Below are 72089 nucleotides of genomic sequence, written 5' to 3'. Positions count from 1 at the left end.
AGGCATTGTCAACTCAGGGAAAATCAAACTGATTTATAGGCAAAACAGCCTTTGGCATCTACTGAGGATTTCCCGATATCCTGGCAAACCAGCCTGTTGTTCAAGGAAGTAGGATCTCTTGCAAGCTCAAAAACATTCCTGCAGACAATTGGATATTTGTGTCTGCAGCTGTGTTGCTTTTTAAGGGTGAAAGTGTGCAAGCAGTGAGGCCTATAGTCTATGGCTGAACCCTCAGACGAAGAAGAATCTTGCAGTAAAAAAAACAATGAAACAACATCGTACATCCAGTCTAAATTCTAAATCATTTGGCATGTGATCATCTGACGTTACAAAGCATGTTGCGCTGTTCACTGTGAATGAAACAGATTCACTCAGCGCAGAACAGGACAGTGGAATAAATGTCACATCAGAACCACGAGTTGCTGACAGTTTACTGTAAACATGACTGATGTTTTTGTATCTCAGACTTTAACATGACTCATCATCTGAACAGTCCAGGAATTTTTAATAAACAATTGAAAAATTATCCTGGTGGGTGTGGTGAGGAATCGCATACTAAAGACTAAAGCACAATGTAGAGGAAGAACACAACAAACATTTGTAATATAAATCAGCAAATTGATAAAAAAGCAACATCTTAAAAATAAGTGTCCAGACATGCAAATGTCGACTTAAATCCTCATGGAAATTACAAGTTAGTGGCTGCAAACCAGCTGGGCTTTTACTTCACAATCTAAACACAATAGAGTTGGCAATAGGACTGTGGCTCATCATGGAAACAAACAGTATGTGACCTTCATGGGAAGCCATTTCAGAAATCCTCCCCCGCGCAGATGCACTGAGATAAGGGATTTTTAAAAAAAATTTTCATTAAAGACCGGAACTTAACAGTCACTCCTGCACCCACCACCCCTCCCACTGTCTGTCTGTCTGTACCAACCCCCCTCCCCGCTCTGTGTTTTACTTCCATCCTCTTCTCTCATCCCCTGTTGTCCAGCCTGTTTCCCCGCTCTCTATCCTCCCCTCTCATCACCTGTGTGGGAGGCACAAAGCCAAATCCACTCAGCTGGAATTAAACTCACTGGGACCTTACAGATTGCACAGCTATGCTTTAATCACATACAACACACACACACACACACACACACACACACCTGCACATCAACACACACACACAGACACAGATGCTCTCCCACACAGCGGATGGAAAGACAGAGGCAGGGATGGAAAGATGTAATAGATAGGAGCGCTGGGAGCGGCTGGCGACTGGGGAGTGCCCACGTCATTGGAAGTAGGTGCAGGCATTACTGTCACACACACATGGCGTATATATACACACACACACACACACAGGATATACAGCTTTAGGACACACACACACAAAAACTGTTATCATTGGGAGCAGGTGCCAGTGTGTCGCAGAAATGGAGGAAGACATTTGTAGTGAGGGTTGTAGTGCTTGTCGATATGCAGAGATGATAGCTTTGTAACACACACACATACAGACATGAGTTTGTGATTTCCTCAATTTCCCAGAATGCCAGTGGGGAAGGCATAGACAAAAATGCAGAAAGCTGGACAGTTTACAGTCACTAAGTAGTGTCTAGGATTATGTGACAGGTGTTGTGGTTACATTTGCATACTGAGGTTGAGTCAAATAAATTGGCCACACTGACGTCTGTATGATGAACGTCTCCCGGTACAATTATTGCTAATCAGTGTTAAAATGCAACCCTGCCCTAAAAGAAATTACATTATTATATAATACTAATTTGTATTCCCAATTAAACATAATCACTGCCTGGAGTATGTTCACAGGCAACATTTTTTCTCAATGTTTCTTTCTGATGTTGAAGGGGAAGTCGATTTTACACGTCAGAGTCTGTTGACAGGTCTTTAGGCTCCTCATCTCTGGTTCTCGCTCGCTCCAGGTTACGTTAGCCACCACTGATATAACACACTATGAGCTGATTACAACTCATACAGCCTGCTGCAAGAAATCATGAAATAAACCATTCACACATGATACGCAGTTACAGATTATCATTTGATTATAATTTCATCCTCACTGTGGACCATGCCCCTGCATTCACATGCATACACTATGCGTTTATTATGCAGATCATTGGCTTGTAATCATGACGGCTGAGTTTAAACTGATGTGATTCAGTTCACTGAAGATGGTCATGGGTTTATGCAGAGAGTCAGCTGGGTTTTGGCATTTCCGCTTTCTATATCACTCAACCTCTCAGAGGAGCTGAGGTTGAGGCTGGGCTGGTGACTCATACGTTGTCTGTCTCCATCTAACTTCCCCCAATCAGTGACAGAGGGAGGCAAGGATGTGGGAGGTTTGACTCTCAATTTCTTGTGTTTTTCTTCCTCTTATATTGGCTTTAACTCCCCAGGCTTGCCACCTCAACCAACTGACTCAGGGAGATGAGTTTGGTTGCTTGAGAAAACATGAAGGTTTTCCTTCCCACAGAGCTAACAGATAGAATGAGGGACTAATTTTATCTGGATAACCCACTGCGTTGATTAGTAGGAACCGCTGCTTCTTGATAAGGCTGGTCTGTGGGTGGGGTGGGAGGTTGGAGCAGTGTACGGATGGTTGAAGTGGAAAGACACATAAGGGGTAATAAATAACACACGAATTCCAACTTAGATCGAGTCCAAGATTGTAAGTCCTGATCAGGTCGGGTGAGACACTGATAAACACAGCATGTTGTTTCATGCGATTTGAGTTCTTATCTACATTTTTGTGTTTATTTCAACAGGTCGTCCAAATTAATCACAAAACACATCATTGGTTCACGTTCTCGAATGACTGATGGTAACTTTTTCTCGGGAGAACATTTTATTTATTTATTTACCATTCATCCATTACAGCTGACGTACTTTACTGGAAATACATTTCACTGACCGTGGTCATTGTCATGTTATTTAAAGTAAAACACAGAGGCTGCACAAAATCATGTACACATGTATTGGAAAGCAATTTTATCACCTTTATAGGCCATGTTACAATGGATATAATAGATAGCACTTGGATCTAAGAATTTTACAAGCAAGTTTGCAAGAGAGTTAAGAGGCCAAATCATCCATGACAAAATGTCAGGTGCACTGCTGAAACTAGAGTTACCGCCACTCAGACTAGTTTCAGATTACATTCCTGTTTAGCCAGAATCATATAAAGTAGTAACCATTTGTGTGAAATTTTGTCATAATTGCTTTGTGAATTCATCAGTTATGGCTAAGAATCTGTTTTGTGCAGTCACAGTGACCTTTGACCTTTGCCTACCAAAACTGAATCAGTTAGTCCATGAGTCCAAGTGAACGTTTGTGCCAAGTTACAAGTCTCAACTTATGTTGGACAAGAGGCGGGATACACCCTGAACTACCAGTCGATCACAGGGCTGACGGACGCTCACATTCACACCTTCTGCAAACTTAAGAGTGGCCAGTTATCTAACCTGCACGACGTTGGACAGTGGGAGCAAAGTGACGTGGGCATAGTACCAGTATACAGGTAGTTGACATGCAACTACTGCTGCTTATATTGCAGTAAATGATCGTTTACAAAGTTTGTAAAAAGGCCATTCACATGTACCATATGCATCTTAAAGCTGCACTAACCAATATTTTTACATTAACAATTGATCAAATGACCGATAGAGAATTATCCCCCAACTCTGACATTGCCCTCATACCTATTTTATCTTTTTGTTTAGTGGTTTAATAGTCCGCAACTTAACTGTTGTGGTTCACTCACATCAACTTTGTTTCTAGAAGCAGCAGGCAGCTGGCTTCAGCAATAAAAGAAAAACCGACTGTGCACTAACTATCCAGCATGAAAGACAGAGTTAGTGACCAGCTGGTGAATATAGTGGAGCTTTTAGCTGTTAAAAATGTGAACATTTCTCCCAGGAGTTGGTGCAGAACAAAGCAGAGTTAAAAGGAGATAGAATATTTAAGTTATATTGTCAGGTGGCCAGAAAAAACTCCAAATGTATGACAATGCTGCTCATATCTGCTGGATGCATAAATATGCAGCTGTTTGCTCACATGTTGAACTATAAGGTGACAATGCTGTTCCACTGCCCAAAAGTAGGCAAACAATTAGCCTACATTTTTGTTAAAAATTGACAAAGGGACATGTTGATCTTTGCTGTATATAACCCCATGAACCATGCTAACATGGAATAGTCTGAAATGATGAACACTTCAGTAATGAATGACTGAGTCACAGATGAGGAGCAGGCTATGTGGGCAGTGGACATTGTCCAAACCAAACCAGATATGAGCCGATCTCTCGCAACCTTGATACTGAGGCAATAGTGCTTGCCCCAGCACATACTGGAGGTGTTGGGCTAATGCAGTGAGACAGTGGTGAGAAGTTTGTACCTGCTCATCTCGATGATCAATTAGTGTTGGGAGTGTTTTTAAATGTCAGCAGGAGGAAAGTTGTTTTGTTCCAGCATGTTCCAGAAAGTGAGTTTTGAAGAGATCTTGGCTTGTGGTAAAAGAAAATGAGTCACACGTATTGACCAACATGCAAATAATAGAAATAGTTTCATTATATTTACATATGAAGCTTATTTTTGCACCACCAGGAAGTACATTTTGTTTTTTTTGAAGCATTATGATATAAACAAACCTCAAAATGACTGTTGGGTACTGTTGCCATCTGTAATCACAAAATCAGTGAATATGTGTGTTTGGTGGTGCGGGGTGGTGGGGTTGTGTGAGGATGTGTTTGTGAGTGCAGAGATGGACTCACTGCTGTCATCAATGAAAAAACAACATTAATCCACCAAATTCCTGCAGGGGCAGAAGTGGGCAGATATGTGGGTCAGAGATGCTGGAGCTGAAGGAGAGAATGGCTGTGTGTGTGTGTGTGTGCGTGTGTGTGTGTGTGTGTGTGTGGATTGAAACAATAATTCAGGCTGGGAATTTGACTCCATCCTAGGCCACCCTTTTCATGCCAACCACCAGACTGCAAATTTTGTAGGCTAACCCTATTTGTTGATGTAATGGCTACAAGACTAGTTATAAATTTGCCCCCTATGATAATCTCGGAGGAAAATTATCCAGATTACAAAATACAAAAGTTTGGGACTGACAACAAATATGAAAAAAAAGAATTCTAAAATATAAATAATATTTTAACCATTTTAGCAGTTGTATGTTATGAAAGGTAAAAGTGTAGACTACAGGTGTAATATATGATCATAGCAAAAACTCCATGTAGGCTTATCAATGAGTAAACAGAACAGGTTAAGGGCAGTAGTTTTCCGGTGCGCTCTCTCTCTCTCTCTCTCTCTCTCTCTCTCTCTCTCTCTCTCTCTCTCTCCCACTCTCGCTCTCTCTTCCTTCCTCCCTCTTGTTCTGAACAAAGGTAAACAAAAATCATGCAGTCATTTCTACTTGCTATATTATGGCTGGTCAAATTGACTGTTCACGGAGCAGGCCAAAATGGCCCACACCATCCCGAAATGTCCTGGTGCTGCAGACGGGCCGTCTCTATCAATAGGATGATAGCAGATGTGAGTCTTTCTCTCATGAGAAAATGTTTTCAAAAGCTCAAAAGCCTTTAATTGATTATTAGAGGTTGTTTACAGTATGCATGCAAATCCTACAACATAATAATCATAGTAAGTCTAATATGTTGTCGGTTACTGTTCAAGAAATTAATGTAATGGTGAATAGTGGTCGGGCAGAGTACTGCTGTCACATTTGCCTAGATTATTGGCAACAGCTGCTTCATTCATGCTGCACAATAACTGGCTTATTCATCAGCTGCTTGACTGCCAGCTGACTAGTAACATCCAGTCATATTCATTCAGGCTTAAAGTCAAGTTCACCTGACACTCACATTTAAGAAACAATCAGTAAATCCACTGATCCACCAGACTGGGATGTGTGAGTGCATAATACTGAGAGGTAAAGGAACACAGGGTGTATTCTGTACAGACTATTGGGCCCTTTAAGGCAGATTAGTGATTTCAGGCAATATAAATGGAGTATGTCATGATACACACTGACTTTTAAAACTCTGTTGTGGAATGATGTTGCCTCCAAACTCACACATCACTCTTTTAATGAGAAGATTACAGCCACAACTTTAATAGGAGGCTGTAAAAATGACCAGTAAGAGCAGAACATAGAGTGTCATTGTCAGTAACAATGACCTTTTCTTTCAACCAATAGTTTGTGACAGTTATTGAGATGGTGATCAAAATGCTGTGGATGAGTCATCCTGGTGAAAAATAAACCTCATTCCTTAGTCACTCAGGAGGAAATGATGAGCAACAAAAGACCATCACAGGCTACGGACAGGACCCTCCACACACACAGACACACAAACACATACAAAGCAGTAGAGAATCAGTCAGAAATATCTTCAGGGAATACCCTCACACCGTCATCTCTGTTTCTACAAAAGGACAGCGTGCACACAGCTCCCTTTGATACTGAGGCAGACTGAAGGGACCAGCAGCACAAAGAGTTCAGACATGAGAGGAAAAATCCATCTCAACACTGCTTAAAACCTGCTCTTGGTGATCTACCGCTCAATTCTTGGCCCAGATTCTTGCAGAATTAAAAAAGCAAGGGCTTTGACTGGGACTGACTTGGCTTAGAGGCAACATCCAACTCTAAAACCCAGTTGACCAGGTTTGAAAAAGATGAGGCAGGTTAATGCAAAAAAGATGGACTTATAACAAAACAACATGGAACATGGTGAGGGTGAAAATGACAACTAATGGGGTGAGAGACGTAGAAAAAGACATATTTTTCCCCTGATTATTACTGGGAACATTGCTTCCTTCTCCCAGTAATGTCCAGTCATGTTAGTTTAACTCCTTTCTCATTCATCTATTTTCTTCCTTTTTCCTCCTCTCATCTCCCTTTGACGCACATTATAAAGGCAACACATGAAGGTTTAAACGAGAAATGCACTTAAGCATCTCATTGTGAGTCATATAGTCTATTGTCAGTTGTTGTACCAGAGAATAGCATCTAAATGGCAACTGCAGCATGAACACAGTGGTGACTAGTCAGAATTGCTGGAAAATTGTTTGGGATAATTTGTTTTTCTGCTCTACCAGCCACTTGGGCAGCAAGCAAATCATCATCTTGCGTTTGTTTTCATGTTGTAAAAATCCAATTTGCTTGGTAAAAAGGTAAAAGGAAAGATCAGAAGGTAATTTCCTGTCTCCTGAAAGTCAAGTCTCTGACGCACACTAATAGCCATTTAATCTACCGCTGCTACTGATGGAGCATCTTGTTATGATTCCTGCCGTGATACAAGTGGAAGCAGATATACTCAAACCAGGTTATCTCTGTTCTTTGTTTGTTTGAGTTTCACCACTATTAATGTAAAGCCAGTAGGCTTGATACGGAAGGCTCCGTGATGTCTGTTCATTAAGGAAGAGATCAATGCCCTGGAAATGAGTCCTTCTACCCGAATTCAATCAGTGATGGAGCTAAAGCCTGTTATCATGAAGTGCCTCTGGCACTGATGAAAGGGGACGAGGCAAGCAGACGTCTCCCCATTGAGAGGAGCCGGGCAGGGCTGGATGCTAGCGAGGCATTTCCCCTCTGAGTGGAATTCCTAGAAAGGAGCGTGAAGGTGGTCAATGGTGTTTCACAATGCTTTGTGAACACGAGGCCAGTGCTTCAGAAAACTTCTTGAAGAAAAATGTAATACCAAAAATAATCTATAGTATGCAGTAGATATTTGCATCTGTAATCTGCAGTATGAGACTAATGTGACTTGGTCAAAAAAAAACAAATTTAGCAATGTGCTCTTCAGATTATTTTACCACATCTGAAAGCAAAAACCAGGACAGCTTGTCAGCACCTCATCTTAGAATACAAACACAAACTTTATATTGCTCCAGGTGTTTAAACATAACGTACAACCTGTCACTATTTGAACAGTTTGTCACACACAAGTTTCCCACAAGTATGCTCTCCGAGGTAATCCAAAAATACTCTACAGCCAATTTAAGAATACATTATTTGATACATAGCATATTTATTGTAACATAACCCTCTGTGCAAGTAGTATCAACAAACTTTTATCCAGGTATTTGGTTGGTGGCCACTAAAGACAGCCAGTTTGACATTTTATTTGACCGCTGCTGATGCGAATTCCCTGTGGTGATCAGGTAATCTCCTGCACTTCCCACGGAGCGCACCACCAAAGCAACTGTATAACGATCATGTTTCAGCCCACAATGGTTACTGCTCCTTGGAGAGATGAGCTGTAGTGTTTGGTGTTCTCAGAGCAGGACCACACTCACATGAGCAAATATCTCCGATGAATTATGTTCATACGCAATTATATTTATCTGCATTTACTCAAACAGTTAAATTAGACACGAGATATAAGAAAACAATCCCCATTCAATAACCCTGTAACACAAATTGTACTGCTTAATATACAATTGTACAATGGATTATTCTATCACACGCCACTAAGCCTCAAAGTGTAGGTTATTTTTATTTTCTAAGTTTTAAACAGTGCTACACAATAGCATCTGTGGTTCCTTGTGAATATGTGTGTTGCATTTTTGGCACGTGATGCTCATTTTTACATCCCTCGGTGCACAGAGTGTGCATGTCTTCGTTTTATCTCTCTTGTCCGTGTGGGTTGTAGAGTTTGGTCCTGGCCCTTGTCTTTGTATTTAGAGACATATGACAACATACGACATACGAGTGATACATAGAAATATCTGAAATATTACATTTTAGAAATTTCTGGATATTCAAATCTGTGTGAAGGATATCATGAAGCCTTACGCCAATCAATTGAACCGAACTATATTTGTTGGACAGAACCAGATTTGATGTTTCTAGACTGGTAAGTAAAAAGCCTTTAATGCTAACATTGGCTATGATAGCAAAAACTTACAGATGGCTCCTTTAAACATAGTGGAGATGTGATATTAATCTTATTAACTGTTTTGGGTCATATTGTCATTTTGGAAAGCAATGACAAACACCCTATAATGACTTGATGGGAAATAACCACCTCCACCCTGTCTGTTCAGTGCAATGTCTACAACATCACACTACTTCCTGTTTTGGTACCTGAATGTTGCCACTGAATATAAACCGCTAATACATAATAGTTTCATATGAATGTATTTTAGAGGAGACAAGGTTGAAACACACAATCATACCCATTCACAAATACCCCCACACACACCTAAAGACACTAATGTCAGTTTCTGGTTGACTAATATGTAAAGGAGGTGGTTAGAAGAAAAAGCCTCCACATACAAAGTGCAGTGCATGGCTGAAAAACCTTTATGAACTAAACGAATGAGTCAGAGGAATGACCACCCCCACCCCACCAACACTTTTGCTCAGTGACAGCTGATGCCTTAAAAGATTATTTTATCCCATTTGATGGCAATTATCTTGCCTCTTGACTCATCCTCCCAACTTGCACTTTGTTTCGCTCCAACGCCAAACCTGATAAATGTCAACTCAAATAGCCTTCATTCTTCACATGTGACCCTTCTCACCCCCCAATCCTCAAAGAGCTTGCCACCTCCACCTGACGTCTAAACGCTAGAGTTAATTGGCTATCTCTCGCAACCAATGCAAGCAACCCTCTCTCTCCCTGTCTACTCACACCAAAGTTTTGGTGCCGGGCATCACCCGATGAATCACTGCCATGCTGCCGCCCGAGTGCATTCACACTCTTACTAGCAGCTGCCATAGTGTGGTAACACTGTGACAGTGAGCAAGTATGTGAAATGGGGAAGGGTAAAGTGGTTGATTTTTGATTTGACCCTATCTTTTGTTTTCTGTTTTCTGTAACCAAGACAACTGATACGATCATGAACTAAAATTAAACCTGACATGAGAACTTTGCTGTGAACTGAGACTTAGGCTGTCCTCCCTGCATGGACTTCCTGAGGAAAACTGAAAATAAAAGATATGATCATAGTTTGCTTTTGGTTCTCTGGACAATTTGCAGATGACGTTGCAATGTGTGAAAGGTTTGAGTGTTTGGTCTGTCTTTGGTTTCTCTTGTCAGTGACTCTGTTCATGTTATCTTTTTTGTTTCTTTTTCAAGATAAGACTTATTTTTAGGAAATTCAAGTTCTCTTATTGGGTTTCATGTTGAGTTTTTCATAGAGTGAAGCAGTTCCAGAAAGTGGAGGGGTTTGTGAAAAAGAGATCAGGAAAAGAATGGTCAAAATCGATGCAGCTGATCTTAAAATAATCTGACCTTTAGACCCTAATATGGGTCAAGCACCAAAAACACTGGATCCTATACCAGTAAACAAAATAGCCTTTTTGCCTAGCAGTGGAGAACCTTCAGGGCCTTCTAGGCATACAAACATATCAGCATTTTAAATGTTATATTTAATCTCTTTCATTTAATAATCATTCTCTTATTACTGTCCTAAAACCATGAAAATATATTTATCTAATTGGAATTTTCTTTTTTGTTGTCTCTAGGCGAAGAAAAGGTTAGCTGGCTAACTCATTGGTTGGGACTTCAAGGCCTGAATGGCAAAGTGATAGTGATAGTGATGACAAAAAAAAGGATACCCAAAGCCCCCCCCCCAGCCAGAACCTGTAAAATTTAGTTTTCATATTGAAAGAAGTTAAGAAGAAGAAGAAGAAGAAGAAGAAGAAGTTGCCCAACAGTCTGCAGTCTGTGTACATAATAAAGTGACTATTGGGTGTACATGTTTTAATACCTTTATTGTGGTACATTATTTTATTAATTTTAATGGAGGTCACGCACCATGTATTCTTCAGTTTCTATGCTGTACTGTGCTGTAGTTTGCTGTACTTCCCCTTTGCAATGAGGTGGTGGTTCTTGTTTTTACAGTGATTTCCCCAGAAGAGAAAACATGAATGTGTACTGTAGCTTAGTAAATGTCATCCAAAAAAAAAAAAAAAAAAAAAATCTCTGAATATTTCACAACATGTTATTACACGGAAACTTTTGTACAAATTTCAGAATGTCACAACAGAAACCAATGCATCTACAACTTGCTGAGACGTTCTCAGTGCTCGCCTCTTTTCGTCTGCACAATTTTGACCCCAGAAAGAGTTTCGACAATATTTATGGCTCATGAATATCTCAACATTCTCACTGTGGATTTACAGGATCAACAAGTACAGGACTTAACATAAAACAAAACTGTGGATGCAGCACTAACAACCCTGATTAGAAAGGTCATCCAAACATTGCTGTGGACAATGTTTGGCATGTTGAAGGGAACAGCTTCCTGTTGCCCAGCGTAATCTTCCTGTCCCTGTTCTGGCAAGTGACACAGAGCCAGCCATATGTACTTCCTCTACAACAGGAAATGGACCCACTTTTGTCAGGAGGTTAGAGGCTTTGTGGAGTGATTGAACTTTGTAGATACACGGTCACTTGCTTGGGTAACTGAAATGTAATAGTAACTTTTATGTATCCAGGGTAAGGATTTGACTTTGAATTGACAAAAGGGAGTCCAAACAGTCATCTCCTTTTATCCTGGAGGTTGAATCTCTGACTCAGTGGCAAAATGTTGCTGTTGAAAAAGCAGCATGGATGCAATATAGTCATCCTGTCTTTTTACTTTTTCCTGTCCTGAGAGGCCAACCATGACCGTCCAGTGTCCTACTTTTCAGCCTCTCCAACATTTCAGCTTTACTGCTCACGAGTGCTAAAGTCTAAACTCTACTTATCTTGCAAGGCTTAAAATTTCTGGCAGACCATCAGATGCACTTTGTACATGACAGTTGTTTAAAGGGAAATCCCTCGTATCATAGGAGAAGTCAAGGGTAAATTAAGTATTTTTCTCCAGAAAGAAAGTCAAATGGCGAGAGATACAGATGACACAGAGCATGTGTTTGAGTGGATGCGGTCAGGCGTAACTAAACAGCGATCAGTAGATGTATCTCACCACCACAGGGTGTATTTGAGTCATCATGTCAAGCTCAGTGCCTGTCAGCATGAATGGTGTTTTTAAAGGAGAATGCTTCATTCACAACATGACCGAAACTGTGGCAACAAAACTCGGTGCTGTCAACAAGTTCACATACATTTGAATGTGTGTATGTATGTGTGCGTGTGTGTGCGTGAGGGAGGGAGGGAGGGAGAGAGAGACTGGGTCGTTTGCCAAAGAAACAAATGTGATTAGGAAATAAGTAAGAAAGCCTTTGCACATTACTGTATGTATAATTTATGTCAGCTTGTCGCTCTATGTGTCCAGCAAGTGTGTCAGTCTGTGTTCCTTTGCATCAATCACACCCACATTTACGACAGCTCTTTTGTAGTGAAACACAAACATACATGATCAGAAAGGACTGGAGTTTCCTCAGGCAGATCCTGTTTCCTTTGATGAAACGTCACTCCCTATCATAAGCTTGCTCAGTCAAAATAGTCTGTTAAAATAATTTTAATATGCAAATTCTAACGGTGGGGAGCAGAGAGTCACTGGAGCAGTCACATGGATCTGGGCAAGTGTTTCTGTAAAGAGTGGTGCAGCTTTGAACAAATATCACACGGTGTGTTCTTGGAAATAATCACTGTTATTTTGCTGAATATTTCCTTTGTTAAATCATCAACAACTGTATGTGGGTATCGTGAAATGTTCTGTCTCATGGTGCATGCTCCGTTATATTTAACATGTAATTCATCACTGTGTTAAATTCAACTTTAGTACACACATGAAAGTGGTACTGATTTTCTCATCATCATCTGGAAATGTGTGTGACTACTACATCAAGAATACTGTGCTCTGAATGTTTATGTTCTGTCTATCAAGATAATAACAGTTGAATATTTTACATCCTCAACAGTTTAGAAAATTAAGGCAAAATGAAGAAAGGACCAGGGTCTAGTTGCCTTTATGTGAAATATATTGTTTTCTTTTGGCCTTTGGTTGCTTGTAGTCATAAGCAAAGATTCATAGATTTCAAAAATGAATGGCATCAGTCCACCTAAATACACATTTTGGGTTCTGCCTTCTTTAAAAGGGGCTATTTGTAAGTTTTCTCTGTCGCCGAATGTGGTTTCTTTTCAGGAGCAGGTGGTGGCGATTATTGCGTCACAAGACATTTAGCTAGAAATCTAGAAATCTTGACCTGTTTATTTGAGTTACTGTAAAGTGCTCTAGGTAACAGAGTGATGTTCAAATAATGTATGCAAGCAAGTGTCCTTTTCAGTTCTTGTAGTGTTGCTTAGTTGTATTTCTTGCTGTTACTGACCTGATTCGTATCTCCTATCACATGGTGAACACTCCCTGTCAAACTGTCTAGATCCTGGGGGGAAGGAAACAGACAGGGTGGGGGTGGGGGTGTATCTGGGCCTAACAGTCTAGGCCCCTGATTCCCCCCTGTTTACCCACCAACATCCTGCACAAACAGGCCTCAGATACAGACAACAGTGAGTAATCTCACCCAGTCTGTTCCACCACTCCTCTGGCTTCTGCTTCCTCCCAGCAGGCCTCAGCCCTGAGCCAAAAGCTCAAATCGCGTCACGCATAGCCGCCGGGCGGGAGGATGGAGCACTGTGTGCGCACGCAGCCAACCTGGCTGTTAAACTAGGTGTGAGCTCAGAGGATGATGATAACGGGGCCTAGTGTCAGTGAGGATGATGATGACGAGGCTGATATACAGTAGCTAATGGGATCCCATCTGGGGAGCAGCTGGCTGGATGATGCTCCAGTGGAGCTCCAGTTTCACAGGGAACAGGTTTTAATGTAATTCATCTTGACATATGAACTGTTTGCCCTGGGTTTGTGATTACAGTTGAAACACGAACGTGTATTGATAAGCAGAGTGGCCAACAATAACAGAGGATGTGGTCATGCTGTGGTGACTAACAGGTGTGATCAGTGTCACTTTCAGTTGAAATAAGCTTGGAGTCTTAAAATATAAATCATGTGTTCCCTGCACAGGAAAGTGAGAGACATACATGAAGAGGTTAAATATGAAGACACACAAGTTAGAAAGTGAAACACCCAGTGGAAATCACCTTCAACTCCTTTTACCTCCATCTAGTTTCTCCTACTTTTTCAGGTTTGCTTTGCTGTTGAAGCAGAAAAGTTTCCAGCCCTGTCTTCAAGTCTGGTGGATTCCAGTAAAGCAAAGTAACTTCATTCTGTGATTGAGGTTTTTTTTTTTCATGAGCCAAGTTTTTCTTATTTAACCATGACCACAAACTCACCCCAACCTTAAAAGCAATAGTTTGACATTTTGGGAAACACACTTATTGGCTATCATGTTGAGAGTTATACTGATACCACAGTGTATGGTTAGCTTAGCTTAGCACTGCTACCTAGTAATAGTCAGTAATAGTCTGACATTATAACCATAAAATGACAAACTGTTGTTTTGTGCTAAGCTAACTGGCTTTTGGCTCCAGCTTCATATCTATGATATAGAATAAGTGTTTTTTCAAAAATGAAAAAGAGTGTGTTCTTGGCAAACATCCATGGTTAGATCAGGATTGGGAAGTGATGCGTTCAGTTTCGCATGAAGCATGTACTTTCATACCCAGCAGGCAGGGATGATGACACCTTCATTAACAAGGCAGGGAGTGCTGCTCAGAGGCAAGGCTGAGTTCTGTGACTCAGCCGTGACAGCTCTGTGCCACTAACAGGACTCCCACTAATTACTTTACTTTCCCATGACTTTCCTAATGACTTATTCATCCTTTTAATTTATTTATCAGTCTTTTGCTTTCAAATTGTCATAGTTGTGCTATTTACAGTAACACTGTAATCATACTTATATTCTGTGTTTTATGATATTTATTAATGTTAGATGTAGCCTACATTTAAAGAAAAGATTCACATCTGACTTCTTCGTTGTTGACATTTCATTAACATGACAATTCTCAGATCGCAGAGTAAACATCTCTGTCACAGGCAGGGTGGATAAGTGATACGTGATGCGACACATGTAATGAATCACGTTTGCCTTCATACAGAGGAAGCAGCAGGGGCGTGATCATCAAACAACTCTTGCTGGACACGCCCCTTGTTTGCATACAAACCAATCAAAGAGGTGTGTGTCCATCAAAATATTCATCTGATCACACCCACTGAGATGTGTGAGTGTGCACACATTCGTTCCTGGTGAGTCACCTACATTTGTGTTTTTTTCACTTGATTTGTCACGTGTCACATGATACCCTGCTGAGTTGTTGTTTTGCATACGATCATGGGACCAAGTGTCAACACTGAAGTAGATGTATGTACGTTGTGATAGCCTACAGCTGCTAAACAGAAGTACAATGTTCTTTCTGGTCAATCAATCGGTCAGCAACCTTGTTTAAATTATCATCAACGCTACAATATAATATTGTGATTGATTAAATTTAGTCTTTTTTTATTCTCTCTTCTTTTACTGCTTTTATCAATTACTTTTCTTATATAGGCTATATAACATTTGAGTGTTACTGTATGTACTACTAATTTCATGTTACTTTATTAGGTAAACCTCCCATGAATACTATACTATGGAATTGAAATGGAAAATCGTCTCAAGTCCAAACTAGATTTGGGTATCTTGAGCAAGCAAATCCACTAAAAGTACCTGGGGACGTCATGGTGGTCTAAGACACATACTGTGACCTTTTTCGTATCCTTTCTCTCCCCACATTTTCTGTCTGCCTCCTGACCACACACCATCAATTTGAGGCAAAAATGCCCCAAAATAATCTAAAAGATTCAAAGAATATAATCAATTTTTCCCCAAAACTTCTTACATAAACCTCTTCCTACCCAGATCCGGAAAACCAAAACTCCATGACAGTTGAACAAACACCTTTTGATGTTTTGATCTCTATAATAAGTCATAAAAATGACTGCTCCAACAAAAACATCCTACCAAAGCAGCTTGTCATCATGCGTCAGATACACACCCTCAGATTCCAATGCCTCTGCTGTTCAGTGCCGTCCTTGGCAACACCGACTACCTGCCTTGACAACCCCGTGGCACCAGCTCTCTCCCTCTGGCCTTTCAATGACTCAAACCCAGATACAGTTGTCTCCAGCTGGAGAAACACTTTTGTTATCTCTGCCTCTCCTGGGAGCAGCTTGGTTAAGGCCACAAGCATCACCACCACTGCACCAATGGGGGAGATAAAGGGTGGGGTGTTATTTTGAGCTCCTAGCTTGCGTATGGAGGTGTGTCATCGCGTAAGGCTTCGCTAGGTCGGCAGTGTGAGTTGGACAAAGACAAAGGGGAGTGGTCGTATTCACATAGCGCAGCGCTATTTAGTACAAACGGATGAATCATATACCACTAAGCACAGTCCCTGCTCTGCCTGTGGTTATAACCTTATTCTGCATGCATATATGTGTGTTTAAGTGTCTGTGTGTATGACACTTTAAGAGAGCAGGTGAGAGAGAGAGATGGCATGTGTGTGCATACGCATCAAGATATGTGCGAAAGAGATGGGGTTGAGGGAGGGATGAGAGCAGGAGGATGTGTGTGTGTTTCTGTGTGAGCGTCTACGCGTATGCGTGTGTCATTCCTGCCACTCTGTCAATACATGAACTGCTTGACACTTCAATAGGTTTCTTGGATGACGCACGTCACAACAGGCACCGCTTGGTTCAGGGAGAAGCCTTGGTAACCTCTCCAGATATGATAACTTACAAACTGTTAAACCAATATACTGTTTTCTGTTGTTCTGCTTTCTTTTATTTTTCTTTTCTTGTCTTTATGGAACATAACATGGAAACTCATGTTTGAAGTGGTTTTTTTAGTCTAGGAAAGTGTCAGTGTTTCTGTGTTTAAAGCTACAATCCTTAAGATTTTCATGAAATTTAACAAAATTTTGGATAATAGATGTGGTCTGCATTTCCTAGCAGTAGCCAGTGTGTTTACATTCAGTTATTACATCTCTAAATAGTAGCTTCTACTGATGGTGGCGGAGTCCAACCGTGCTAGTCTGGATTCAGATTGCCTGCCTAAACACAACTGATTCATGCATGTAATGCAGCACAATTTTATCACATTGATATCAGCCTCACTGTTGCTGTTAAAGCAACAAACATTTCCTGCCGCTGCTCTTTCATATTAAAAGCATTCATCGGGTGAAACACGGGGTGGTTTTTAAGCAGTTACAATAAACACTGGATCAATTTTAAATATTGTAAAAGTAATAGTACAAGAAGGAGCTGTTAAATGAAGACCTGCAGTGACAGACTGCTCAACAAACTAAGCAAATTTACAGTGTATTACTGTTGTGTGGAAAACTACATTGGTTGTATGCAGCATTAAATCAGAGTTCAGTCATAATTATAACTTTTTTATCAAAATGATGCAAGGTTGTTTGGCTGCGCCGTAAACAGATACATCAGTCGTTTTGTTGTACTTGTCATTGCTCAAGTACAGTATTGCTGTTATATAAAGTGCATTGCACAAGATATGTAACACATGCACATGCAAAAACAATAACACACTGGTTTTGCAGTTACATACCATAGTAGATGGCTGGTAAAGTAATTTCACAGGAATGTGCTGTAAACAAACAGACGACACCCTGTGTCAAAACATCAGGGAACGCTGGAAACATACATGGCGAACATTAGATCCCTGACACCCAGTGATATGTTCCTACTCAATAATCAGACTGAAATGCCATGCGTTTCTCTTGAATTGATTAGCGTTTACATGTTAGCCAACTTGGTGTTTGTGATTGAGTTTTCATTTTTGATTTATTTTGCTCTACACACTCAGTACAGCCAGTGACATATCTGCATCTATCATTTTCAGTCAGCACAGAAGTTGTCTAGGACCAGTTAACATTTCTCATAATAACTGAAGAATTATGTCAGTTAAGTGTTTATGGAAGTTGACTTACGACACTTGCACAGCTGCATCGAGCTCAAACAAGCTTGTCACTTTTTGGTATCCAGGTGACTAGTTAATTAAGCAGGAAAATGGCGTTCCCATTATTAACCTTAAAAATGATTGGTCATTTTAAAAACCTGGCAAAAAGTCGCCAGTGAGCACAACACCAAACCTATTTGAATTGCTAAACAAATCAGGATTGTGGCTGGCAATTTTAGAGGTCTGACAACACATCCCCCAATTCATCATTCAAAATTCTAAAGAGGAAATTTCAGAGATTAATCGTCCCCAAAGAAGCAAAGAGCTGCAACTGTTTTAATTATTACAGGTCAAAGGTCATGACTCATGATTTCTCTTTGGAGTAAACACGGTGAATACTTCAAAGCTGTCAAACTCTGGCTCAAACCACAAGCGGCTGCAGCCTCATACAGCACCATCCAGCATCAGACAGCACAACCTCCTCCTTTGTCTGCTTCACTTTGCTTGACGCAAAGTCATCAGTGACATCACCGTAGGACACCTGCCTGTCGGCGTCACAGTTTATACTAATAAGCGTAATGGGAAGTCCAGTGAGGCGTCAACTCCCCGCCTCTTCATTTCATTCCAGAGGCATTTTGTCTGCGACTGGTTGCCTCAAAACATGTAGCGGCTGAGTATCGACGTCAGACAGCATGATGATTGTGTGTGTGTGTGTGTGTGTGTGTGTGCAAGGAGGGTAGTGGGCTGCTTAGCACACTCAAGAGATTAATTTTCATAAAAACATATTGTTCCTGCTCAGGACCAAATTGAATGTAGAAAATAAATGCTTTAAATACATGGATTTTTGTATGCATCATTTTACAGCATGTCAGTGTTTTAACAGAATAAAACAGACCTTGTAAAACTTAAAACCATATGGTATATGTCATACCAATTACTGTGTTTAAGGGTGTATCTGGTGACGGAAAAAATATAAGGGGTTGTGCTCACACCTGAGTCATGACACACTGAAACATACACAGGTGAGCAGGGACACAGACATAGACAGAGAGACAGAGACAGAGAGAGAGAGAGACAGAGAGAGAGACTGATGCCTATGGGCATAAACACAAAGAGAGATGGACAGATGGGTGAGGAAAAAGAGACTGTGACAAGCCTCTAGGCACTTAGATAGATAGATAGATAGATAGATAGATAGATAGATAGATAGATAGATAGATAGATAGATAGATAGATAGATAGATAGATAGATGTACAGATAGATAGATAGATAGGTAGATAGATAGAAGTAAAGTAGATAGAGGTAGAATAGATAGATAGATAGATAGATAGATATACGATAAGATAGCATGAGGATAGATAGATAGAGGGCACAAACACAGTGGAAAGGAAGCAGAAGAAAAAAGAGAAGCAGTACACACAAAGCTTTAATATATAATCAAGTGGTGACTCATACTCTTTTGTCTAAACGCTCACATGCAAGTGCACTAACACACACACACATACACACACACACTGACCTTTCTACAGTTGTGAGGACAATCGCTGACATAATGCATTTCCTAGCCCCGTACCCTAACTTAGAGCTACTTCTAACCTTAACACTAAAACCAAACTTTAACCCTCAAGCAGCCTAATGTCCTCACAACGCTGGTTTTGATTTGTCCACACAACCATAGAAAGATATTAACAGTCACTCACACACACTCACACACACACACACATCTTTGACTGTGTTTCTCCCCCCAGTTCTTTTCAAACAGAAGATGAAGGAGGCAGGCCGCTGGAGACTGAGATGGCAGGGTGACCCACCACCCCTAATTGGCTTGATGTAACAAGATGTGACCCACTCAGCTGACCCGCCAAAATCACAACCTGCCTCCGAGTGTCATCCACTGGCCTACAAACCTCACTTCACTTCTTCCTCTCTCCTCACAACATGGGTGTGTGTTTTTTTTTTCCTCGCCTGTGACAAACACTGCCCCCAAAAGTCAAGCTTGATCCTGCTGTGTGCCAGAGCATCTTCTGATTGGCGGCCTGGGGAGAAACACAGTGATTCCTAATTAGCTTGTTTGGTCTGACATCCCTCTCTCTACTGTAACTTAATTACTTGTTGTAGCCAAGAAAAGGGGTTTGTTAAACACTTGCGAAAGCTGTAAGTTGTGTTGTAAATGTGGCAGTTTTAATATTCATACAGTATTTTGTTTCAAATTGGAAACATGATGAAATATGTGGCAAGCGATTCTGAACAGCAAGTATCAGCATGCCCCCAAACGTTCCATCATCTTCAGCTGAGCTGGGGAGAAGCCACAGCATCAGGCTGACTCCAAAGGAGGGCTTCCTGCCAATGCACGGGACAGGCAGCTTCAAGTCGACCTAGGAAGGAAGCTCAAGTTTCCAGGGAACATCCCGACCACTTCGCTCCACCCAGACATGGTGTTAACATTGGAGTCAACAAATCATGTGGTCCTGCTGGAACTGACTGTCCCATGGGAGGACTGACTTGAAGAAACCAACAAGTGCAAAAGGGCCAAATATTCGCAAGGCCGCTCATTGGTGCGAACGCTGAAAGTCCTTGGAGTAAAAGGTCTGCAGCATAGAGGAGCCACCAATAACATCCTGCAGGCTGCTGAAGAAGCCTCACGGTGCCTGTGGGGGGGGGGGGCAAGTTGGGGACTGATCACCCCCGGCTCAGCCGCCCAGGCGAGGGTGTGTCATGATTAAAGACCCGAAACACCCTATGACCCGTAAGTTCATCACTGAAGACATGTCCAAATAGCACCGAAAAGTGTATTACAGAACTAGTTCATCAGAATGGTTTGGATGGGTTTTAATAATTCTGGAGTGCTGGGAAAGTCCGGCTCTTCGCACAAGTAACTTCTGAAATGCTTCTTTGTAAAGACAGATTTGAAGTGACTGACCAGAAAGTGAATGTAACAAGTTTATTTCATTTAAAAGTTAATAAAAGTGGAAAACAAAATCATTGTTTTGCAATCCCAGTAGAAGCTTATCTGCTGTGTTCCGCTAGTGTTAGCTAGCTTCACTTCAGCTGAAGAACGCAGTAGCTGACTATGTTATGTGTGTGGTCTGTTGTCTGTGAGGTTAAAGATATATTAGTCCAGGTGTAGAATAATTATGTGTAATTCTGTAGTAAAGAGGGTATGAATGTCTACACATTTCATGTAAATGTTAGCAGTATTTGAAGAGAGAACTTCCTCTGAAGCGTTCTTTGGACGCACAAATGTACAGACAGATCAACAGAAGTGAATTTTAGAGGCAGTGCGAGTGCATATGAGCTGAATGGAGAGACACAAACAGATGGAAATTCGCTCTGGGTGGTGTGAATTGACGCAAAGGTGCAGCTGTGCGAGTTTAAGAAGTGAGTGAAAAATTTCTGCAAATTCCAGGACTTTATGAATCTGCTTCACAGAGATGAGAGCTCTGAAAGAAAAACTAATGGAAATACACAAGCACATTAGCTAATAGCTAATGTCTGTACAGATGGCACATCAGCTTTTTGGGGCAAATCAACATTGACTGTACAAAATATCCAGAAATCAAAATACCCATGGCTGACGAGAGGCAAAAGTTTAGTTCTCTTTCTATCTGAAACACACCTTTAGAGCTCACTTCCAATGAGCCATGACAACGTCTAAAGAAATCCTGCTGGAGTCTCATTAATGAGTGATGCTAAACGAGTCTTCACAGGATTGTGACATATTACTGTTATACCCGAGTGTGTTATACTGTTATACTATTTGAAAGTGCTCCATCAGACAAAGACAAGTGACTCATGGTGTTTTATATTAAGTAGTGGAGACTTCTTAAAAAACTTATCAAGTCCTGTCACAAAGGCTTCATTAAGACATGTGGTGATGACAATGCAGCGTTCCCAGTGTGACTCACCCCTCCTCATTTCCTGTTGACCACAGTCAGGGCGCCACAAAGCGCCACATGGATCGAGGCGGTCAGAGATCAGAGCTAGCAAACACGTGACTCCTTCATTATCACGGACGCTGTCGTCCCGGACAGTTCTCATTAGTGGCAGTGTGTGATATGATAAAGTGTGAATGACGCCGGGTGTCAGGCATACAAGATCTTACAATGTCACAGTCTCACATCTAATTGGACTAGAGGCAGCTTTACTCATGTTGTTGTTGTTGTTGTTGTTGATGAGAGAGGCATGGCTGGTTGCAGGATGTTTGGAGACAAGCAAGCATGAAATAATAAAGGACTGTCTGTGATACTCTTTCACACAAATGCAAACCCACACACACACACACACACACAGAAACAAGCACACTCCCACATGTGTATGCACTTGTACACACACAAGCGTAGGCACAAAAATACACTCCAGCATGAGAGCTCCAGCTTTAGAAAACAGTTGCACACTAGCCATTTTATATATACACACACACAAATATTGTACATACAAACACAACATATTCATGCACACTCGCACAGACTCTTGCTTTGTGTGCTCTGTACCTGCAGCGCACAGAGACGACACACTGAATTTGAATTCCACTCAGTTTTTCTTCTTCTACTGTAAGAGGAGGAACAAGGAGGGGGGTGGGGGTGCTGCTGGTGGTGTTGACGTAGCAATTATCATTATGCGTGCTCCAGTATTATAGCCAATCCTTGAGGATTAAGGGCACAGAGGAAGAAGAGTTAGTCATTATCCTCGTATGAGCGTCATCTCTATCATCATACCAGTCATCTGCTGTGCAGATATGTTAATTGAGGGGTTGGAGCTGCGATAAAGCTGATAAAGGCAGGCACCTTCACTAATGGGCTGTGGGGGACTACAAAGGATGAAAACTTTTTAAGTGCTTCCTGGAGCTTCCTCCATCCTCTATGTAAAGCAAGATGCAGATGACAAAGTGCTTAGGTGCAGAATAAGAACTGCAACACCACATAGCAGCAGCTCAATCTAATGATGTATGGAAGTGCATGTAGTCCAAAGTTAAATGATAATAATAAAGAAAAAAAAACACATTTTCTCACCATCCCTTCATGGTATCCTGCCATGCAAGGGAGCTTCTACATATCTCAAACCACACATAAGTGAGAAAATGTGATTATTTGTAATTTGACTGTCTCAGGTTTCAGTACCGATGTACCTTCAACGTGACAATGATTTCCATACACACAATTCAAATTTCACAGTCATTAAGTTAAAAAAAAAATGCCCCTTTTCCTACGAAACATTTTTTTCAAACTTATACACAAACCATGTCTTACATTTCCTACTTCAGTCTAATAAGCACACCCAACTAAAATACAAATAATGGCTCAAAGTTGCATCAAACAGCAGGTGCTCATAATAATATTAAAGCTGTATTAGAAATCCAAACACGTCCAGTTGTTTAAAGGGGATCTTCAGCAAATTTACACATCCACGGCAGTTTACTCACAATGTGAAGGACCACTGAGCCAGTAAAGACTGATATATAGTATTTGTTTTTCTCTAGAGATGGTGTCCTCAGGTCTATCATCAGGGTTGTCTCAGCTTAGGTTTGGTGACAGAAACCCTGCTTTAAAAAAAAAACAAAACAAAAAAAGAAAACTGGGAATTTACCCGGCAGCAAGGGTCTCATGAAATGATGCTATGTAAGGGCCGGACTAATGGGCCTTTGCTGCACAGGTTTTGACCTTTTAATAAAAAAAAATTTTTTTTTAAAAAAGACTTGATAAAAAACCCTCAAAAATTACATTTCATAGGAAGCCAGCAGTAGTCGGGGTGATGATGCTTAATAAGGCTCCAGCCTGGAACTGTGGGTTTCACAGATATCCATTGATTTGAACACTCACAGGTCTTGGTTGAGAAAATAATACAACCTGCAGCCAGTATATTTTAGTAATTTTGAAGTACAGTAGAGTATGGACACCATACAGGGAGTATCTGTGACTACTTGGCTCTGCTGTGGAAACAGTGCAGACAAACAGATCCCACCCTCACTCCGTCACACAGCCTGGGGCTCGGGGCGCTGTCATGGGGTGGCCCTGGGAGCCCAGATCAATGCGTTTCGGAGAGACAGAGAAATACTGACAGATAATGAGACAGGCTGATGGAGACATGACTGGGCTGATGCTGTGTCTTGTCATACATACCGACAACACTGGTGACTCATCAGCCCTCTCTTTCTCTTTTATTTCCTCTACGCTACCACATTGTCTCAGCTGTTTGCCTTTTTTTAATTTATTTATTAAACTTGTTAACTGTTTTATCTCTATCATGTGGCTCTTTCTATTGCCTTCGACAATCTTTCACCCCCCTCACACGCTCATATGCCTGTGGACGATGTGCTGCTGACTCTCTCCATGATGAGTTACTGTCTCAGCGCTGACATATTTGCTGTTGTAATCAGACAGCAGGGCACTCACTCCCTGTACCGCAAAACACAGAGCTGCATTCATAAATCAGCTTTCATAAAAACTAACCAGGTGCACTACTGGTGAATCAACCTCAGAATAACCAGGTGTGAGGCAGCAGCACTCACGCTGGCCTAGAAAAAAAAAAAAAAAAAAAAAAAAAAAAAAAAAATTTGCATGTTCAGCAAGTCAGGTTTTTTTTTTGGAATTGAATGAACATAGGTCATTCAAAAAAAAAAACAAAAAAAACAAACAAATTTAGGATTACACAGACTTGATTTTTTTATTTATTTTTTTTAAATCCATAAAGAAAGACTTCACAACACTGGACAGTTTGTTTCTAACCAAAATGAACATGTTAATTTATTTTTATAGTGTCTTTGTTTGTAATGCCGCTTTATCCAAATGATGTAAATCTTGCTTTGGAAAACAAAGCACATATACATAAACAGTAGGCCTATGTCCTCTGTTTTTTCGTGAGGAAATAGAAACTATTTGACATGATGTACTTGACAGAGTGCTGTTCACTCTCTTAAACGGGCTTGTGGTTGCACACATCACCTGCCAAGCCCTGAAATTCTGAGTCAACAACATGAGTGTGGATGATTATCATCTGAGACATCTCCAGGGGCAGCTGCTGCAACTGGCTCGGTCCTCTTTGTCTGCCGTGCCTTTTAAAACTACAGGACCTTCCTCTGCCTCACTAATCCAACTCCTACATGCTAAAAGTATAGGCCTACACAAGTACGGAGACAGACAGACGGACACACAGATAGCAAGTTAGATTTCTTTTATCATAGAGACTGTGATTTCTCTTCGTTGAGACAGATCTATGGAGGACATCCTCGACACGCCAAGAGTGAGGCATGTTAGTGGCTGAGCACATACAAAATAGAAATTACAAAATGTTGATCAGTACAAACAATGTAATTGTAGCTCAAAGCAGCAGTTCATCTTTCTGCAAAGTTAACTAGTGCTATCACAACAGGTCCCTATTTATACATTCAGTAGTCACAGAGCGACATTTGAGGACAGGTTTGTGCCCGCCTGGTGAATGCAAGGTCAGTATTCACTCTCCAATTCTGCTCTGTTTTGGTCTCCACCAATGATTTCGCTACTGAATGCTCCTCTGTGTCTGTCTGCCATTTGTTAAAATGCTTTGCAGAACTGATGAAAACTGCAGAACTGGGTGATAATTTAGATATTTGAATCCAACATATTCATTTCCTTCCATTGTATTTGGATCCAAGCATCTGATATCTGAAATCTCATTTAACTGCTCTTTCACTGAGGGAGAGATCTTGGACACAGCCCCTCTCTTTGCAATCTACCTTTTCCCACAACATTATGATTTGTCATAGGATGAAATGTATTAACGTGTTACTAATAACCTTAATGATGCCATTTAAATAAGCCACAATAGTGAGACAGTATGCACAATACCAGGACTCTGCATGCAGCCATTATTAATGCGATTAGTTACACCTTTTGTTTCTGCCATGCATCTAAAGAAGACAATGATAAGCTGAATCCGTCAGCTCTGGCTTTCAGACTTATGGCCTGATTCATAAAACAAGAAATGCCAGGACTCCCCCCTAAATCCTTTTGATTTGTTTGACCCAAATATATATAATAAAGAGTTTCCTGGCCTTCCCATTCACGCCCCCGCTCGCTGCAATGCTTCATTGTCACCGATTCATTCGGAGCGCATGAAGAGTCATGGGGCAATGAGGAGAGGATTCATCCATTCAAGGATAAATTAAGCAAGGAGGATGGATCCCTGCGGCCTTCTTCCAAAAGCTGTGTGGCCGTCACCTCTCTAGAGGCTGCAAACTGTGACAAGTCACACTGCATGACACAGAGACGGAGAGAGATGTGAAAGATAAAAACAGGAGAGGAGGAAATCATGCCAAACTGAAAGAGAGATGGAGGGAAAAGAGTGTAGGAATGGATAGAAAAAAAGAGGAAGGAGGAGGGTGTAAGAGAGATGAATAATAAAAGAGTAACAGTCAGTCCTTACGTCACTAATGACAAAAAAATAAATACCACAGCTAACCTTGACAGCAAAGGGCAGCCTGTTTGTGTGGCAAGTGAAATCGTGACCGAGTCAGCGCGAAGGAAGCGTGTGTCACCTACATGTGTCAGTGGCTGTTATCTATGTAGATGTAGAGTGTGTGTGTGTGTGTGTTTGCGTAGAGCTGGACAGTGGGAAAGACACTTAACTCCATCAGCAAAGCGCAACTTCCTATTTTGCAACAATCACATCACTTACACCCTCCTCCTCTGTTCCTCTTTCTCCTCCTCGCTGTGTGAATCTGAAGACACAGCACCCATCAACCAGACAAAGACATGGCTATTTCACCACACAGGGACATGATTCGTCATGGCTGCCTATCTGTCAAGCTGTGAGGCAGACAGGAAGGTAGAGCGTGCTGCTTACTAGTCATATATGAACCTCCTGATCGCCTCCGCCCTGTAACCTAAAGGACCTCGACATGCTGCTGTTCATTTCCTTGCATTAGAAGCCAACACACAACTCAAATAGAACACACACACACACACAAAACTGGTGAAAGACTGGCTCTGACATGATGACTGACATGTGTAAAACAAAAACAAACCTGTATGCCTTTAAAGCTGCAATGTGCAGCTTTTCTCCTCGAGTCCCCTCCCTCCCACACGATGCGTCACTTGACCTAAGAATCTATTCTGGAGCTGAGGAGGTGATTTTTACCATTTTCCTTGATTCATTCTCTAGTAGACGTCAGGGCAAAATGAGCTGTGAGCTCAGTGTTTCTCCCATACTCTGCACATTGTTTATGTATTCATTAGTAAATAGTTTGTGATAACTTGATTAAAAATGTTCAGAAATACACACCATATAAGCACAAGATAAACTGAAACAATAAAGGCTTTAAAAACTAGATTTTGAGACCGTCTTCCTAACAGGGACAACAGCCATCAGCCCAAAATGCCATCTGTTTAATTTCAAAACATCAGACTTTGGACAAACACTGTATTTTGTCATTAAAAAAAAAAAAAAAAAAAAGAAGAAAAAAAAAGATCTGGGACCTAATGCCTCCCTGATGATTCAGAACAATTGTCCAATCTGCCCGGCTGCTAATCTGTTTCCAACAGTACGACTTCTTCTCCATCAAATGTCCAGAAAGTCTGGAAATGTCCAGTGGCTATAAACTCAGTTACAGACACAGGGCGATAGCCCTGATTTATTAATACAGTTTAACATAAAAAAAGCTTAATGTGACTACATGAATTAAAATTCATCAAAGAAAGGGGAGAACTGAGATAGCAACAAAAAGACAACTCCTGACATACAAGGCCACTTTACGTAAACATGTGGCTTCCTGTCAGAAGCAGCACATGTAGAAACAGTTGCAATAGAGCATTATGGGGTGTCCCTCTGTGTGTGGCATTTATGCATTTGTCATTTCTTGTTTATGGGTAGAGACCTTTGGTGTCACTCTACCTACATTTCCTGTCAGTCTCTACTGTGATCTGTAAGAGATTCACAAACATGCCAAATGTTTTCCATTTCAGGGACTGCACAGTGAGCATCAAATTCCTACAAACCAAATGATACTCACAGCATCACCGTCACTACCAACACCCTCCTTTCCATTTCCCTTTTTTTTTTTTTTTTTTTTTAAAATATATAAAAACCCTGTAATTTCCAGAGCGTCTGGCATAGCTAACATAATTAAAGTATCTTCACACTGTTTGAGTGAGTTGGAAACATGTTAATAATGTGTGATCACGCAGTTGAAAGCATGCAAGGCATCTTCATTCTTCAGCGTTGAAGTCTAGCGACGGCTGTTCTCTAATAAAGTTGAATACAAGCATTCTTGTACAAGTCTCAGTGCTGATGAAGAAAGGCTGTCAGAAAGTGATGTATGATCATTTCTGCTGGGGTATTAAATTGGTGAGTGATCTAATTATCTCATGCAGCCACAATCCCAGTTTAAATGAGGTTCAGATGAGTTTCACCGATAACGTGGAAGCAGCTGTCACTTCTGTTTTCCTAAGTGTGCTTGAAAGGTCTGCCTGACAGTTTTTGAATTACCTGCTGAACCGCTGCAGAGATGGGCTTCAAACTACCATGAACACCATTTGGCACACTGGCGCACACACACACACACACGACTATGTAGCCTAGTATATGTCTGTGTTACACCCCACCCCTTTAAGTGGCCTTAAGGGCCGCACAGAGCGCCAGTGACCCAACAAACGCATAAGACTCCTCTAAAATAATAAAGGGTTTATTTAAACATGAATGTGCCAAAAGGGCCAGGACACGAAATAAAGACACAAGAGAACAACAAAACTGAGGCTGAGCAGCAGCAAAACCAGCAGCCCCATGCCAAAAGCCTCCACCCTTCTGCTGCTGGGACCAGAGTTTTTCAAGCCTTCCTCTCATGAAGTAATCAGCGTGGGCCTGGGCGGAGCTAAAGGGGAGACAGGACAGGGAAAGGACTAAAAACACTGGGAATGCATTCTGCTGTAACCCTAAAGACAAAGAATAAATAGTTTTCAGACAATTACAAAAGCAGTAAAGTTTCAATGTGGCACCAATACATTGGAAACTTCACCGTACCATTTATTCATTGCGATGCATTTTACTGAGCATTTACTTTTACAAAATAGGTGCTTACCAACGAGTGGATGAAACTCAACATACAAAACCATAAACTACTAATTTCACAAAACTAATTTAAAAAGCAATGCTGATTGTGCTGAAGTCTGTCCTTACTTAGGGCGACCAGCACTACACAAGACTAATCCTCAGACCTCAAGCTGAGGCAAACCATGCACATTACAGCACTGGAAAATGTTGGGACTGCCGTTTACAGACGCAGCGTCAAAAGGTGGCTCCAACAAGGTCACACACAAAAAGGCCAACTAAGTTGCTGCCACTGGATTTATAGATGAGCAGCCAACACAAGTAGCCCTGAGTGGGTATCACTCCCATTAATTGCAAAATGGTTACCACCATGAGGTAAACAAATACAGAGTAAACATCACTGCATTTACCCACAACAATCGGTACAGGTGACAAACACCAAAGTGGAGTGCAACAGCCACAAACCAAAAGTGGTCACACCAAGTAGACCAACTACAAAGTTGCTGCCATATCCCAACAGCAACACAAAGACCCAACAAAAGTGAACTACCACAACACAAAATGGACAACAGGTGGTCTTCAACCACATCCACAAGCTACTGTGGTGAATGTAGACAACCAGCAAAACACACACTGACCTGATGAACTGAGAAGCAAACCCCACCACACTAAGATCCAATCATCTGTGGAGTGACTATAAAGCCTTTAAGTCCACAAACACTCACATTTACCTCACCTCATGGACGTCCTCTCCCGGACGAGCCCCTGATTGTTACGCCCCACCTTTAAGTGGCCCTAAGGGGCGCACAAAGCTCCACCAGTGACCCAACAAACTCATAAGACTCCTCTAAAATAATAAAGGGTTTACTTGACATAACATGTGCAAAAGGATCAGGACACTAAATAAAGACAACACAACAAACCTCTCATGCTGCGCTGCAGTAAACCCAGCAGCCCCATGCTGAAAGCCTCCACCCTTCTGCTGCTGGGACCAGAGTTTTGAAAGCCTTCCTCTCCAGGCCAGGTGCATCTCATGAAGTAATCAGGGTGGGCCTGGGCGGAGCTATAGGGGAGACAGGACAGGGAAAGGACAAAAAAAACAATGGGAATGCATGCTGCTGTAACCCTTAAGACAATGAATAAATAGTTTTCAGACAATTACAAAGCAGTAAAGTTTCAATGTGGCACCACTACATGTCAAACTTCACCACTTTTTATTCATTGCGATGCATTTTACTGAGCATTTACGTTTACAAAATAGGTGCTTACCAATGATTGGATGAAACTCAACATACAAAACCATAAACAATTCATTTCGCAAAACTAATTCAACAGTCTGTAGTCCATGACACAGACATATACATTTTATCCTCAATCAAAATTTGTCAGCAGAGTAATTGATGACTTGCAGGGTTAATGTTCCTACACCTGGTGCCTCTGTGGTTGTAATAAGGAAAAATACTCATCTACAGTTTTGTTACTGAAGGCGCAAATAAACTTGAGATGCCGGTAAATCTCCCTGAAGGAGACAGGAAAAATAATTTGCATCCATTTCCAGTAACAACAGCTTGCCTCACCAACAGTCCACCTGTCCCCTCGGGCTTCTCCACCTGCTAAACAGGAAGTGGATTTGTGGGAATTTAAAATGGGATACAGGAACCAGTTGTTGTGTTATTAAGCTGCTCACTGCCTCTCTAAACACTTTAATGGATGCTCAAATGACAGAAATCACTTTTATTCAAGTAATACATTTAGCTCTTTCTGAGCAAGATGCTTGTCAATGCAACACAAGACAGAAAAAATATAAGTGACTGACTGTCTGCTACACAGACTGAAATTGGTCTCGAAATGAGTTTCTGGCAGCCAGAGCCCACAGCGACTTCAAATGTATGCAATTTTCTCCCAAGCTGAAGAGAATGGTGTAAATTGCCTTTTTTTTTGACTCCCGAGCCACAGTGGAAAAATTTGACCATGTCCATGTGTCAAAGCCTCTTCTCTTCCTGCTGGATGAGCTACTTGAAGGCAACAGCAGCAAACAAGCTGCTAAAGAGAAGCTCGCATGAAACCCTCTTGATGACTTCTGCTTGTCTGGATGACTCACAGATCACAATGTGCAAAATTTCCATCCAGGCTTTTCACATTGTATTTACCAAGGACTGAAAAGGCTGGACTATACGTGGGGCGAGGGAGGGACCTTCGTGCCCGCTGGGTCTCATCCTGACAGCGTGACTAACCCCAGAGCAGAGCGAGAGAGACAGAGACAGGAGAGAGGGGGCTTGTCATGATTGGGTGCCCTGGAGTCTGGTCATGGCACGATGTTGACCAGCCTCCAAACCAGCCCTTCTCCCTGCAACTACAATTACCCTCAGTGTCTGTCACACTGATACACACAGACACACCGCCACACACACACACCTGCCTCCTCATTTCAGAGTTACAACACACCTCAGGTCTTGACTACATGCTGCCGGTCTCCTGAGAGACATGAAGCATAATTTGTTTTGCTGTGAGCCCCCTTCCTCCCTCATCCATCAGCAGTGAAGGACATTTGTGAGGAATTGCTTTCCTCCTCTGATAAGGCTGCTGTGATGTCAGAGGCCCAGTCGCCGTGGGGATGATGACTCATCACCAGAGGAGCCCACCCTCCTACCCCTAGCATATCCTCACACAGTCAGCGCCAGTGCCCTGCTTCATTTTACCTCCTCATATTCCCCCGTGGACTCCCACTGCTGCACATCAGTGCAGTAATTGGTTGCATGGGTTTGCTTCTCTGCAAGGGAAGTAGAGGGGGGTTGATAAACAACAACATCGAGACGAGGTCCAGAGTATGACTCATGAAGCGAGTGAAAGCGAAGCAGAGCTCCTCCTGTGACATTCCTCACAAGCGGCAGAGCCAGCCAACAGTCACTCTCTCTAATCTCAGTCCAGGAAACCAAAAGCATGCCAGAAACATTTTAATTAGGCGGTGTAGCCTCCTCTCTCTATTTGCAATTCATTTGTCAATGAAGAGCAGGGACTGTGTGAAATTCCCATGCACACCTGACCCATGTGACCCCAAGGACCTTCACCTGCACGTGGATCTGGGTCTTCTAATTTAAGCACAGCTAATCCTAAGAAAATCAGCGATTTGTTAGAAGTTTGTCCAAAGGGGTAAAAAAAAACTAACTTTTAAGGTTATCCAAAGGACTCAAGGACTTCTGGTGCTGAAGGAGCTAGAGGTGACCTTAATGAAGGTGCTACCCACTGGGAAATAAAACCATGCCTTCCAAAAATCACACTTCTATTTTTAACTTACAAATGCACGATACAGACGACTGACAATCCAGTGATTATATTCTCAGCTATTGTAATATAGATGTTCATCATTTATGTCCTTCATGTTCACAGACATTTTCTAACCAAGTTTTTCTAATTCTCTGCCCCTTTTAAAGTGTCTAGTTTAGCTACTGGCTCATTTCTTTCAGCTGGAGCCTCAGGTGTAATCCCTCCCTGATTGGACGGCTGATTTCCCCCACAAAGTGCCACTGAAACACCCTCGTGTGTCAGATGATGGAACTGGTGAAAGCTGACAGCATCTACATTCAAGAGTTGTGAGGGTCTTTCAACGCTGCTGAGAGTCCTGTGTGAAAAACACGACATTTCATACAAATAACTACACATGGATAGTTGATTCTGCACGCAGGGAAAATAACTAAAATGTAATGAGTTAAAAATTCATGATTGTAAGCCTAGAAGGATGTATTTTTTAGTTGTTGCAGTTTCCAGCTTTTGCCACATTTCTCTAACTTTCGGATCCCAGAACAGGAAAAAGCCAAGTAATAAAAGTTTTTTTATACAGTTAACTCACTTTCCAAGAGACATGTCACTTTCTTTCTGAGGAAACAAGAATCACTGCGGCAGTAGTGATCAGTATCTTCTCTGAAAGGTTTGCGTGGGTTTTGAAATGACTGCGCTCTCTGGGATTCCTCTGATGTGCAGGAGCCTGAATTGTATGAGAAAAAAAAAACACTGGGTTTCCTTTTAAATGAAAAAACCACAATTAATTCATGACTGGGTACAATTTCTGTGACAATCAATGCCTTCTCAAAATCCAATTTATAGATACGTATAACTTCCAGTGATTAACATATTAATGAGTTTAATGCATTGATGTCTCATTTTCTGTTGAATGGATTGATGGTTTTCTGTCCTTCAGTCATCCTCTAATGTCTGATTTTCAGAGAAAATCATAAAAAAATACTTGTAACCTTGCTGTTTTTGCATGTTGTCACTCACACAGGCTCTTTGATGTGGGAGTCATAGGCACCATGAGATTTGCAGTGCTTTTGTGCAGCCTAGTGGTGCAAGAAAATGTGGCTGGAGACCAGCTCCTCATAAGGTTCAGACAGTCTGAGTCAGTGCTGCAGGTTTCATACCAGCCTCCACAACAGTCGATTCTCCAATGTTTCATTGTTGTGGTTAGTCAAATTCTGATTTCAGACAAAAGGCAAAATTATTGTTAAAATACGACATGAAATTGTAGAAGTATGTTTTAGTTTCGGAGGCATATTTGGGATAAATCACTGCAGAGGACTCAAACTCTCAGTTACAAGTACTTTCACACTGAAAACATTAAAGCTCAGATGTGATTTTTTTTTTAGTCCTTTGTTTTTCAGTTCTCTGAACTGACCAACAAAGCCAAAGATGCACACAGGATGAAATGGCTCTTATCTGAGTTTGGTCTTGCAGCCACGTTACCCTTTGTTGTGTATGTGCTCAATATGCTTCTGTACATTCAGAGTAACATAGCCGCAGCGCAGATAAAGGACCACAAAAGAAATAGACTGAAACATGACTTGGAAATCAGAGATTGAATGTGATGAGTTTCTGTTCCACACTGTTTATTAAGCAAAACAATGTGGTTACATTTGAAAGAAAGTCTGCGCCACTGTCGTCCTGGCCTCTGCAGCGTGAACATGTTCTGTGACATCACACCTAATTGCATAAAAAAAAACAAGAAAAACGAACAAAAACACCACAGATGTTCTTGTTGAAATACTGTATGTGAAGATTGACTGAGTAAAAATCTTTGGGACTACCTGCTAAGCCACATTGGCTCAGTCCAGCACCATCACAGTGCAGAGACACACAACACATAATAATAATGACAACAGCTACAAACAGGCGGACTGTGTGATATTGAGCATTTCCCGGGCTCTTGTGCCTCCTAGTGGTTTGTTTTCTGTTGCATTACACTAATACGGTTTGGATGCAGTGATGTCACCCTGGAGAGGTGTATATTTTCCAGTGGTGATTTGGGGAATTAAAAACAGTTGAATTGGTCTAAAGTAAATGCTGGGTTTTATTGGTTCTGTTTTAACTACAGATTGTAAAGAATCTGTGTTTTTCCACATTAAAACAGCAGAAGAATTACGTCCTTTTCTTTAATAAGAGGGAGAAGGCTTCTGAACATGTTAATAAGAGTGTCACTTTTTTTATTATTAAATACGATTTTGCTTCTATCACTACCTTCATGTGTGATAGAATATCATGTCCTCATTAATATGTACCATTAATAGTCATACACAGTAAAAGTACACCTAGACCCTGCATTATTTATTTATTTTTTATGGCGTAAGTAAAGGGTCAGAAATGTGAGTTTAGCTGCTCAACAGAAACCACTGTTTTTGTCCTCTAGGCGGCAGCATTTCACTGAATATGACACATACACCAGCCTGCATGGAGCATGTGAGACTGTATGTCAACAGAGTGGCTCTATCATAGTGTTTCTGCTGAGCTAAAAGTTGACCAGCACTGGAGAGGACTAGAAAAAAAGACCTACTGCCTCTCAAAAAAAAAAGAAAAAGAAAAAAAGGAAAATAGGACATGAATGTTTGTATTTTAACTCATAACCTATATTAGACATGTTGCTATAAAAATCATGTTAAAAAATATATATAGTTGTTCCTTGAACAACTGAGAGTAACTGAGATCAAAGCTTCAACTTCAGTTGAAGTGATCTGATACTGGTCATTTGTTTCAGAATTCATTTCTTTAAACCATTTAAACAGCTCAGTCGGAGAGTGTGAATCTGCAAATATACACTGTGTTGTACTGTCTGTGTTTGCACCAGACAGACAAAGTCACTGCTTGTTAGTGCTGAGATGTCAGTGACAGTTGATGCGGAGTTTTAATCTAACCCAGATTATCTGTAGTTACAGCGTGAGAGTAACATCATTATCACGGTGTCTCTCGCTGCGGTGTAACATGGTGGTTTTTCTACAACTTGGGAGATTGAGCCTCTTTCACAAGCTGTGACCACTTGAGAGGAATATTAGATGTGGTGGATGCTCATGTGGTCTGTTAGAGGAAAAAAAAAAAAGAGGTCCCCTTTGATCATACAGACATCATGTGATCTTCGACAGATTAACAGCACATGTAGAGTGCTGGAGTCAGTCCAACGTGCACTAACACAAATGTGACGTCAGTTCAGTTCGATAAAGAGCTTGGTGACATGATGAAAGTGTAACTGCGTACACTGTAGTGAGGTGCCACTGCGTGAAGAATATTAGAAACACAGCTGTGGTTTGTCTACTTTCAAAATAAGATGCCTTTTTCAAAATAAGAAGTGATCATGGCTGCACACAACTTCCTGTTGCAAGTGACAGTTCTGAGATTTGTGAACTCTGACATCACACCTGACAGCGTTTTTTCATTATCTTAATGTTATATGCACCGCACATAATAATCAGTTAACCCCACCTACAAATGTTACGCTATCATTTACCAACACATTCAATGTGGATTGATGAAGCTTCTCATGCCCATTTGAGGGTTAGCGTTGGATTTTAAGAGGACAATATTTGTGTCAAACACTTTTAGTGTTAACAGGTCTGAGAAAACTCAAAAAACAGAAACATCATTATGACTAGATCCTTTCCAATGTCACTATAATCGCCTTCATCTTACAGTACATTCAGCATTGAAATGTTCCAAGGGATAAACAGTCCAGTTTAGTCATTCAGGTTTGAAAATCTCAGTGTTTTTATTGTAAGTATTGCATCTTCAACTTACACGGCTTGAATCATCATCAGAGTGCATGTTTTACAAAGGATGGCCACAGGTTCAGAACAACAGGAGGACTCCCTACGTGGGACTGCTTGTTTGGTTGGGCTATCTTGACCTCATGGACCCGTTTGCTCAAAGATAACCTCCTGAGAGACCGACACCAGAATGGAGAGTGGTTTACAAAAGACACTGCGACTTCCACTTTGCCGGGCTGGTACACTTCTGGCCAAGCTGCAAAACTGGAACTCTACACTCCTGGAGAGTTAACCCCAACCTGAACCACAGTCAGGACTGCATGTCTACACCCAACCTTAAACACAGAGGTAAAAATATAGCTTTGTGATCACCAGCTTATGAAGATATGCTATTGTTTTAAATTTGCAGCATAGCCAGAAACTACTTATTACACCTCCCAAATAACCTGGGCTGATCCTAGACCAGTCTGCACTGAAGTTAACATGTCTTTTAACTTTCAATGCAAAATTATACCTGCAGTTTATGTGACAGAGCCTTCGCGCCCAGTTATTATATCTCACACTGGATAGACTTGTCTCTTATGACAGACTCTCCAGAGGTTTGATATGTACCGAGTAGCAGGTGGGAAACTGAGATCAGTGCAGAGTAGTCACGGACCAGGTGCCTTTCCAAAGCTCAGCCTTAGTAAGAACACGGAGTGCGCACGCACACACGCGCACACACACACGCACGCACACACACACACACACACACACACACACACACACACAGTACACTCACACAGAGAGGACAGACCTGGCTTCGGTCAAATCAGTTCTTGTAATTTGTTTTATCCCATTTTGGAATACAACATCAGAATAGTTTGCCCCAAGAGACAATACAATGTGTGCCAGAGAGTTTTCTCACATTTTTGTGATAAACGACAGACCCAACACTGTCAGATTTGTCCCAATGTAGTAAAAATATTTTTGTACTCCAAGCAGGTTAAAACACAGGTGTCTGATCCAGCTCTGCATAAGGAGTGAAATTCATTTGTCAGACATGGGACCTTTTTCCTGTCAGCAGTGCAGGTTCATAAAACCAACATATGAAGAAGAAAACAGAAACAAAGAGAAGATGAAGGTTAATAACTTAAACGAGGGCAGAATAAATGTAAACTGTCCCTCAGAGAGAGAGAGAGAGAGAGAGAGAAAGAGAGAGAGAGAGCGAGAGAGAGCGAGAGAGAGAAAGAGAGAGAGAGAGCGAGAGAGAGAGAGAGAGAGGACACTGAGGTGTTCTGAGGTGGTTTTGGCATTAGTTTTTTTTTGTTTTTTTTTGTTTTATAATCAAGCACCAAAAGTGGTGACTTTCTGATTCAGTGCCAAGTCCAACAACCTCAACAGAGCTCCGCAGAGAGCTTACATGTCAAAATATACACCTTAATGATGTCCTTCAGAGAAACCAAAGGATTTGTTCTTCTTTGTTTATTTTTTTCTTTAAGTCCTCAGTCAGAGGCTTTGTAAATGTAAGACACATTTTGTCAACTAAAACACAAGTCTAATAGAGACTACAATCCTCCAAAAGGAGGAAAGTGGAGTTTTAGACCCCTTTTATTGTGTAGTAGCCGGCTCAATATTTGCCAGTAAAGTCTTGGCTATCAATAAGCCTTGTGCAGAGAAAATCCCCCTCAGCTCAGACCCAAAAACAACCGGACAGGCTTCTATCAGCAGGCTGGGCATCAAGCTTCAGCTGTTTTGTCAATCAGCCTGTCCTGTGGTTCTAGATTCAAATGCATCATCACAGGCATAGTGTAAGAGGTGGGGGGGGTGGGGGGTCAGCTCCGGACAAGGCTGGTGACTCTAAACAGGCGAGGCTCAGCACTAGGAGCAGCTTAGGGGCCAATTACATTTCAAGTGTCCATTGAATAAAACATCAGAAAAACGAAAACAAAACGGCTACATTTTCTTCTTATCCCTTCCCACCCGCCCCACCCCCCTCCAAAAAAAAAAAATCAAAAATAATAATAACAATAACCCATAAAATATACAATTCTTAAAATAAGGAATGAAGAATAAGCATCGAGAAGAGGAGTAAAATAAGACAGAACCGAAATAAGTTAACTTCTTTTTCCCCACTGCTTGTGTTCTTTGAGGGATTGAGAAATAAATATTCAAAAGGGTGGTGTTTTTTTTCTGTCACACACAAAAGGATTCATGAGAGCTGATGACAGTGGGAAAGAGAAAAAAATAATAGTAAAGAGAACTGTGGTTGAAGTGCAATCCTTAACACCAGTGGAGCTGGGATGGCGAACAGTGACATCATACAACCCGTTTTCTTCTCCCCACACTTCACACGTTTCCTCCACAGATCACCTGACCACCAGTGGAATGCCATAGCCATTCATGAACATTATAAAATAGAGAGAGAAAAAAAAGTCTAATAAATAAAAGGAGTGTCACACAAACTCAGCATTCTCCAACAGAAGTCCTACTGCGTCGCTTTTTTCAGGAAGTTGTTCTGTTGTTTTTATCATGTTGAATTGAGTAACTTTTCTTTTCTTCTCAGGGCAGCAATAGAATGGGTAACTTTCGAATGTTTCTATCAACAAAACTGAACAAAACAAAATAGTGTCCATGCCACATCCACTGCCACTCTGAAGTGGACAAAACCAAAAATTGAATTTAAAATGCACAATAAACACAAGTCAAACAGCAACAGAGGCAATAGTTCTATCCATGAGCTCTACCTTTTTTTAAAACTCCTTTTTAAAGTTTAATTTATTAAGCTATTTGTATGTACAAAAAAAAAACAAACAACAAATTTGCTTTTTTGGACGGTCACACACTTGTCTTTAGGGAGAAAAGAAAAATAAAAAGGGGAAGGAGTTCAAACTGACGAGACAAAAACAACTACAAGAGTTATTGCTTGTTACTGCTGGAAAAAGGATGGACATCTATTCCAAAGTTTGTTGTTGCCATTTGGACTTTTTCCTTGTTGCTGTTTTTTTTTTGTGTGTGTTTTCTTCTTCTTTTTTTTTTTTTTTTTACTTCTTGGTTTGTGCCGTTTCTATGGACAGCTCTAAAGTAGGCAAGTGCAGGATGGCTTGTTGTAGCTGCTTGTCGAGGGGAAAGAAACCAAAACGAAAACACACACACAAAGTTACAATTTCCACTCTTTGAAAATGCACTGAGCACCCACATTCGACAGGAATGTTTTTTTTTTTTTCCTCCATTTTTTTGTGGTTGTTTTCTTCCACGCTTGTTTGGAAACAATCACGGCAGACACGCTCTGTTTGCTTTAAAAGCTTAGTGGTGATCTGATCTGCTTCCCGATGGTTTGTTTCACAATAGCACCAATTCGAGTGTCCGAACATCTGCGGTGTTGAGCAGAGGTAATGAAAAAAACAATAAGACAAGGTTTAAATTCAGGGCTGGAGGGACGTTTATCAGGAACCAAGCTGTGTTGATATTCAAAGTTCACCCACAGTGTTCATTAAAGTCCAGATTAGATGTGCTCCCGTTTATCCAGGCCCAACACTAGAACATTAAGTTGGGATACACAGGATCAGCTCAACACACACACACGCACCTACAGGAGAGAGAACCGAACAGAAACTCTGAATTATTTCAATATTATATGAATTTAAGTGCCTTTTGGATCAAATTAGGGATTGTGAATCCTTAAAAAAAATTCAGACAATTGACGGTTCAAGGAAATAAAAAAAGTAAAATCAATTAATTTCAATTGTGGGTTTAAAAATTAAGATGATTTATAATGTTTCATATCAACCGAGTCTGTGATCTCCCTTTAAAAGAAGACAAAAACCAATTGGCAGTCTCATATCACTGTGTCAATGGGTGTTTGGGTCCCTGGTGTCAGTAAGGGGGGGTGGGGGGGACTAAAAGCAACTAAAAAGGCTAGGAGTAGGAGGGCAGCGCTTCTCAGAGCGACGGGAACGCCATTAGCTGGGGGCCTGGCCGTCGTCTAAGGTGACTGGGTGTATGTATGTAGGCATGGCTGGATGGATAAACAGATGGGAGCGCAGGTCGGTTTGGCGGGGAGGTGGTGGTGTTGGTGGTGGTGGAGATGTGGGGCTCTAGGAGGAGAAGGCAAGTTTGACACTGCAGGAGGAGTAGCCCTCGTCGCTGGCCATGCTCTGCAGGCTGCTGTGGTCGTCCAGGTCGCTGGTGCTGGCCGTGCTCACACTGTCCAGCTCTCCATGGGAGAACTCCGTGCTTTCCACGTCCACCTCGATCTCCTCTGCAGCCGAGAACGGAGATATGGAAAACAGAGAAGAAGGGAAAAAACAAACTGTGACTACTAAGAAACAGAGTCTGTGCAGTACATTTGTAGCAATGATATATGTATTAGTGTCAGGATACTTGGGCGGCTTTAAGGATAATCAATATTAAATATTTTTCTTAGTCAATGAATCCCGTGAATAGACCAAAACCAATGCCAACTAATGCTTTAGTCCGTCTCTGCGTATTTTCTGATTCCAAAGTTAACTTGCATTTTAAACCTCTATCCAGGAAATCTGCGTCCCAGAGGGACTCTGACCAGTACAACCTCGATGTTGTAAAATTAGCCAGAGAGCAGCTAGAGCGTTTTAATGGCCTTGTAGTCACCAAATTAAAGATCCCCTTTAAAGACCCGGCCTTTCTCACCTTGGTCAGAGTCGGAGCGGTCGGAGCAGAGGGTGGAGCCCACACTGTCCATGCGTATCCTCTCCCCCTCTCCTGGGCTGCTCTGGGTTGCAGCACCGCTGCCTCCCCTCAGCAGCTCCAGCTGGCGCTGGAGGTGCCTCTGCTCACGCTCCAGAGACTCCAGCTGGTACTGGCTCTTCCTGTCCACCTCTTCAAGTTTCTGACGGGGGAGAGGGAAGGCGGAGACAGCGAAAAGGTTAATTTACATGTCCCAGGGACCAGGGTGAGACTAGAATCTGTAGATAAATGTAAGCATGTCAGACGGGAGGAGCGCCAGACAAAAATGAAAAAAAAAGTAGAGACAAAAGAATAGTGGGTGGGGGCAGAGATATAAGGACATACTGAGAGCAGAAACACTAAGAGTGAGAGAAGCAGAGCTGGGAGAACATCTTCAGAAAGAATGGAGAGATACTGAATAGATATATGTTGTTTGTCTGTAAGGAAATTCCTTTCATATCAAACGGCTGTCAAGACACAAACACTCCCCAGCACCCATTCTAAAATTTAGCCACAAAACTTGTGTCCCCTCGGGTCTTTCTTCTGCCAGCCTTGAAAGCCCTAAATGATTTTCCTCACCTGCCTTGTTTACACTGTGTTGACTTCTTTACTCGCTGCCCCTGTTTACTTCTTGTGCCATTACAATGTGAGTGAGGGCCGTGGCAGGGACTGATACAGCCGTGTTGTGCTCTAACCTTGTAGCCTTATGTCACGGTCGCCGACAGTGACGAGCGTGACTCCCGGCGACGGACCAAAACAATAGGCCATCAATAAGCGTTGAAGAGACTCAAGTTGACAGCAGCAGAAGTGCAGAGTGGTGGCGATAGTAAGGGGGGAGGGGCACGACAACAATATCGGCTTTATGCTTCCCCTCTCTGTTACGTGAACGCACGCTACCCAGGACTTTTCACATGCAGACTGCTCAATCTCAGGCATTCACATGTCTGTTTTTAAAGTGGATAGGAAGGCGTGAAATAGGTTGTCTTAACGTGTTATACACTCCTCAGCACTGTGACCAGCTGAACACTGGTTGAAACTTGGCTAAACTTTGTATCCGTAATGTATTATAATTACACATCCATGACACATTTTGTCAAAACATTTGGATGGATTTATTTATGGATGCACTTGGGTTTAAATTAAGAACACATTCACCGTATCATGTAACTAAGTTTTTCTTTTTAACTTCAACTAAACAAATCACAGCCAAATCCTTCTATTACAGCGGCATAAGCAGCTGCAGATGTCATTAAATTTATTCTATTTCACTTACATGTTCATAAGGTAAAACGATTCTTACTGGTGTTGTGATGAAAACAGCTAGTCAATCAAAGCTGCATTAAAAATCCACAGTGCAGTCAGTAACCTCATGTAATTCCTCTGCAGCAACAGAAATAAACTACGTATTAACAGTGATCCCAGTGGTAGGAAGTTGAATCTGACAGCAAAGATCAGAACAAAATAAATCCAAGCAGAGATTTATTTTAATGCATTGTAGTGTATCTTGTTGCATTTGTATCAATATGTTATCGCCTTTGCTTGTCATTTTTTCTTTGCTCAGTTTAGTTGTTTAGTGTCGCCATGATTTTTTACCTTCTTTTTTTTTCTTTGGGGGGGGATGGTCACATGTATTTGACATGCCACCACTGGTCTTACTGTTTTCTTGGCTGAAATCACTGCGCTATTTGTGTCTAAAATATGTGACCAGGACCCACTGTGGCTCTAGGTATCGTTTACCTTTATGTGTGCTTTGGCTTTGTTGAGCAGGCCCAGGGTGGTGTGGCGATTGCAGTCAGGTCCCAAAGGTATGAGGGCCTTCAACCGCTCCAGACACAGCCGCAGGTGAGCTCGTCTGCAAAGGAAAAACAGAAACAGAAAGAGGAACATGATGATTAGATAAATCACTGTGGACAACAGGGAAGGGCCTGGGTAGTAAAATGTGAATTCCATTACATCATGGTTGTTCAGGCAGACCTGGGTTAGTCAGAGACTTGAGAGACTTGTCCAGCTTGTGTGGTGATTTTAACCAGTACAATCTGTTTCCAAACCAGTTTCTCTCATTTGAACTCCATTGCAGCCTTATATCAAAGGCCAGAAGGTTCTTAAAGGAATAGTTCAGGCTAGGACACAGTTGAAACCAGCTATCAGTGATAAACTCTTTTCTCTCCCCCTCACACTATTCTGTGGTTTCTCTATTATCCTGTACACATTTAACTGGCTAAACACAGACGTTGAGCTATTCATAAATTTATACCCACCTTGAGAAAAAGCTACAAATTTACAGCTGTGGGCTTGGATGATTTTTTTAACATGGTAAGAGCATCTATTTGTAGATTTTTCCTTTAAAAACATCAGCAGTTCACCAAATGTGAGCAGTAGTCTGTCAACATTGGGATGTAGGCTCATTAAGACAAACTGGTATTTCTTTCTGAGAATCCACAAGCCACAGACCCTGCTCATGTATTGTAAATCCCCAGCTTATAGTTTAACAACACAGCAGGTTACATATGATTCATGTCTCGTGTAAGCCTTGAGACGATACATTATCCTCTGCTGGTATTTCTTGCACCCAGCTTTAGTTACCCTTCTCACCTACATTACAAACAACAAGTTTCAGCTGAGTGGGGAGGGCCAGGGAGGAAAGCTGTAACGGTATTTCCTGGACCCCGCTCGGCTCATACGCTCCATCATCCTGACAGTCCCTTATTCTGTGACTGGACACAGGCCCCGTGTACTATCTATCCTGCTAATGGCCGCGAGTCGAGAGGTAAAGAGAGATAATTGTGGCTATAACACAATCAGCGCTCCATTAGCAGGACCTGCCCTTTCAGCTAGCCTGAAGGGAACGGTGGAGAGACATTAAGAGTCAGTGAACTCAATGGAGCGACCCAGGCTCAGGAACTATCTCTGTGGTAGCCCCAAGGAGACAAACCCAGGGGACCAGAGCAGGAATTCACCACACAAACTTCACGGGGCTAGACTGCTCTCTTTGCTACGCTCTGCTGCTTTAAGACTGGTGGAGACATGTGAGCGCTGGCTAGAGTATATCTGTCTGTCTGTGTATGTGGAGGGGAGGTTAAGCTATGCATGGATGGTGCTGATAAGAGCATGAGAGGAGAGCAAGCCATTACACCAGTACAGTATGCGTGAGTGTGTGCTTAAACTATGTGAACAAGACGAGTGTTGCATGTCTGGCAAGTGAAGGAGGAGGTGCCCTGATTCAGTCTGTAGTGCTAAAAGTTTGCAAGTCACAAGACACACACACACACGCACATGCACACACACACGTTTTCAGTTTAGGAGTTTGCATGATGACTATCAGTCTGGCTCAGGTCATCTGTCTGTGTAATCAGTTCTATTCATGGCAGAGAGCAGAGCCCACCTTTGCTCCTTATCTGTGAAAGGTCTTTCTGTGTTTGTCTCATCTCAACACCACACACACGTACACACACACATACACACACAAGCAGATATCAGCTAGCAATTAATCACATTGTACTCTTTCACAGCAGCCTGGGGGGAAAACACGCAGCTCCACCTGGGAGACAGTGAGGACAACATGGCTGAATATTTGTCTGAGTGATTACAATTCTGCCCGTTTTGTTCAACACTGTAATTAAGATTATTACCTGGTTACGAGGAAACAAGGCATTAAGTGTATTTTACAGCAGTTTGCCATATTTGCTGTGCAACAATTTCCACATTAAGTTGGCTATGTACAAGGAATTTTTTCAACAGTGCTGATATGCCAATAAATTATTTATTGTGCAGCTGTAGCTGAAGAGCTGACACAAATATAATTTCACATTAGATGGAAGAACAAACGCTCACTTGCTCATGAATGTCCCATTTTTACTTTTAACACTTGTACACACATAAGGACGTCCTGTTTGCTCTTACTTTTCTCTTTTGTCAAAAATACAAACATTTTTTCTCCACAGATTGGCATGGACTGCCTGATGAGGAATGCTGTGAGGGCAGTGCAGGACACATTGGTCATGTATGGGCCTGTGTGTGCGTGCGTGCGTGCGTGCGTGCGTGCCTGCCTGCCTGCCTGTCTGTCTGTCTGTCTGTCTGTCTGTCTGTCTGTCTGTCTGTCTGTCTGGCTGTCTGGCCTGCCAGGCGTCGAGTTAACAAACTCCAGACACCGGAGACCACGATCTTCTCCTCCACTCCTATCCAGATTAAAACACCCACCTCAGCAGACAACCTCAGATAACCTCCACTTTCAACCACTCCTGTTCTTCTTCCACCCTCCCTTATTCCTGACCCACTGACATGACAAATGTACAGAGGAAGCATCGGTACGCTGACCGCGCAGGGTGCACCGCAGAGTATCACCACATTTCTAGCAGTGCCTACGACCAAAATATCCCGTTATGGTTCTTAGTGCTAAGACTTCTATTAGTGAGTGCGGTGTGAGGCGTCACTTGTCGGTCTGCTGAATCACCACTTTTTGCCGAGTCAGTGTGAAACCACAAACACAATTCCACACTCATGTGATGATGATGATGAGGGGGAGGACGAGGAGAAGTAGTCTGCCACGCTGTCACCTCTCGCAGCACTTTGAGTCTTGTTTCTGTCCTTTTCACAGCTGCCTTATGTACTGTGTGTTCTCCTCTTATAGCAACACAAGCTTTTGGTTGGCAGCATTGAAACACCCTCACTGTGCCTCTTATTGATAGACAGACATGTGAGACGCCTGCATGGCATTTGCCCTAATCTCTGGGTGCATGACGTGCTCCACTGCAGAACACTGATAACTACAGAGGGCAAAGAAGCCCCAAAAAGCATTCGAGGGAGTGAGTGAGGAACAGTTTGTGCTATTGGTGCAATTCAGGGCCATCTCACTGGACTGTCCGGTGATGGAAAGCAAAACGGAAACTCTCATTCTTAGCAGGAAAGTGTTTCAAATAAATAATTCTGGGACGAAAATCCTGCTGATTGTTTACCTGGAGCCACAGGCAACTTTAGATGGTGGCGGAGACACATTTATCATGCAAGTCTGTATCACCAGCACTGCTATCCCACTAAGGGGTTACAGGTCAGAGGCTAAGAGCTACTGGTGATGACCCCAAGACAAATACCTAATCCCTGAAAAGGCTTGTTTATCATGTAGACCTACAGCCAAAGAGCTTAGTCCATTTGCAGCTTACAATATGAGTGGCAGCTTGTGACCATAAATACCTGCATGCTGCAGCCAGAATCTCTCTTTGCCTCCGCCCTCTTGGAGCCACGTAACACAGCAACCAGCAACAGAGCCTACTCTTTCCCCGAGTTCTTAGAAAAGACTGGTGCTAGTTACATAAACAGCTATGGATTTACTGTGCAGCCCCATAACTTCCATGTCCTCAGCTGCTGAGGCTAAAGACTGGTTAAGTAAACTTGGTTAAAGGATCTGACATCACAGGATAACAGGCAGAGTCAGTAGGTTGCTGTTAGCGTGGCTGATGTGGCATCCCTCTCACCAAGGGTTCGAGTGCTCTCCTAGCAGAGGCTTGTGTAAGAGCCAAAGGTTCTTCAGAAGATATGGCAATATTAGCCAAACTGTGGGTTATAAAAATGTCAAGCTGAGATATTAGCACACAGAAGTATATTTTTGTTACTTGCTCACATCACGCTGAGATATAAAGAAATTCAATGAAATAACAAACAAATGTAATTAGGGCTACGACTCATCTTCATTATCGATTAATCTCGATGAATTGATTAATCTTGATGCAGCACTCATCTCGTTTAGTCGATAAAACATCAAAAAACAGCGATAAAGGCAAATACAAAGGACAACAACCTACAGTACCCGGTGACACCATTAAATGTCTGACTGAGTGAAAGAAAAAAACTAATGGTCAAAATAGTTGGCAATTTTCTTTTTTCCGACTAATTGCTGCAGCTCTACAATCAACAAAAAGCCAAACAACAATATCAGAAAAAACTTGAATGAACAACAAGACCTACTGAGAATGACAACAGACATGGTGGAAAGCAGTTGAAAGACAAGGGATAAAGAATGATACGTAAATTAAGATTTCTCTGTGTACTGAGAGCTGTTGGTCTTCGTTTTATATTTGCAGAGTTTAATGAATGGCACGACAAGCTGTATGTTGCCTGAATGGGGAACTCTCCATCTGTGGCGGATTACATAACACGTGGCCAGTTGCTACCAGGACCTGTGCTCCAAACTGTCACGCACAGCAGGGATATCAAATCCCTCACTGACAATAAGACAACACAGGCAAAGCAGCCTCGTTTTCCTTGTATTCAGCAGAGGGAGATTCCTGGGTATAGGAGTGAACATAATAGCATTTTTCATTTTGTTTTTGTTTGTTTTGCTGCCTTCCGGGTATACCTTTGCAAACAGCTGCTTTTGAAATCCCACGCTCTCTCTGGCCGTGAGGCAGCGAGCTTCTGTGAACCTGAGCCTAAATACAGATCGATTTATAATGCAACTGGCTATTCAAAGGAAACCACATCTAAAGCTGTTGTTGCTGATCCCCCACAGGTTCATGGGAGTTACCTGGAACTCACAGAGTAAACATTTACAGCTTGTAAACATGTTTATAAAAAAGCTTTACAGGCAGCAACATTAAGTTTTCTCTCCTGAAGATGGTCAGCTTATATTCATGCATCTGCTATACAGTGAAGTCTCTAATAAATGATGGCTTGGTTCAGAAATGACCTTAAAGCATCATAATACTATTTCGAAATTCATGAGGGGGAAATTAATGCTCTTGTGAGTTAGGCATACCAAATGCTGCACTATTGCTAAACGTACAGAAATTATACCATCATGAAAAGCTAAATTTGTTTGTTTATTGCATGTCATATCCCATACCTTCCTCTTCCTGTACTTCATCGTGACTACTGCCCCTCGTAGGCCTCTGCAGGTGATTCATGGAAGCGTATATAAGAGATTCTTTCTGGAGACTTCTTAGCACTCATCGACAGGAAAACAATCAACATGCGGTCTGTTTATGATGTTAATTTCATACATATTACATAACTGACAAAAATAGTGAGGATTCAGGTGTGTAAAATCCCCCAACACAACCATATACACACTTTAGTTGTATGTTGTATCCCAAAGGCAGGACTTGCAGGCTCACCACTGACACAGCCAGCCTTCCCTGTCCTCCTGAGACAGTGGGGCACTTCCACTCTACCAGTGTGTGTGCATGCATATGTGTCTCTTTCATGCTTGTGTGTGTGTGTGTGTGTGTGTGTGTGTGTGTGTGTGTGTGTGTGTGTGTGTGTGTGTGTGTGTGTGTGTGTGTGTGTGTGTGTGTGTTCCTGTGGCTTGTGTTCCTGATGGGCCCCAGATGGGTACTCAGGCAGGCAGCTCTGCCTTTTGGCTTTGACATGTGAGCGAGCAGCCAGTCGGCCCCGGGTCACTGCACCACACCTTTCCTCCTCATCCTGACTCCCCACAACCATGTGCACACACTGCCTTTTTCTCCCAAATTCAACAACTTTCAGTTATTTTGCTTCAATTCAAGTGCATGTAAGGTGAAGTAACACTGCAACACTGAGACGTGATTAACCGATTAAAATCAGGATTGGTGATAGATTTATATATATTTTTTTTTAAATCTGCTGTAGTTTCTGCACTGCTCTGCATCTCAGCTGTTGCTGAAATGCGTCAAACTGCCTCCAAAGTGACTGAAGCGGAGTCCTTTTTAAAGAAGCACTTTGAAGCTCTCCCTGTTGGTATGAGAGAGCTGCCCACCACAGCTCTTACAGAACCTACACACATCATACATCTCTCGTCAGCACAGCGAACAGCTCTGCAATCTCCTTCTTTGTCCTTGTAACAGCCAAGCAAACAGACACACACACAGAGTGCATGTGCCTTTGGACACACTGAAGGGCAAACACACTGCAACATATAAATACATACATACGTACACACGATCTGATATATGACAGATCTGCAGTCAATAACTAGTGTCAGACACACACTGACAGACAAATATCCCTTTAAATTTGCAACAAACTGTAATGCCAACATTAACAACATGACAAGAGCAGTCATCGCTGTAGTGTCTTGAAAATATCTCAATGCTCCTGGAGGGATAATGAGACAGAAGTATGAGTATACTGTGAACAGCAAGCTGAAAGTAAAGCCCAGATGTGTGCAGACACAGCAACAGGCAGCTTTTGTATTTTCATTTGAACACATCCTCAGTCTTGTTAGATTACCAACACATGACTGTGTGATAAAATGTGCACTGGGCCTTTTCAAGCACAGGGACTTTTCCACGGTCACAGGAATCTTTTTTTATGAAACTCAGGAACTTCACCTGTATTTCGACCGCAGGAACCTTGTTCCAGTTTTTCAGCTGGGCCATTGTTGATATCCCCTGCTCCTGGGAAACAAAACTTTCTAAAAGGCCAAGGATTTTTCTGGTCAAACACAAGCCTCCAGAGTGATTCAGTCAGCCTGTAAGAAGAACCAGCTGTCTCCAAATTAAAACTTTTAGTTTGTTTGATACTAATTGTTAGAAAACAGGTCACATGTGGTTTGAAATCCATTGTCAGCAATTTCCCAAATGTATTTAGTTGCACATAAGTACAAATAAGAACCTTACAATCCATGAGTCAGTCTCTGAGATGGTTTGGTTTGTGAATCTCTACATTATCTGACGCTAACAACATCTAATCATCCTTCCTTTTTTATAGGACACACATCACCTACAACTCCCTTTTGTTGAGCAGTGGTTATTATTTACTTACTTTTACATTACTTGATGGCTGTGTATACAATCCTGTCTTTGATCTGCTACTTAAACAAATTCAAAGCCGAGCTTGATTATCTTGTGACTGAACAACAGACATAAATTTGTGCAAATCTGAGTCCTGACATTTCGAGTGGGCAGTGAGTATTGAAAGGAGAGTGTGGTGAGCAGAAAAAAAGCAAAATGCATATTCATGTAACTTCTATTTGTGTGAATAAAATAAATGGCGATAAAAGAACACCTGGGCCTGAACAGGAAACAAACGCAGCTGAAAACAGCACTGACAAAGAAACCCTAGTTTGGGCTTATTTTTCATTCAAAGTCCCCTGGAACCAACACCGTTAGTCCAAGCTTGAGCGATGGAGGGAAAAAAAATGGCTGCCCTAGATTCTGAACTTGTGAATACGTAAATAATGGATAACTTCTCAGGCCATCCAAGATGTCTGACATAATTACTGGACGTGCTCTTAAAGGGGAGGGTCAGATTTCCAGCCCAGATACCAGTCGATACACTTCTCTTTGGCAAATCCCCCACTCTCTCAAACCCATTTAACACACACACACACACACACACACACACATCCTCCCAATTTGACCTACTTCTAATATGTGCGGCGGGAGAGGAAATCTGACCCTACACCCAGTTATTACACTAATTACACATCACCAATGACCGTCTCAGTGGTAAATCTCCTAAACTGACATGCAAAAGGAAATTAAGACATCATTACACAGGGCCTCTTAAGGAGAGAAAAAAAAGAACTTGACTTTATGGGTGAGTTCTATTGTTCTTCTTCTGCATTACTCCTTCTCTAGTGTCGAGGCTCATTTAAGGCAGTCGCAAATCATGATTAACAGTGATGTCAAAGATTATTGGTGTGATTAGAGTATTTTGTAATGCAAAGCCTCATTTAGAGTAGACTAAGCCATGTCCATTGAGCACTACATCAGCTCAATGGTAAATTAACTCACTATGTGGAGGAGGGCAATTAAATCAAACACAGAAAATGTGGGCACATGTTGTTTTTTTCTTTCTGTGCTTTGAGCATTATTTTCCAAAACATTCTAAATCCATTATTATCCATGGTTAAAAATAGCAAGCGTGAGATGCTGGCTGCTTAAATGGTCCAGACCAGTCGCACAGCCAAATCACATGGAGGGGTCCTTCTCCCACATCATACATAGTGGAACATGTGAACATGTGGTACACTGATCCATACTCTGCAGATGGTGACATGTAATATACATGGAGAGGGGCAAAATTCAACCCACATGGCAGACCGTGCATTTGTTCCCTATGATGCTTTGCTGTGACTGTAGAAACCACTGTTGAAGCCAGAATGCATTCAAATACTCTGGACCATTTCCAGCTAATTCCGATATAATAAAATAAAGTGGCTCCATTTGACTTCATTTCCAAGTGAATGAAGAGTGTAAATAAACTTAAAAAAACTCAACAAAAACAACTGTACCCTATACATTACAGTACAACTAAAGGAAACAGAACAGCCCTCTGTGTTTGCTCACCACCTTTGTTCACTGGTTCTCTGGGTTAACACAAAGAGCAGAGTTGTTTTTTCTGCTAAAGATGCCCCTTCTAGGATTCTCTTCTTTTTATGCCTCCTATGTCTTTCTCTCATTCTCTTTTTAATGGAGGTAGGGGGAGGGTGGGGGTCCTCCTCGCTCTCCCTCCCTCCCTCCCTCCTCTCTCTCTCTCTCTCACATGACTGCTGTCGGGCTGCAGCCAAGGTCACATGTTTACCCATACAGACAGTGGCACCTGACTGAATAGGTTTTTTTTTAATAGAGGAAACCACCACTCACTAGGTTGACTGCTGGAACAGTCATCAAAGAGCCTGCAGCCTGCATGCAAAACTGGAGCCCGCTTGATGTGCTTGGCCAACTACAGCGTTATTATCTGAGCTATAAATGGCAGATTGAGGAAATGACAAACGCACATGGAGATAAGCTTATATGTTCAATAGGTCTCGATTTGGATGGTGAAATCATTATTCTAGCTTTTCCTTCCAGTGGAAGACTTTGTGTTGGGGATTTATGATTTGACAGATGTTCAATCATCAGCCCATGGATGGCACATGACTTATAACTTTTGTTATAAAGTCCTTTATACCCACTGGACAATGCACTGGAACACGCCACTAACTCTTGAAACCTATGGGGGTTTAAGATTTGAAATGACGCCTTTGTTGCTGGGGCAACGGCAAACAAATTTGAGAGGTGTACATTGAGGCTACTCTGTTGTTCTATTGCGTCCACTGATGATGAGTCAGTTGGTCTGTCACGTTTTGAGCATAGCTCACACAAGATTAGAGCAATCTTTGCCCCACAGCAACTGTAGGCACTTTCTTTCTCTGACAGACCGATGATTCCCTCCTCTCCTTTATGAAACACAGGCAGATGGGATAGATGCAGATAGAGTCAGAGCAACATAGAGAGGGCGAGAGATATAGAGAGTGGGGGAGGAAGGGGAGTGTTCTGTCTGTGTAATCTGCCCAGAAACTAGCCACGGGCACAAACCAGCGCCAGTCTGTCAGGAGTTCCACTGGGTTTAGCGACAAAAACGACTAAAATCTACTCAGTTCATACCCACTTAAATGCAACATGTTTATCCAAATACTGTGAACTACCATATGAAAGACATGCATGCTTTGTGTTGAGCATTCATTCAAAATGTCACGAGTGCATGTATTTTACGCATGGGTGGCACCAGTGGAAATTTAGCCCCTGACCCTGAAAGATTTAGAGCCACACTCTACTCATGGAGCTACAAACCTCTACGACAGAGGACTAAGCTAGTAATAGTCTGCTCTGTGTTTGTTTTGACAGTGACAGCAGGTAAGTGCTCATGAAGCTGCTTCAACGGTAAATGGAAGAAAAGTTATTTTTGTTACTGTGAATGTGGAAAAAACACAACTTTGTATCTACTGATAGTTACTTTAACACCAGCAGCTCCACTTCTGATGCTCTAAAGGCCTGTTGCCCATGTCCTCACCAGTTCAATCATCCACTGAGGGTTTTACTACGCTGTCCAAACTGACGGCCAATTGTTAAATTTGACAAACAGGGCTGAGGAATGAGGAGAATGCTCATTTCCCTCCTACACACAGCAACTGCTTTCTTGTCAAGTAATTAAACGATTATTAACAAGACTTGGCATTCCATGGGAACTATGCTGTATTCTGGTTAGATGGCAGGGAACATGAAAGGAATGTAAAGGGGGTAAAATGTATTGGCGCATGTGGGTGGGTGAGTGGGAATCGGACTTTGATATTTCTGAGCATTCAGGCAGTTGTGACCTCAATCCCAAAAAAGAGATTCAGTGAGTGGAAGCGAGAGAGCATCTTTCTGATTGGCAGTAAAGCGCAGTATAAAAACGCATATGGATTCAGGGCTGAAACCGCACTGGAAACTGGGGCCAATAAAATGCAAATGGCATTTCAAAAATCAATGTGGACTTGCGGAAACCCACCACACACCTCTGCTAAACCAATCCCAAGGCTGCAAGTGGTAAATAAAGTGAAACACAGTTGATTACTAGGCAGGCCAATGCTGTTGTCACGCTAAGCCCACTGAAGCTGCTCCAAGCCACAAACAGCATCCGTCATGATGCATAGCAACAGTGCAGAAGAGGGATGAAGGACAGATTGGGATAAGATGGAAAGAGAGGAAACAAAGATGATGCACAAGATGGGCAAGTCCGAGAGGAAAGAGATGAAAGAATAGTGCAGCAATTTGCCCTCTTCATCAGCCACAGGCATGAACACATGCTCACATACACATACACACACGTGCAGAGATCACTGGAGTAGAGTGTGTGTATGTGTGTGGGGGGGGCGCTCACTGTATGGCAAGGCCAAGAGACTCTGGGGCTGAAACCCATCACTAACACATGGATTAGTTCACACGTGCACACTGCCTTTTAATCTGCTCCACTGACAAAGGTTGGAAGAGAGAGAGAGAGAGAGAGAGAGAGAAAAGAAAGAAGGCGCGAGACAAAGAGATGGAGTTATAGAAATTAATGACCATAGAAACAGAGCAAGAGATGGAGGAGGGGGACATTAGTTTAGATGCACTGTACAAGAATCACGTCACCTAAAAGTCAAACAAGTGATGACATCAATACACTTGTCTTTGGCAAATGACCCAGATTCCTTTAACGCAAACTCACATATAGATTATACACAAAATACAAACATTTCCATCCACCTACCAAACTCCTTTTTAGGACATTCTGGCTTTATTTTTGATAGTGGATGGGTGACATGCAACAACCATCTCAAACTGGGGACACCCCAATATGAACAGGATGCCCTACCACCCTCACTTTCCTCTTTAGCCCTGTGTGACTCGAAGGGTGAGGGCAGAAGCTTTGGATTAAAACTCCAATATGGCATAGCTCCTAAAATGGGCCTGGTGTAAAGCCAGGGAGATGAAGCCAGATGTTGACTCTGGGGGCAGGGTCGGGTGGGGCATGTGTATGTTTGTGTGTGTGTGTGTGTGTGTGTGTGTGTGTGAGAGAGAGGGAGGGGGTTGCCTTGTCAGATCACATCCTCTTTACAGCTGTGGATGTGTTTTAATACATCCAATAGGGGGTGGGGTGGGCATGTAATCCAAATATTGTACATCAACCTTTAATGCACAGATACACATTCACGTGTACAAAAACACAGATGCACACACTCACTTTCTCACTCATCCTGGTTGAATGTCACATATCTTGTTAAGTCACTTAGCCCAGTTGGCACGCAGGTTGTTCCACTGGGGTTCCTTCAGTTCTTAACACGGAAATGGCAAACAATGACATTCAGTATATGCTTTGATGATGAGTAAGTATGTGAGATAGATGTTGTGGGAGAAAAGGGGTGGGGACTTCTGCTACTGCTTCTTCATCTTAGTGCTGTCATTGGTGAAAAGCTAACCTCTATGATTGGTCAGAAGGCAGTGGTGTTTCCCTCTTTTTCCCCAGCTGTACGGCTAAAAATAGAAGCCATAGTCAGATTTAGCCTAATTGAGTCTGTCTTGTGTCTTCAACAAGCATCATATTTTCCCCCGTTTCTATCTTCATCTCTCTCTCTCTCTCTCTCTCTCCCTCGCTCTCTCCTTAAGGTACAGATTAAGTTAGCTTGGCTGCTAACATGACAAGCTGCTCCAGGAAGGAGGAAGGAAAACAGGAGCATTTCTTCCTGGAACAGTATGTAACTGCAGCCTCATCCATTTGCCCCAAAGTGGGCTTATCAACAAGCCCAACACAATGTCATTAATGGCACAGGTTGAACAACACACTGTGTAGGAGAGACTGAGCACTTTGCAGAATATTGTAGTAGAGCCTGAACAAGCTTATTAATTTGAACACCTACAAACAAATTGATTTGACTGAAAATATTCCTATTTCAGTTAGCTAGAATTAACACAAGCTCCTGAGTCAGACAGCCCTGGCTTAAACCTGCTGACTAAGCCTGCATGCCCGTCAGGCCTTATTCCGTTTGGTTACACTGTCCTTCCACAGAATGCTGTATGGATGCATTTTTGCAGGATAAGGGCACAACAAGACGGCGCCGAGATAAGATGAGTCAAGGGTCAGAGGAGTGAGATGTGAGTGATGGGTGAGCCTTCAAGTGCCGACATCTAGTCCCCCATGTGAGCCCTTCTTTACACCTGTCTACAGAACATCTGTGTGGGAATGGATTCTGAGGATGTGAGGCAAAACAATGGTGACCTCTGATTTTACACCGCCTTCAACCATCTGACAGAAAGCCAGTGGGAATGTCATGATGTACAGTATTCACAGAATTGTAGAAGTCTGGAGTCCTTGCATCAGAGTTCTCGCTGGGCACTTCTCAATCTCCGGTGATGGCATTTGATATTGAAAGTACAGCACAAGGAAAATAAATGAGTTGATTGTGGATAATAAAAAATTATGCTACTCCATATAACATACTAATTCATAAAGAAAACTGCCGTATGCCAAGCTCAGACGCTTTTACTGTAAGAAGCAGCTAAAGGAGGTGTTGGTCTTATAGAGACCTGGCAACCCAGTGGGTAAGGTACATCAGTGAAGGGTAATTTACTCCTCCTCCACCACAACTCAGAGCTGCACACAACACATGGCACAAGAGAAAACGCAAATATCTTGTCTTATGTACTGTAGCCGTCTTGGCTGAGGAGAATATGTACATTCCTGTTTTGCACCAGTACTTACATGTTGGCTGAAGCCTACACAACTTAAACACAGCTTGAAAACGGTACTTTCACTGTTTTATGAGTGAACTAAACTTTGAAAAACAGAACATGTCCTCCTCATTACAGCTGGGCACCTGCCACACTAGTTGGTAGAGGAGGCAGACTTTTAGCCACAGCCACAATTTGTCACCATCTGAATGTTTGTGGTGGCTGGTGTGAATTTACCCACCCCGATACGGGCACATGTCTCACTGTGTTAATTACAGGTCGGAAATGCTCACTGTGCACACACTGACACAGTGGGAGTGTGGATCAGGCTTGCGTGCTGCTCAAGGCATCCCTTAGTCAGGTGTGTTTGACCTATCCCTCTGCTCATCCCATCAGCCTGTCAATTACTTCCTTGTCCTCTGACACCATCGTTGGCTAAGCCAAAGCCAAGCTAGGGTGTTAAGAACTAGCATCGGGTGGCCTGGGTGAGGGGTATGCCCCAGCACGTGTGCGTGCTCTAGCTGGGCTCACCAGACCAAAGATCAAGTCCCTTAAGCTGCTTTTCTGAGCCAAGAAAAGCTTACAAGTCGTCACGTTGGTCAGAACAAATGGTCCCAGTTTCAGGCCCTGCAGCAGAGCCTGAGAATAGGCTGCACTCACTGGGCAGACAACAGAAAGACTGGTGAAGCAGTTTGGCTTTCTTCATGGAGCATCAGCACAGCCAGAGAAAATGTAGCCCAGGCTTATTCATGTTTGACTGCTCATTCAACCCCAAGGCTGGAACAACAGTAGTGAGTTTATATCCCACTGGTTAGAAAGAATAGAAAAGCATAAAGGGCTTAAATCCCAACAGAGGTATGTACCATTTGGAAAATGTGACACCTATTCTAGTGATATTCAGTGGTGAGTTTTGCTATCTTGCCTGGAGTGTATGTTTTTAAAACCACTGCGTAACACCAGCCTGTAACAGTTACTTTTAGTTGGCTATTTTTAAGTTAGATAAAAATCTGACCATACAGTAAATCCCGATAAACTCATATACTTTGCAACGAGAGAGACACCTTCTCACGCAAGTGTACAAAAATAAAAATGACATTTGAGCACACCCACGTCAACTCAAAGTTAATTGCAAATGAGGCGTGACTACCTTCATTTACCATTTCACAAACAACAGAGCCAAAAAAATCCCGAAAGGGCAAACCTCATGGATGCTCCTTACATGGCACCCAAGGACATCAGACTCATGACTCTGATGGGCAACAGTGAGCCTTTTTAATATTCCACAGGCACATGCTGAAAGGTGTTTAACACACATTGTTTACCCAACTCCCCTCATTAAAAAAAAAAAAAAAAAAATCAAGCAGAAAAGCTAATATTGCTTCTCATGTCTGTGCAGTGGGGGAAAATTATTTGCCATGTGTATTATAAGCCTGGCCTCAATAAACAATATTAAAATGAATAGGTTGTGTTGGAGGAGGAGGGTAAATGATAAGTAACCGTTCTTGTGGATTTATTGTAGCAAGTAAAAGCTTATTGTATTGATTATCCATAAACAGAGTCATCATCCAAAAGGGAAAAAAACAACATATTCCACTCTGAGCCATGACTTAGTCATTTACTGTAAAACACATCCTCCACATAAAAAAACAAGGATCAACTAACAACTAACCTGAGCTGAGGAATTTGTTATCAACATGTTTAAAAGAAAAAGGACTAATGGGCGGAAGACTGTGAAATTAAAGCTGTGGAACTGCAACATGCAGACATACAAGCTTTTTACTGTTAAGCCCCACTAAGGCACTGTAATTTAGTAGTGACATGTGGAAGTGAAATAGGGCTGTTACAAGGTTCTTGATCAAAGCAGCAGAGCCACCACGTTATCTGGTCCCACCACAGAGTATGAGCATCTGGAATGTGTTTTTTTTTTTTTTCTTTCCTCCTCCTCTGTGCCTTTTATCCGTGTCCTGTGGTCTCCGCTGTCACGACGAGTCTGCTTGTCACAGAGGTTATCAAGACCTGTAGCAGCCATGCAAGGCAAATCGTCGCGCCAGCAGCAGATATACAGGGTTGATAAGTGTTTAAAAAAGGCCTCAGTCAGGCTGGGCCATAAAGGAGCTGCCTCCAATTTACAAGACTTGGAAGTCTGCTGAGATGGAACGAAAGCTGCTGCTGCTGCTGTTGTAGAATCATAGTATAAGCCTGACACACTTGGGTGAACAACTATGCCTGATACATATAGCTTACAGTGGGGCATGTGCTTAAAGGGAATTGGATTAACTGTTGGCAAAAAAGGGGGGGGATTATAAACGATTCTGACTTTAAGTGTGCTTCTAAAAAGATGGATTACCATTTCAATTTTTACCCTCTTTCTTTGCTAATGGAAATTCGAATTAGTTTTGTACTGTTCAACTTCTAAGCAACAACACCACGTTCACTATGTTGAGCTGAAAACGAAGACAAAAGTGCGGGGTGGGAGTGGGGGGCAGGGTGTCAGTATCTGGATGACGTACAGTGTGGTACAGGACGGCCTGTTCCCAGACCACTCTATTCTTCTGCAGCTCTCTCTGAGTCTGCACGGCTGCATGGACCAGCAAAGTGCAGCCAGGAAAAGGAGGAGACGGGGGATGCAAGTTTCAAAGGATGTTGCATGATAGGAATGAAAACTGTAGTCAAACACACAAATAAGTATGGTAGTCTCTTTTTACATTACATTGGCTCCATCAGTTTTATTATGCCTAGAGTTTCATTCCACTGCTGAATTAATGATCTCTCTAATGGTTGATAACTCTACAGCAATCTTCAGTGCTATGCCACCATTTACAACCAAGCTAGCACCTATTCCTTCTGTCCTGCCATCTACAGGCTTTACACTAGTCTGCTCTGATTGGCAGAGATGATTATAGGCCATAAATGGCCATAGAAACAGGCCATACTACAAAGAATGGCTGCAAGAATGTGGAAGGACTGACGAAAACACCCTTCACACTGTGTTGTAGGAACAAACAACTGCCCTGGCACCTTTTTTTGAAATGTATTTGTGTGGGTGGAACACTGGGAAAAAAAATGCAACCCCGCATGGGTGCTGCAATCTGCCGAGGCCAGTCAGCCGACCGGCTGGCCTTGTGTGGCATCGCATATGAGCACCAAGATGACACATCAACTCTTGTCTATATTTAACTCACTGGACGCCTCTCCTTCCAATGTTCCCATCCTTTTAGAAGAGGCTGCCAGGGAGAATGGTGAGAAAAACAGGCCGAGGTGATATGTAATTACACTGAATGGATCGAGCCTCCCACATCCTTTCATTGTACCCACACCCTCAGAGATAATGAAATGGAAGGCAAGCTTTTTTTCTATTTACCATAAATCCTGCAAGTCTAGTCGCACTTATTTATGGTGTTGAAGAGAACCCTTTACAGCTTGACTCTTGAAGCCTGCAAAGTCACAGAACATGAACAAGCCACCTATGTGGGTGGTTGACTCAATCTGATAAGGGCTTCTAAGAAACCAGTGTTCACTCACTTCAGAATAAGATGTGGAAAACCATCACAAGCCAAGGTGTCCCTGAATACCCCACATTTCTTCCACTGTAGATACTATCTTGAATGCAGAGATATAACTCAGCATAGAACTATGCTCAGGCGTGAAAGCAACTGAAAGAAAATTTTTTCCAGACGTAGGGCTTACGTTGGTGCCACAAATACATACCAATCAAAAAACATCTTTGTATCAAAACAAGCATTGAGCCTTTGAATGTAGTTTCAGCTCTGACTTCATGCACCCTCGTCTGCCCATATAACTCAAGAGCCCCAAGCAGCCAAACTGTTGCATAACTCTAGGTGCAAGGCCTGTGTGCACGAGAGGGGGAAACAAGGTGAAAAGAGAAGAGGGAATGTCCTTAACTGGCAACAACAGGGTCACCTCTTACTTTTGTTTTTAAGGACCTGTTGAAGAGGAAGTGCTTATTTGAAGAAGGCCAAAAAATGATGTGGGGCAAAATGAAAGTAGGACATGATGGACTCATTCACATGTCAGGGCAGGACGTGTATGTGCCTGTAGGCTGTGTTCTATGATTTAAAGGTGAAGTTTTTTGAAATTGTAATGCCAACTCACCTGTTCTTCTCCAGCTCATTATGTGTGGACCTGCAAAGACAGAAAACAGAAGTTATCAAATAAAGAGCCCATTTCTTTCACACGTTTAACAAGCAAGGTACAGACCTACAGTATCTGTTCCTCCTGTAAAGGGAATTAATTCTGGGGAAATAGGGTTTAATATTAGGATAATAACTACATGTGGTAGACAGTGGCTGGGAGAGACACAGTGAAGTAGCTTGTCCAATTTGATTTATGAATTTATTAATTAATCCCAAATGAGACCAACTCCAGACCCAGTGCACTGGAGCCTTCACACTAACAAACTTGACAGGCAGGCATGCACTGTAGCATTATACAGCCTCTTCCTCAATAATGTACAGCACAACTCTGGGAGGATGCATGTGTGCGCATGTGTGTGTGTGTGTGTGTGCGACACTGCAGCCAATTACGCTCACTAAAGTTCACAATTTGCATGTGTGTGTGCCTGTGTGTTGCTGCACACAGGCACACACACGTGCACACACACACACACACACACGCACGCACGCACGCACGCAGACACATGTGCACACACACATATTTCCTCTACATGCAGCAGCCAAGGTTCAGTGCTCTGTTAATAATGTAAATTGAATCAGCTGGTCCCTAAGAGTGTCTTTGTGTAGAAACATACTGAAGGGAGACAAGCCCTCCTCCTGATACTTAAATGACCGAGTTCCCATCTACACAAACTGCACTCCACTTCGCCTCAGGGGGCACAGGTTTTCAGGGGGTATGTGTGTGTGTGCAGCTCTCCTGAGTCATGCACACAGCATTTCTCTATATTATGGGTTATCAATACTGTGATACACTTTCCTGATCTATTTTTTCTTTTAATACTGAGCTCAGCTGCCATCTTTTTGATATGGAAGCAGGAAATATGGAGAAAACAGGAGATAAGAATGGGAAGGGAAGGATGTAGAGAGGGATAACAGACAGGGACTACAGACTGTCCAAGGCTGCGGTTCAGTCTGTAAAAATTGACCCTGCCTCAGAGGAAATTATTCTTTCAAGTTTAATTATTTACACCGATAAAAACACCATATGGCCCCATTAGAATACATTACTGTTCATGTAGTTGGGTATGCAAGACTGTTAAGTTAAATGTGGCAGTATATTTGATTTAACATGACATGGTTTATGGCCATGTTGAGTAGCTGCTATCACAGCAAAACACACGGATCACATAGGCCATTTCCTGAAAACCTGCGAGAGCCTAAGTGCTCACACGCATGCTCTTGACAGGTTTCTACTTACATATTCTACATCAATGTAATAGTCATGCATGAGTGTGCTCTGCATCACACCAACCATACACATTAAAAAATCAGAAAGATGATGCATTTAAACCAGTTTGATCTTTTCTGCTCAGCTACTTCCCTGAAAAACTTCATCTTAGTTCCAAAATTACTCCTTTAGTGGGAAAATGAGCATCTACATTCTTGTGTTGAATGCAGGCTTTTACATAGATTATACAGTATACTCTCAAATGGCAGTGGATCCACTGATTTCTGTAACTGACTATGAGTCAGAGAAATAGTATTGCTAACAGAAGATGAGTACTGTGGAGTGCATAATTTGCGTCATCAGCTGTCACTGTAGTTTGTGTTGCTTGGTAACCTGCATCCAAATTTGTGATCTTTTCCAAACTCTGAGCATTTTACTACAACGTGATTCAGTGCGGTGTGTAATAATGTTGGCTTTTTTGGCTGATTGTCCCTCTTTAAGAATAATGAACTATTACAATTGTGGCAATGTCAAGCAGTGCACCAAGTATGTTGCAAAATGACTGCTTCATCTTAGAAATGACAGCATGATCTCAAACAACAGTGTGTCATCAGCGATAGACATGTTGGTAGGTAAAAACAGGTGGTGATAATGCAGAGAGTGAGGAAGAAAGTGTGAAAGCTCCATTATTATCCATGTATTATATATAGAACTGGAAGTCAATTTTAGAGAAAGGCTGATGTCACTTACACTGTTTATTAAACTGAAAATGAAACAGCCCTTGGTTCCGCCCTGGTCCAAGCCACTCCACAAACACAAACACTACATCTTAGTATGGCCTCTTATTCGGAGAGATCAATCTAAGTCAGCTTGCTTTCCCAAAGGCTTTTATAATCACAAACCCCTCTCCCTGCCTCCTGAATCAGATATCTGCATGTCTGGACCTAACCAACAATGCAATACAGATTATAAATTGGCTTGAGGCCACACGCAACCGCAGTATGTTTCCTTATGTAGGCATGCATGCATACAGTGTGTCTGTATGTGAATGTTTACGCACACACAGAGTGGGTCAATGAGATAAAGCAACTCTGCTATAAACGGTAGGCAAGAGAGGACAGAGTCAGATAAGCTCATCACTTTAAGCCTCAACATGCTACTGAGAACGTAGCTAAAGCTGGAGCAAGCTAGTGCCAGAAAGCAAAATGTGTTTAAACAAAATGTCAAGTAAATGTAATTATTAAAATGAATGTATTATCATAATCTCTAAAAACTCAGATTAACATTAATGCTGTAAGTGGGGAATGAACAGGACGGTACGATGCTCTCATTTGGACACCATCATTTGTCAATAATGAAATCTTCATCTGAGTTTGTCATTCAGACCTCTCTAGCTGATTAGTAATGCATTTATTTCTGTGGACACTGTAATCTGACATTGTGAAGTGGTGAAAATGGCTCATAGCTTGGAATAATTAGCAAGATTTCTCACCTATGCTGGCAAACCACTAGTGACCACTAGTGACACACACATGTGCCCCAGTGACCCTGACAGCCTGGGTATATACAAATAATGCTGTTTTGTTGGTTTGCAAAGTGTGCTATTCCAGTGGGTATAAAAGGAACTGCATCGCAATATGAGGCTGAGAAATTGTGTTAGATGCTAAATGGTGTTACCTCACTAAGTGAGCTGTGAACGTGTCTCTGTGGAGATCACGACCAACAACAAACATCACTGCTGAACAGTCTGTGCTTGTTCCAGTCATTTCTCTCCTGCATATGAAAATCCTTCAAAAGTGCCCCTCTCCACTCTCAAAGTTGCTCACAATAGAAGCTGTTTTACTGGCAGCTTACTGCTACCATTTAAATTAGCTATCTTTTAAAAAAAAATTATTGATGCTTTCTTCTAGATTTCCCCATTAGGACAAAACCTTAGGAAGCGTTATGAATATGGCCTCAGACCTATATCTGATCATGACTGTTGCTATGCAGAACTAGGCAGCGTTATGCGCTCGTGATGAGTAATACGCAGTTCCTGTTTGTGGCCCGCTCTTACATTAATATTAAAAGGTTCAGAAAGAGAGAGAGGGAGAGAGAGAGTGGGGCTTGCATTTGATGTATGACTGTCAATGGACAGATTAATGTAAGCAGCCTAGCACCAAGAGAAAACACAATACCAATGGCTTCTAACTTGGGAGATTCTCGCCTACTTCTCTGACTACTAAATGCAAGTTTCTGTCATCAGTGAAAGCACTGTGCTGGACAAGGGCCTTAATCTTTGTGGCAGCTAATGATGTGATTATCAGACAGTGTTACATAAAGAAACACAACAGAATAGATTATCAAACTTATGTTCCACAACATCAACAGCTTTCAATTGATGCATATAAAAAGGGTATCCATGCTTTTCTTTATAGGATATATCTGTATATAGAGGTAAAACTGCAAATTACTGATAACACTAAATATCATTAGTCCTGAAAAAGGCTCTATGTATTCACCTTTGGATGTCTGCAAACAACACCAGCCATAAATAGCAGCCTTTCCCCTTCAGGGAAAAAGACAAAACTATCCCTCTCTCCCACAGTGTAGAATACACGTGGCATGCGAAAAAATGAGCACAAGTACCACCAAAACCTAAAACAATAACTCACTTTTAAATAAAGCAATGTGTTATGGTTTTATTTAGTCAGGGACGAGCGAACCACTTAACATTAGATTCCACTTTTTTCGTTTTGAAGCCGTCACTTTTACGACGATCCCTAACCTCAGCCACTGCAGTCCGTTTGACAATCAGCTGATGAAAAGCTAGCAGAGCCGTTGCTGCTGCCCCCTTCCCCCAAAGCCAGCAACACAGCGGTGTAGACGATCATATGTGCACCTAACAATTAAACACGCCCCTACAGGTTTGAGAAAACATCTCATTTTAAATTTGCCAACTTTCTTTTTACACAGAAAGTGTGTTTTCTGGATCCTGTAAATAGAGACAGCAACTGTATTCACCCTTTGGTGACAGCTCGCTTGTTTACCAAACATTGCAATAAAGTATAGGCAGCGAGTGTATGTATGTAATCAAATGCTGCCTGCAACACACCCGTCATCCCGGTACATCACGTAAGAAGACAGTTTAACTAAATGACATCTGTCATTGACAGCAATTTTACAAATAGCATTGATAAAAGAACCCACACAATATACCAGGGATGACACCATGAAAAAGATCAGTTTCTTACCTATTGTGGTTACTGCTGAACTTCTTATTTCGGAATTTTCTTTGCCTCTGGTAGTTTGTGTTCTGATTTGACGGAAATGTCGAAGCATATCCGTGTTCACACTCTGTTGAAACAAAAGTGGTTAACAGTCAGCCTTGGGCGAGTTTGGACACTTTTTACTCGACCGTATGCTACAGTCCCTTAGGCTTATGTGGACACTTCTTTTGTAAAACAGCAACAACGTTACCTACTTTCAAGCAGCCAACGAAGCATGGAGGATGTCAGTGCTGTTTATTGACAATGACTTTTTTCAGCTTTTACACACATTTGAATAAATAATTACCTCTTTCTCTCCTCTCTAGATATTCCGCAGCTTCCAGTAACCGTTGGATATTTATCAGCTGAACAGCCGTCATTCTCTCCTGAGGCTGGCTGCCGTTAACGTTAGCTATGTTCCCTTCAGCGTTTAACGTTAGCTTCGCAAACAGCAGCAACGACCGGTCGCTTTTAAATACAGGGAAGACAGTGCATCAGTTATTACTACACCAAATGGTGCTTTAAAAACGCCGTATTATTATCTTGTTCAGTATCTTCGCTGGCTCATCAGCAGCCTTTGTCAAAAGAAGAGACGGAAAAATCCAGTGTTTCCAAGCTAGCAAGCTATAGCCAATTCTTGCCAGGTTTCGTTGTTAGAAAATGTCAAAACCAGTGTATCAAAGTATTAAAAGTTTCTAGGAAACACAATATTAAATGTTTACAAAAATGGATATAAACAATATAAAACTTCCCCGAGGGAACCCAGAGCCAGCGAAGTGCCTGCCGCTGCTCGTTTCCTCTCCTCTCCTGTTTGTTTACCTAGCTGCACAGCTGAGAGGCGGGGATCTAGCGGAGGAGAGGCCGGTCTAACTGCGATGCATTCTGGGATACCAAGTCTTTCGGTGATTTTGTAAAATCAAAGTCAAACACGCACAAGATTCCATACTTTCATGACTTAGCCTGACTTCACCGTCATTTACCAGCTGAAACATCGTCCGTGTTTTCTTAATAATTCAATTGTTATCACAGGAGGTCAGTTTAACGGGTAATTGCATGGGACGGGGAAAGTCCAAAGGTCTGCAGAATTTACTTATAAATAATGTGGTGATTATTATTATTCAATATAGGCCATTGCTTCAACAAATGACAATGAATAAGAACTATTTAAATGAATGACAATACTGAAATACTCAACATTATTTTCAGGTGTCCGACTAGTAATAGGCTATTGTATGAGAACTGTTTGTTTTTGTGTGTTTTGCAATAACAAAAAAAAAGCCAGTCTTATCTTATTTAGGCCACCGATAATGAATTACTCGATCGAGGGTGTTGATAAGTAACGGACTAAACACAAGTATTCATTGTGTGTCTTTTATTCCCCTCACGAGCAATCGCCACTCTCCCCTGCAACCCTACAAATCCCGTGATTCACCAGGACCTAGGGGGTGTACTTGCCGGCTGAAGCCAGGCCCAGCAACACGTGACGTCGCTACTGAGCGGGCGTCTGATTGGCGGATGGCTTTGACAGGCGTCGAGGGTTGAGCTCTCGTCTGACCAACTGCAGAGGAGCTTTGCGCCATGTGGAAACCAGTGCGGCACGCCCACACATAGCAGGAAGCAAACAATCGAGAGAAGGAGAAGCTGAGTAGCCGCTGCAATGTGCTGCTGCAAAACTCCAACGTTACATTATAATAGATGATATTACTGTTACTTTTGCAGCACGCATTACCTCCTATGCCCGACTCTTTGCACGAAAAGAGCCCTGCATGGACAGACGCATACGGAAGCGATGGAAAAACAGCCTATTTTCAAGTGTCTTTAAAGCATGACTTGTTAAAAAGGAAACGGGGACATCGTTACTAATTAGTTTAAAATCGTCTTTAATATTGCATTTCTCTAAAATGATCTTTCATTTAATTAGATGTAGGCCAGGGTCTGCTTGCAATTTGAGAGATCATGTCATCTACATTCTACGCTATATCGAGTTGCTTAATTCCTTATAGGCTTGAAATTATAAACAAGCAGATTAAACATCTTATAAATGTCTGATTCACCATTCAATTGTGTCCTGAGCGTTTTATCTATAAAGTTTTCTGTTTTTTCGACTGAGTCTGCAGGGACACACAATGACATCATCCTAAACTGAGTTGGAGGGCGCTGCAATGTGGTCAGATTTATCACATCGGAGTGGTAGCCAACATACACACCCACACACCTCATCATTATGTCATATTGCTCTATCTATGCTGCGGGGGGAAATTACAGATTCCTGGGTTGAGAGTTGTGCAGACGCAAAGCGATGCACAGTGCCCATCATGCAGACAATGCAGATAAAAATAGTCCCGAAAATAATGAAAGCATCTACGTTTACACGCTCCTGTAACTGCAATGAGTGCATTACTCATATTAGTCTGGTGCCCAGGCATAGGCTGTGCTTATAGCAGGCAGTGGTGCTTAGTTGAATGAACTCAGCCCTTTGTTGTCTGAGTCTGTTGACAATGAAGTCTTGTTTTCCTGAAATTTAGAGGCAAATGAAAAGGATCAAACGCAGCACAAAATAAACTCACTTCCGTCCTTCCTCTCGGCGCTCTCAAGAAACCGAGCAGCCTCCAGCAAAACTTGTACATTTTTCAGAAAAGTGTTGATCTGCTCCATGTGGGAGTCTTTGGAGTTGAAGACGTCATTGAAAGGGCAACTAGACATCTCGAAATCTTGCTGATCCAAGAGAGACGCCTCGGAGTCAAAAAAGAACTCCTCACTCTTCAAACTTCTTCTTTGCCTCTCACTTTTGGCCATTTTTCCTCTAAGTTTGTGCGGCTTGTGTCCTGGCGACGTGCTGAGCGCAATAAACAGTGAGGCAGCTATACCAGTGGACGCTGCTCTTGTCAGATGGTTCCTCTTTTCTTTTTTCTGTTTTATGAATGCGGGGTGTTTAATGTGGAGCAGTGGCCAATGTCAGTAGATGGTGGTGCATGGGAAAACGAGAGCCCGGCCCCCCTCTGTCTGAGGAGTCCTCATGGTCCCTGTGCCCGTCTGGAAAATTTGTAAATCTCTACAGAATAAAACAAAACACCAATATCCACATTTACATGTAAACATTACATTAAAATTGATAGTTTAATAGGCTATTTTATACATAACCTCAGTTTCTGTCTCTTTATTAGTGAATGCAATGTAGAGGTAATATAGTGGGAGTAAAAGTTGCAATAGCATAGATGTAGTGAAGATGGCACTAGCAGTTACAGCAGCATCATAGTATTAGTATTACGAGCCTACTGTTATTATACTGACATATTAGTTTTTCATTCTTAAATGTGCTCAAAGGTTGCTTTGAAATATAACCAAAAGTTACACAGATGTTGTATTAAAATGTAAAAATTAGTAAATGTAAAGACATTACTTTAAAAAAAAAGATCTTGTTGGATATATACAATATGTATTATGATATATTAGGATTCGGAGTGATGCAGTGACACAGCAATAGAAAAGGAAAGTAAAATGTAATGAAATAGCAATAAAGGGTGCCATCTCTGTGATGTCAGAAGGATGAGTGGACAGAATTCAAATTAGATTTGTGGGAAAACTAGAAATTACATTTCGTCGTGAAGCGACAATATTGAGCATTTACTGCAAATAGCTACACATATTTCCTGTTTTCAGTGCTTATGACACATGGTATCTCACCAAAAATGAACTTTAGTTTAGTTGTTGAAGTAGCAGTAGCAATAGCATTAACAGTTGAGTGTCTATCTACTTTTGTGACGTTTTAGGCCTGTAAAAAAACACTAATCTGAGAGAGAGAAAACTAAATAACTGCGTAGTATAACACCATAGTGTGTCTATAGATCCTTATATATGTGACAGGAATGGTAACTGAGAGATAAGTCCTTAGCCTTGATCTTGTGCCATTCTCAGCAGACCTTTAGCTGAGCTGTTTTTACACCACGACAGAGTCCATTTTGAACCAGAACATGTCGAGGCAGAGGCCCGTATTCAGCTCTGAACCTCCCCTCTGCCACTTCAAAGAGCCAACAGCAGCCCATGGCCGTTTGATGTAAAGTTCACAGAGACAGAAACTTTCAAGTCCAACACGCGGGGGAATCTCTGAAGGTCCCTCCCGCCCCTGATGCACCTCTCTACCCCCAGTCAGGGGTAGCTGTAGAGGAAGGAAACCCATTTATGAGCAGCCCTGTTTGGAATTTGAAAGGTGCCACTGCCAGTACATTGACAAAACAAGTGGATTTTAAAAAGCACTCAGCCACATCCTCTGAAGGATTTTAGGCCAGCTTCCCCGTTTTGGGTTACTGGGTGCTGTTTTGTGGGCTTTGCTTTTTAGGTTGCGTCTTCTTCCTGCAGTGATTGTCTTCTGGACAACTTTCCCTCAATGCACACAAACTTTAGGTACCAGCAGAGATGAAAAGTATACCATGAGAAGCTGTTAAGGACTGATCATAACATTTTCATCTTCCTGAAACTTCACAGGGGGTCACAAGCCCAACAAGTCACAAAACACGGTTGAACTGGTCAGGTCACATGCTGCAGAGAGGGAGAATAGAATAGAGGAATGCTGCAAAGTAGGAAGGAGTCATGTGTCCCAGTAGGCAGCTGTGGTCATAGTGTTAAGGTAAAGACTTAAGAGAGACAATAGCTATGGATATCCTACAGACACATTGTTTGTAGCTTCCCCCTACACAGACAGGTCAAATCATTCTTCTTCACGCTATCATTCCAATTAAAGGCAGACCCATGCTCTTTTAATTAAAAGGCAACACCCATGTCAAGACAAGGAGTCGGGCTTAGTCATAAAGCCACAGAAAAACAGCTCAGACTTCCAGAGGAGAGACAGAGACAGAGGTCAAACATTTTCAATAAGACAAGCTCATTTTTCCAAGCCTAGGGGGCAAACCACAACAACCACCGGCTCATCTGAGTTAAAGGGGGGGGGGCAGCTAAACTGCAAAAGGAATGCTAATGTCTGCTAAATAGGTATGAAATAGTGGAACAATAGGGATTGTCCATTAACTGTAAAGCCATTTGATAATCAATACAAATTTGGCCAGCAAATAATTTAATAATTGTTTAATCAGTTGATCATCATTTTTAGATTATTCATTTAGTCAGTGAAATGTGAATCATTTTGTCTATAAAGGTGACATCTTCAAAGTGTCTCCAACCAGTTGTCTAAAACTCAAAAGTATTCAGTTTTAACTGATGTAAAGTAGAAAAAAGCAGTGAATCCTCACCTTGGAGAAGCTCAAACCAGTTTGGGATTTTTAGCCTTGTAAGAGGCATGGCTATATGGAAGGAACTGTTGGTCTGTCCATGACTTCCATGAAATTTTGCACATTCATGGTCCCAAGATGATGAATCCTGAACAGTGTGGTGATCCCCAGACCCTTTTTCTAATGTCACCATGAGCTTGACATGTTTGGTTTTCATTGAATATTTCAACAACTATTGCTTTGTTGTGGAAGGTTTGTACACCATACCAATTTTAGCATGTTAGCAGGCCGATGTTAGCATGCTGAAATTAGCTCAAAGCTCTGCTATAGGGCTGCTAGGATGGTTGTTGATGCTTTGTATTGTCATTTTATATATAATCATATATATCAGTACTTAACTTAAAGTTATTCTGGAGAGTTGAAAAGAAGAGGATGGTAAAGCTGATGCTGACGATGATGATGACGACAATGTTTGCCCACAATTAATCACAAGCAACTACGATATAAAATACTTCAAGGGACATTGAATACTCTAAATGCATTTCGCCTGGGAGAGACTGCAGAGTTTGTTTTACAGTAGCCGTTTTGCATCATTCCTGAGTCAACATCATCTATTCAGCCTCTGTGGATTGAAGCCATATTAAAGTACCTGGCACAATGAAATTCAAATTTTCTGAAGGCGGTAATGTAGGGGTGGGAGACGCATTGACACAATAAAAATGCTCTGCTGTAATGGGTCTCTCTTGTCCGTTATTGCTTCCTCTGAAAACTCACTGACATTTTCGTAAATGTCACCGATTTACATCATTCTCGGAGGACCACTTCAGCTGGTGGTGTTCATGGGTAATTAGGCAACATCCACCATGTGCACCTCCGCACTCAGGAAGGAAGAGCGGGTGGAAGGGATAGAAACAAAGTGGAACTGAGTGATATAAAGAGGAGGGAAAGAGGGGTAAAGGGTTTAAAGACATGGAGTGATAGTTTAGAGAATATCATTGAATATCAATACAATAAACCCACATGGCCCTCCAGAGTGAAACCTTTGTCCTGGCAGCGGGGCGTAGAGATTTGAAGAGTGGCCATTCATACTGCTGACCTTTTTACAGCCTTGTATTCCTGTCTGTTTAGCTTTCCAAAACACCAGAAGCACCCTTCTGCTTCCCATTCACCCAATCGGCCTTTTGACCCCGGCCTACACCATTTCCACAAGGTGAATGAGAAAAGTATGGACTTTATTTACATTATTTTCTTACAGTTAAAACACAGGAACAGCAGCGTACCGAAAGTGCTAAATACTGTAACCATGTCAAATTTAAAGATGCATATTAAGGGACATAATAAACATTTTTTTCCCCAAGTTTGAAGATGGAGAATGTGAGTGTCAGCTGCAGGATAGCACCCCCCTAAATCAACCTTTCTCTTTTGTTTTGGCCTCTGTCAACCGGTGTGGTTAACTAGGCCTCTGAATGAGACCCTCATCCTTAACCTTTATGTCCTCTCCTCATCAGGCACAAAAGGTATTTGTTCTCAATGGGAGGTCAAGCCTGATCACACAAACACTGCATACATGACCTGCCTGCTGTTTTTTTCCCCCACATATCAATTACTGTAATTGTTGGCTTACATGTGAACCAGCCATGGCTCTTTACATTTACGCACACACAAAAGACTCACACACAAAAGACACACACACACACACACACACACACACACACACACACACACACAAATCTGCAAATCCCAGGTTGAATTGACCCAGCTACACAACAAATAGGTACCACTGTGTTTCAGTTACATCTTATTTACAAAACTCACTGTGCCAACCGACAGCAAGCTAGCACAGGTGTCTGTGCGTAACCGCTGCATGCTCAAAACATCATCCATCAGATAGAGGAAATACATGTTCAGGGAAAATGACTGGGTGTGTGTGCGTGTGTGTGTGTGGGGGGGGTGGTGACAAAGCGTTTTTTTTCGTGGGAGCCTCTTCAACTGACCTCATGTTGACACCACCGGCTATAGTACTGTCAGTGTGCTTATTTTCTCAAGGGTCCCGAGCTGTGTGGCTCTCTGCTTTGTCAGGGTTTTCTAGCCAAGATACTAATCTGTCTTCCATCAAGATTGCAGTCAGGCTTTTCTTTTGTTTGGCTCGAACCGTGTGGCCACTGGGGAAGGCTTCCTGGGTATTATCTCCATTCCAGGATATTCTCAGCCTTTCCTTGTGATACGGTATCAAAACAACACATAGTACAGCTGCACCACACCCTCTTCCTCAAATCAGTGTTGCTGATGGGACTACTACTGTACCTCTCAATCTCAATTCTCACTTCCTGTCTCAACATTCTCCCCGGTGCATATTTCCACCATTTTTTAAAATTTCATTTCAGTGTCCTAGGGCAAGAGGAGACTCCCGAAACACTCACAGCACCCACTTGCTCGCAAACATGCTGATGAAACGACAGGGTGGGTGAAACATAAACCTGTTAGATGACAGACTGGTGTCACCCCTCCCAAGGCGATTGCCCTTTGACTCTTGGTAACCATTGTTTGTTCCCAGGCACTGACATCTGGAGACAATGGCCATAGAGGAAAGCGAGTGCACACATGCACAAATCAACACATACAAACACACACATATTTACAGGCATTATAGAACCAAACAAACTTGTGTGCAGACGGAACTGGAACAACTCTCTGCACAGAAATGAACTTGAAGGCAAGAGCTCAACCAAAAATGAATGATAACACAAATAAATACACTCACATTTGCAGGCCATTACACACACAGACACACACTCCCC

The 72089-nt window shown here is 42.0% G+C and overlaps 1 protein-coding gene across 2 annotated transcripts; it reads right to left on the bottom strand.

Annotated features, from left to right (window-relative positions):
* Positions 1-39717: 39717 nt before the first annotated feature.
* mxi1 (MAX interactor 1, dimerization protein) lies at positions 39718-66952 on the bottom strand. 2 transcript variants are annotated; one of them, XM_022755531.1, is made up of 6 exons: positions 66637-66952; positions 64055-64157; positions 59574-59603; positions 42274-42388; positions 40501-40699; positions 39718-40093 (listed from the first exon to the last, which is right to left on the bottom strand). In XM_022755531.1, exons 1-6 carry the CDS (start codon positions 66863-66865, stop codon positions 39930-39932), a joined length of 840 nt encoding a protein of 279 aa, XP_022611252.1. In that variant the 5' UTR covers positions 66866-66952; the 3' UTR covers positions 39718-39929. The 2 variants fall into 2 exon arrangements, with proteins under 2 accessions (XP_022611252.1, XP_022611253.1); XM_022755532.1 differs by lacking the exon at positions 66637-66952 and adding an exon at positions 64377-64863.
* Between the last annotated feature and the right edge of the window lie 5137 nt (positions 66953-72089).

The sequence above is a fragment of the Seriola dumerili genome, unplaced genomic scaffold (assembly GCF_002260705.1).
Source record: "Seriola dumerili isolate Sdu_G_001 unplaced genomic scaffold, Sdu_1.0 BDQW01000230.1, whole genome shotgun sequence".
NCBI classification, from domain to species: Eukaryota; Metazoa; Chordata; class Actinopteri; order Carangiformes; family Carangidae; genus Seriola; species Seriola dumerili.
This window is presented reverse-complemented; position numbering and strand designations above follow the sequence as displayed.

Bases quoted from the DNA above. Each gene is read 5' to 3' on its own strand.
- mxi1 (XM_022755531.1), bottom strand. From the start codon at position 66,865: ATGGCCAAAAGTGAGAGGCAAAGAAGAAGTTTGAAGAGTGAGGAGTTC. The intron at 42,389-59,573 runs GTGAGTTGGCAT...TTTCCTTTGCAG, and splicing joins AATGAGCTGGAGAAGAACAG to ACGAGCTCACCTGCGGCTGT. The intron at 40,094-40,500 runs GTGAGAAAGGCC...TCTCGGCTGCAG, and splicing joins CCGCTCCGACTCTGACCAAG to AGGAGATCGAGGTGGACGTG.